The sequence below is a fragment of the Triticum urartu genome, chromosome 2A (assembly GCF_056163025.1).
Source record: "Triticum urartu cultivar PI428250 chromosome 2A, HENAU_Tu73, whole genome shotgun sequence".
Lineage (NCBI taxonomy): Eukaryota > Viridiplantae > Streptophyta > Magnoliopsida > Poales > Poaceae > Triticum > Triticum urartu.
In genome coordinates this window covers 7,809,157-7,870,104 of record NC_141874.1, presented here as the reverse complement: position 1 = coordinate 7,870,104, position 60,948 = coordinate 7,809,157, and the positions used below count along the sequence as shown (strand labels likewise).

Genomic DNA, 60,948 nt, shown 5'->3' with positions numbered 1-60,948 from the left:
GGCTGGGGGCGGGGGCGGCATCTACAAGGTCCTTTCTTTTAAAACATAAAAGGTGGGTTTTCGGGCTGGCATCCATAGAGTCTTTGCTAATCCGGCTCTCATGATTTGAAATTTGAGGACTTCAAATGCTAGAAAACATACAAATTATGTACTCCTTCCGTCTCAAAATAAGTGTAGCAGATTTAATACAAAGTTGACTGTCAACTTTGTACTAAACCTGCTACACTTATTTTGGGGCAGGTAGTACTAAAAAACCATGCACTCATGCATGGATAAAAACTTTGCAGTGACAGACCACCAAGATAAAAATACATTTTATATACTACTAGCTCTAGCTCTGAAAAATTAAAATTCAAGGACCTAGATACCAGAAAGCATACAAATGATCTGCTGAAAAGACCATGCAGTCATGCAGGAATTATAACTGAGGAGAGTCAGGTCTGGGATGATAGAGTGACATAGATATAAGATAAAATGATAAAATGTTTGACATGATTATTCACAAAAGATGTTCGATAGAAACTGTACACATATCTCTTACATATAAATCAGTATAGAAGCATGTAAGTGAAACAACACAAACGTTACAGGTTCCTCTGGAAGGCAATGAGCAACATTACTTGAGGAATATAATTGTGTTCCAGTACAAGTAGTGGTGATCAAGGTTGTCAGAATCGCGATTTTAAATCAGGTCGGAGCTCCGATGGTAAGATCGCAAATCGTAGAATCTTCACTATCAGGATCGTAGAAACGTAGATTCTATGAACTAAAATCGTAGAATCATAGGGGTTAGTTTGGATCGTAAAGTCGTAGAATCGTATAACAGAATCGCGATTCTGACAACCTTGGTGGTGATGATGTACAAGTGAGATGTCAATAATCACAGGCTTATTGGGATAATTATGCGTGCAACACAGTTGTGCCAGACAGGAATGCGACTGTGGACAGAACCGACCTGCGGCATCTAGATACGAACCTCTGGAACATGCAACATCTTCTGTTGCATTCCGTAACTGATCCATTTACTAATAAAATTCTTGTGCAAGTCAAGTAGCCAGAGCTTCTTCAGGGAGTGAAGGGCTTCGATGCCTCGAGGGACCATATCCATCTTTGGTAGCGACGTAATGTACAAACTTTCAATGCCTGGAAGAGCGCCATCAATGATGCTCAGCCCCTTGACATCTGGCATGTGCTTCAAGACAAGGGTCTTCAAGTTGGGAAAATCATCTTCTGAAATAACCATAGTATTTGCAGTATGCATGTTGCTAAGTTCTAGATATGCGAGGTTAAGCAGGCTTGGTGCGAGCATCTTCAGTGGATTTTCCCCAAGGTCGCACCAGCTTAGAGCTAGATACTTGAGGCGTGTACCAAGGTGGAGAAATATCGGGCAATTTAGTGTCCCCTTGGCCAATTGCCCTCTGATAATTAACCTGTGTAGATCTGCAGATCTTGGCTTGAGATCCTCGAAGCAAAGTGCCTCATTCTCATCCCTTGCAGAAAGAATCAATCTGGAAAGAAGTGGCATATCTGACAGGGTAGCAAACAGATTTGCACAGTCAGCGGCTCTGATGTTTTCAATCGACACGCTTCTTAGTTGCATCAGTTTCTTCAGCTGCTCGGCCAAGCCATTGCTTGACTTCACGGTCTCGAGGGTTTGAAGTTCATCCAAATTCGACAGCTTTTCAGGTGTTGGCACTCCGATAAAGTACGGGAACTCTGTCTGCATCTCCTCATCACTTCTATCAGCTAAAAGGTGACACAACTTCTTCAGCTTGACAACTCGTGGTAGCTTCTCTATTTTTGTTTGCTTGATGTCTAGAGTGTAGAGATTAGACAGATTCTGAATAGAATCGGGGAGTGATTTGACCTTAGTGCGTCGTAAGCCAAAGTACCGTAGATTGAACAAATGCCCTATCAATGTTGGCACTTCACTGACTTCAGAGTCTTGAAGCTCGAGAACAGCAAGGTAGCTGGATCTAGACAAAATCGAAGATAACAAGCCAGGAGAGGATGAAATTCCTCCAATTGACACTACAGTTCGAAGATGCGGAAGTTCAATCTCCAGTACACTGTCGTCTTTCCATTCACATAATGACAGGTGACGAACATCCTTATCCACCTCCATCAATGTGCCATACTCATTTGCTGAAGCGAATCTCTCTACTTCAGCAACTGAAATAGCCAGCTCACGCACAATAGCATGCATCTTACAGGTCTTGACCCTGCCAAGTTCATCATTCTCCACAACTTCAAGCATATTGCGGTGGATCAATTCCATGAGATTTCCCTCAGCTATCATCTCTGGTGTGTGATTTTTTCTACTCACCACAAGGCCTTCCGAAACCCACAGCCACACAAGGCCGTCACGGGACATGGGATAGTCTTCAGGGAACAGACTGCAGTACATGAAGCAGCATCTGAGGTCTTCTGAAAGGTCATAGAAGCTCAAATTTAAAATTGCTCGGACATGATCATTGTTTGACAACACTCTTCCAATCTGATTGTACGTTTGATTCCAAAAGTCTAGTTGTAGCTTGGAAGACAACATGCTGGCAATGGTGACAATTGCTAGTGGCAGGCCATGACACATGCCAACTATATAAGTAGCAATTGTCTCAAGCTCGTTGGGGCACATGTTGCCCTTCGTTTGGTAAAAAGCCCTTCTGCAGAAAAGGTCAAATGCATCAGGGTGACTCAGTGGCTGGAGCTCAAGGTGTTTGGCAGGAGAAGAAATCCCTGCGACATGGTCCTTTCGTGTCGTAATGATGATGCGACTTCCTTGGAAATCCTGGAGAGCATCATGTATTTGGAAGTATACATCTTGGAACCAGACATCATCTAGCACAATCAAATATTTTCTGTTTTGCAGTCTCTGCTTTATTTCGTTTTTCAAGTCATGCACGTCCATTTTTTCAATACCTACTGGCAGTGGTTGTTCGATGTATCCAATCTTCGATATTAGCGTCCTCAACAGAGCATCAACAGTGTAAATTTGTGACACAACAATCCATGCATGTGCATGGAAGTTGATCTTTTCACGTTCATAAACATTTGAAACAAGGGTAGATTTTCCCAGCCCACCCATGCCCGACACTGTTATCACAGTGGTTTCCTGCTCTTCGGAGTACAACAATCCGGTCAGGAATATCATGTTGTCTGCAATTCCTACTAGATCTTCATATTTGACAACTTCAAGGCAGTTGTATTGGAACCACTGTCTTTCCATCTCAATAAGTGGGTCAGCGACAAGCTGGGAGGGTTGCAGCCATCGTCCCTTCATCTCTATAACTAGCAGAATCTCCCTCTCTACCTTAGCTACATCATCCACAATTTCACTGAAAACTTTGACATAATGTGTTCTTTTGGTGAAGAATTTCTCCAGGGGTCCTTCTTCCTGATATTGAAGAATATGGTATGAGTATTTATCCACCGTATCTTCAACATGGTAGGCGACACTTCGGACCTCCCCAATCCAACTCTTGACAACTTCGTCCATGAGGGACACCATGCCTATTTGCCTTATAACATTGGATAGCATTTTCAGTATCTTCTTTATTTCTTCGAATTTTACCGGCAGTTCCTTCAGATTAGTAACGTTATAAGAAAGTTTAGATATGATAGCCTTGGCGGTTTCATATCCCAAACCGGAATCAATCTTCATCACAACAAGGAATAAAGCCGCGGGCACATGTTCTGCACAATAAAGACAAGGATCATATTACATCATGTAGAACAAATTTCATCTCAGTTTAGCTTAGGGCAGTCACATATGAAGATTATTCTCCCATATACCATTTAGTACTTTTCACTAATCCTTTTGTTCAAAAATGTAAAATGTATTTCGAAGACAAGCCTTGACCAACAATTACTTTGTTGGCCCACATCCCCTTGTACGTCGCTCGTAGATGAGTTCTTTCCGTCAACAGCACGCTTGTAGTCGTCAAACCATCCGAGTTACTATTATCGTGGGATGTATGCTGATAACACACACACGCACAAGTACTTGCTTAGAAAAGCAAGCTCCTTGATCAACGCCCACAAGCGCCACAAGCGCACGTACAGAACTACCAGCAGCAAGCTAGCTTTTTTTTTGGCAAAGGATGGATTTTTTTGACTCGAATGAAGCATCAATGGAATACACATAAAATGAATACACATACAGCCTCTGCATAGTTAGGATGCATACAGCCAACACCAACACTCACACACACTAAAAACCCCAACCGACAAGCTAGCTTTGTCTTGCGATTGCTATTCCGCGAGATCGCACATATCGCGAACTAGTATGCACACAGAGACACGTGATTGATCGCCACGGGAGAGTCGCTTCCGTTGTTTCGTTTGTTTCTTTGTACTATTTTGATCTGGTAACACAATTACAGGGTTACATGACTACTTGTATTAGCTAAACTAGTCGATACGTTAACCTACCCGATGATTGCTACTAGTCCGTGCCAGACAGGGACTCGACTGCATCATGCTTAAACCCAACAATCACCTCTCCCTAAACACGATGTCCTCACTGCACAACTTGAACGGCGATCCTTCTTCGCATGTTCATGAACTTTTGTCTGTAAACTGGTCATTGGTGCAAACGTAGTCAACTTCAATGTTGCTTTATTTCGTGAACTCCCTTAAATAGTGATACCTCGGTCGGCGTGCTTATATCTACCATGACACTGGATTCTTTGAGAGATTTTAGACTTGTTGTTAACGTTAAGCACCACTTGTTTCGGTTCCTTACCTGTGAGGTCACCGAGTTACTTTTCTAGGCACATGCCTTGACACACCGCGGTTGCGGCTGAAATATACTCTGCTTCATGGGAGGATAATGTGACCATTTTTTATTATTGTGATAGCCAACTCACTATGCTTCTCCCGATGAATATGGCATGGCGCCCGAGGTACTTTTACAGTCGTCAATATCTCCTACTATGTCGCAATCACTATAGCCGAGTAGTCCACCATCTCCTTCTTCTGTCTCCCATAGACACAAGCAAAATTTGTTGTCCCTTTGACATATCTGAGTATATTCTTCACAGCCATCCAATGTTCCATAGTGGGTGTTTCCATGAAGCGACTCAGAATCCCAACCGAATAGGCCAAGTCTGGTCTTATGTTCAAGGGACACCTCAAACTTTTGACCACACTTCTATACTATGTTGTCAACCATGGGTGCTTTGCTCTTCTTACTCAATTCAAGACGAGGGTGTACTGGAACATCAATTGGATTGCAATCTTTCATCCCAAAGTTCCTTTCTTTAGGCTGGCATGGATCATCGCTCGAAGCTCCCTCGATGCCGACGACAGACACTCATGTTTGTCTCCTCTCTTTTACACGTGACCACGTTGATAGGTCTCCCGTTCGCTGGTAGGGGCAGAGTGGGAGGGCACCAGGCCTTCTCTAGCGATAGTTCGATGTGGGACTTGGAGGCATGGTCTGGTGGTTTCTTCAAGGAGATGCAATTTTTTCTGTTGTTGTTTAGCAACCAAAAGTCTAAACTAATGGAAAGGTCTAAGAAATCTACATAGACACTTCAACACCCCCTCTCATGTGTGATGTTGAAAGACAACACGTGAATAGACTCATAGGTATGGCTCAATAGGCCTATACATGGACAAAGAGGGGGCAATAACAATATTTGGATAAACTATGAAAGTCAGGATTTCAACTCGGGACCTTAGGCCCTAATACCATCTTAAGCTTCATGCACTAGCCAATGCAACTAAAAGCCTGAGCTGATGGAAAATGCTAGGCAATCCACATATATGCTTCAACCCTTAGGTCTAGTCGTGGTGTGGAAACTCTTATGCTTTTTCTCGATGGCATGCAACCGACTTACAACGATTTACTCCTGGTGCTTTGTTGGCCTTGTTGGTCGTGTATTGTCTTCTTTTTTCATCATCTTGTAGGAACATATCCTTGATACCTTGTATCGTTCAGTTGTGCAGCTTTATCTAAAAACAAGGCAAAAGCCTAGTTCATGGAGTTCTTGGAGTAGACTTGTATGGCTCAAGACCGAGGTAGCAGGCATGTGCGGCACCAGTAGGGCATGATATTAGGCTAATTTCATCACTACACGTCTCCCCTAGCTGCATCACGACTATCTCCTACACCCTCATGTATTGATGTGTATCAGCTTCTCTTGAGTACTTAGATATATCAATCGTGTAGAACTTGTTTAGGTAGGGCTGACCATGAGGTTCGACTTAGAGCATCCCTAGCCCTTCTCCCAAAACCTAATCACTCACCCCCCCCCCCCCCCCCCCCCGCGCCACCCACACACACACAAACAAACTTTAACTCCTCAAATTTGAGGAATTTAAAACTAGGTGCACCTAGCCCACTCCTAAAACGAGCTAGACCCTACGTCTCTCCACCTTCTTCCTTACAAGGCATGGTCTTTAGTTTATGTGGCTAACCATGACATATGGATAGTATATGATGTCCAGGAGATAGCTAGGCCTATGGGCAGATGATCGACAAACTTAGTTTGACAAAGGCTCAGTGGGAGCTACACACACATGCGAGGGAGTCAAGAAAGTTTGTGAAATCCGTCCTCCATGGGCCATGGATTGGGCACTTATTCTTATAAATGAGTGCTTCTCCTATTCGTTCTGATGGTGTATGAGGATATCCTTGTATTTGTTCTCTGTCTGAAATGGTGTGATTCATGATGCGATGAATCGTCAGAATTCAGCTATGGTGGCTGACAACCAAGTGTCTCTGCTTCTTTGTACGTGTTTGACTTGCTACTCTATGTGCAATGTTACTCAACCCATGGCCGAGGATAACGGGAAGGAAGGTAGAAGTGGAGGGGACCATGTGGAAAACGAGAAATCAAAGAAGATTCTCCTAGTAACATCGCAACATCTCACCGAAATATCACCGGAATCTCGCTAGAGGTCAGTGGGGGTGCATAGGTGTTGATCATGGCGGAGGATGATGGGGAGGAGCGTGGCGATGGAATTGGCGGTGGAGAGAGAGAAAGAGTCATGAGAGGAGAGATAATTTGAGGAGATTGCAACTTTTATGCTCAAATTTAGGGAAGGGCTAGTGGGTTTAAGGGTCAAATCCTTACATTTTTAAGTAATTAAGCTTTTGGGGGGAAGGGCTAGCTGGGTTAATTCCCCAAATAAGTGATGGTGACACTGATGACTTTCAACAAAAATAGGATTGTACCAAGGGTCAACTTTGAGCTCTTATCATTTTACTTTGGTGGTGGAGGGAATCACATGGGATATAGTGATATACAAGGTGATATCTTAGTGTATATATGTTCTTTGCGAATCAAGTGGTGCTAGTTGACGATAGTCGAACAAGGGTAAATAGAAAGTAGAGTTGTGGAGAAAAACTTTCGAATCGAAATTTTTTAGGCTTATTAGAACTCAAACTGAGTGTCATCAGTTTCATTACTACTAGGAACAGTGGAGATTAGCCTTGATGGGCAGGTGATATCTCAGAAGGACACATTTCAATATTTGGGTCAATGTTGAAGAAGGATGGCAATATCTATGAAGATGCGAGCCACCTAACACTAGTAGAAAAAGGGTCTTTTGTGAAGCACAATAGTGCCGGTTTGAATTTCAGCCGGCACTAATGTGTAGACTAGTGCCGGTTCGTGGCGGCGATCAATAGCACCGGTTCGTGGAGAACCTTTAGTACCGGTTCGTGCGACGAATCGGCACTAAAGAGGATGTGTCAGACCGCGGTCAGGCTATGGCCCCACCATCACCATTTAGTGCCGGTTCGTACCACGAACCGGTACTAATGAGGTTATGGCAGGCTGTTTTTAGTCCCACCTCGCTCCCCTAACAAGCCTTTTACCACCTTAAATATGTTATTTCTCAAACTATCATAAGCACTTGGTCTTCATTGAACTCTATGTGTAGAATTTGTGGCCTCAATATGAGTCTTCATCGGTTTAAAAATTGTTGATGACTCATATTGACAATTCAGATTGTACACACAAAGATCATTGATGATCAAAGTATTTTTTTGATGTCATAAGATCATATTGACAATTTATACTGTAGAGAAATATAAGATCATGATCTAAATGCTCTTATATTTTTTGCGTTTAGTATGCACCATTCAAAGCGACGCCATCAACTTTCAACCATTTCTGCCTTCATTTGCTATTTTTCATGCATTCAATGATTTGTTTTGAGAACTAAATGACCTGGAAATTGAAAAGCACTACAAATGAACTCTGAAAAAGTTGAAACTTGGCATGGTATCATCATTTCACCCACATAGATTGTTCAAAAAAGTGGAGAGGGTTACGGCAAAAACTGGATGCACTTCGTTCACAAACTGGACAATCTCTTTTGAAGTATTCAGGTTTCTGACGAAATTAAACTCATCCGTTACAAAGGCATTTTTTCAACTTATTACAACTCCAGACTTTTTGTGCATTCAGTATGCACCATTCAAAGCGACGCCATCAACTTTCAACCATTTCTGCCTTCATTTGCCATAACTGTTTTAAGCGCACCACCTTTAGTACCGGTTGGTGGCTCCAACCGGTACTAAAGGGTGACCAGTACTACAGTTGCTTAGGAAGCTGTTTTTTAGTCCCACCTCGCCAAGAGAGAGGGACTAGGAGCGGTTTATAAGCTCTGAGTGCAGAGACGATGAAGAAGAGGCTCAATGCTCATGTTGCTTAGCTTCAAGCCTTCAGGAATATGGTAGATCCGGCCGGGCACTCACCACCGGTGCCACGGGCCGCCGGCAGAGCCCCAACGCCAGATCCGGCCGGATCCAGCAAGAGAGCAGCCGCCCCTGCTGCCACCACCAACCAGTGCCACCTCCACCCCCCGCGCCGCCGTCGAGTCAAATTGCCGTGCCGCTACCACACCGACAACCAGCGCCACCACCAGAAGCTGCCCCCACCGCGAAGACCAGCCGGAGCACCACCAGCCCAAGCCAGCCGCCGCCTCCGAGGGCAGCCATGCGCCACCCGAGACGCAGGCGCCCAGATCTGGCCGCCGCAGATCGAGGGCCGCAGGCACCACGGGCACGCCCGTGCGCAGCCATCCCCGTGATTCGCAGGGGCCATAACGGCCATGGGCCATGCACAGGGGCCCGCCGTCGCCGCCCGAGACCACGCCATCACGCCCCGCCGCCAGCGCACCGCCACCTGCCGTGGAGACCGCCCGCGACGAGCCCACCAGCAGAGGGGAGAGAGGGTCCCGCCGCCGACCAGGCTTTGACCGGCGGCGCACCCCAGCGGCGGCGAGGAGGAGGGGCGCGGGGCCGGCGGCGCTAGGGTTTCCCCCCTCGGTCGCCGCGGGAGCGACGCGAGAGGGGCGAAGCGGGCCGCTAGAGTATTTGGACCGTGATAAACAAAGTCCTACCTTTTCTTTTCTCCTCTCTCTCTCCTCTTTCTTCTCTCCTCCTTGCCCAAGCTCCAGCACCTCCACCACTCACCTACGGCCACCTCCACCACGCGAGCCGCGCCCAGGAGCAAGGGCCACCGCGAGCCGCTCCCAGGAGCAAGCCACGAGCACCGGGAGCCGTGCCTAGGAGCAAGGAGAGGGCCGCCGCGCGCCATGGCCAGGGCTCTGGCCGACGCGCCCAGGAGCAAGGAGAGGGCCGCCGCGCGCCATGGCCAGGGTTCAGGCCGACGCGCCCAGGAGCACGCGCTACCGCGAGTTGAGCGCCATGGCCAGGGGCTCGGGCTCGGGCCGCCGCGCCCAGGAAAAGGGAGGAGAGAGAGAGGCCGCTCGGCTGGGACTTCACGGCGGCGGCGCAGCTTGCTGGCAGGAGGAGGCAGCGGCTGAAGGGAGCTCTGCGCCCGTCAGTGCCGTCCAAGTCGAGCTTGAGCATGGGAGGGGCAGCTCCTCTCGAGCTTGAGCACGGGAGGGACCCGATTGCTTTAAGTCTGCAGGGACCTAATTGCTTTTTTCAAATTCTACAAGGACCCGATTGCTTTATTATTATTTTTATTTAATTATGACAAAGAGACACTAACATGTGGGCCAGTTAACAGTCAAACAAATGGCCAGACAATCAGTTTTCTTACATGCGGGCCCTAGCTGTAATAATCACGATCAACAGTAAAGCACTGAACGATTAGAGTTTTTTGAAACAGCTGACCTCTAACTTGGTAGTTATCAGAGAGAAAAAAAATTCGGTAGTTTTTTGAAACCCTAACCTGTAAAGTAGTAGTTCTCAAAAAAAAAAACCCTGTAAAATAGTAGTACTTTTATGCTATTTACTCCATGACCCACATCCATCGTGACCTTTCTGTCTGTCGTTCTCACCTGGAAATTCTCAAGTTCCACCTTGCTCGTTCTTCCCCAGCTATTCCTGCTACCATATACGCCGTCCCACCTTGATGATCAGTGCCACCAGGAGCAGACAGCAGAAGCGACAGCAGCAGCAACGACAGCAAACAAGTAGCAATGCCTGTTATTCTTCCTCGAAACTGACTGGTCTTACCAGCAGTCTGCAATTGGAAATTAACACTGGCTCGCTATCCCAGTATGCTGACATACTCCATCTATAAGGGCACTTCCCAGCCTACTACGAAGCCCATTTCTATTGTATTGCACAGATTCCGTATCAGCACTTTAAAAGGCTATCTATGAGAAAATGAAGGGAGCACCAAACGAATGGATACATGCTGCAAAGTGAGCATGTAGGTGGTCCCGTGGACGACTCGCTGGGTCACCTCGCTATGGCTTCGTTTTCACTTGTTTCGGGCTTTGTCGGACTAACTCATGTAGAGATTTTTCATGGTTCTTACTGAAACGAAACTAGCTTCAAAAAAAGATATTATTAACCTTAAGATTTTGAATAAACATTTCAAGGAAATGTTCACCGTAGTGGCTCTAGTCACTGCATCGAGTCATGATGCCTTTAGTATTTTCATATAGATAATGAAAGAAGTACATAGGTCAAGCATGTGCTTGTTGAAAACAATTTTCAGCATAACGCCCACTACCACCCCGCCAAGTGATGGCACACAAATTTGATCCACTAGAAAAATGACATCAAAAGTTTCACTAAAATATATCGAAACATGATCTAGTTTTGAAGGTTTCGTCACAAGAAATACAATGTTGAAGGCGGTTGCCTGGTCCAAAAGTTATTGCATTTTGTATTTTCTTTTTAGCTCGATTGTCGGGTAAGTAAACTACAAGTCGGACTTGTTGTGTAGGGTGAAGGGGTACCATTAATTACTGAGCATAAACAGATAGTATTTTAGTTGGTGCGTGCAAATATTGTTGGCAGACATCTCATAAATTTTTCAACTGAAGTACAAAAAATGTGTGCACCTTTCGTACTTCAAGTATTAATGTATTGATTCAAAAGATGCGTCATTGCAGCAAGGTGTGCATAGCTGTGCTTGAGCACTCCAGGGTCCAGGCTCAGTGGAATATCTTTTTTTTTTTTGCGAGGAGGCTCAGTGGAATATCGAGGATGGATCTAGAATGACCTATGGAGATCTCTAATGGCCCTACAACTATGACCATTGTGGTTTCATGAAGTGGCTCAAGGAGACATCTGTAATGCCTCTTTTGTTGTAAATATGATTTTAATTACATGTGGGATTCAAAATACGGCAGTATTCAAACTAGGGGGGGGGGGGGGGGGGGGGAGGGGGGGGGGGGGAAGTAGTACAAGAATCCAAACATGCAGAGATTAATCTCTTGATATAATCCAAAAGACAGAAGTTATGCATTGTGAGATAAAGCGCACTTACATTGTTATTATCAGGGACGTCCTTACATCCTGTTACCAGTTCGACTATTATAGCACCCAGACTATACATGTCTGACTTGACGGACATGGTACCACGACCAAACAGGTTTTCAGGAGCGCTATATCCTCTGCATGAATTATGATACTTTCAAACATTACAACATAAACAGTACTAAACAGTACATGAGAGGGTACATACAGACGTGTTGCACTGATTTGAAGCTTACGGTGATGAAAAATGGTTTGTCGTCATTGTTTCTGAGTTTTCCAAGGGTCTTGATAGACCAAAGTCTGTGATCTTTGGCACCATCCGATTATCTAGTAGTATATTGGCAGGCTTGAGATCCATATGAAGAATATGTTTTTCCATGTGCAAATAATGCAAACCTGTGCATATTCCTTTTATAATCTGATAACGCGTATTCCATTCAAGTCCTCTTAATTCATCTGCGGCACAAAAAAGGATGGATGCATGAAATCAGCTATATGTATTAATTTAGTTTGTGGCCCATGAAGTAGAAGCACGGCAAAAATCCAGATATGACAAAGTAAAGGGAAGAGATGCATCGATCACAATGGATTGTACCGGTAATATATTTATCAAGGCTTCCATTACTGACATATTCAAAACAGAGCAACCTTTCTCTTATCTCGACATAAATATATCCGTGGGATTCTGGGTTTTTCATTGGTGTCTCCACTGTGTGAGAACATAAGCCAAGAAACCGCACTACATTTTCATGGTTAACGTCCATCTGGTTGTCAACCTCACGACGAAAAAGCTTCTGATTAACCGTCATGCTGCTCCTGATCTTCTTCACAGCAACAATCCCGTTCGCAATGACACCCTGTTTCATATTGTCATGAGCATTTAATTACATCAAGTTTAGCAGTGTACTACATCGTTTGATATATAAAAGACATTAGAAGGAAACTGGGTACACGTCACACATCAACCAAATACTCAGCTTTGGTCCTCAGGCTTACATTTTAATTGTTGGGAATAAATGATTTTTGTAATAGAAATAAACTTAATTACCTTATAGACAGTTCCAAAGCCACCTTCACTGATTATCCTATCTTCTGAAAAATCATCCGTGATTTTCCGTAAAGTTTCCAATGGCAGATTCGTTGGCTTCATGCTCCCCTCAAGTATTCGCTCCAGGATATTTTCTTCCATTCTTCTATTTGTGCAAAATAGATGTAGAATGGAAATTAATTGGAAAGAGGAATTTTAATCAATAACAACTAGCCAGACCGTCAACTAAGGAATCAAAGAGGTGAATACCTACTTGAGAGTTAGCCCTGTACGCCGGTGTTCTGCAGATCAGGCACAAATAGGAAATTGCTGAGCAGATCTGAGGTCCAGTGATGCAATCAAATCCTGCATCAAGCAACACAGATGCAAAATGAGTTCTAAGATCGATCTAGTTGATCAAAGTTGGATCTGAACATAGTACGCGCATGGTTGAAGTCAATGCGAAGAAGATTCAAGACTAAATATGCGTTGAGGATGAAATCAAAGAGATTAAGTTCACAAGCACAATATATCTTTGAACATCCATAAAAGGAGCAGAGAACAGAGCAAAACGACTTCAGTTGTAATTATGGATCATCAACACTGTAGCTTCGACGTACCTGTTGGCAGCAATGAGTTGAGCAGCTCCGGTCAGGGAAGACGTGATTGGAAGTAGATATGCAATGAAGTCTTGCTTCTTTCCGTGTGTATGATTGTTAGGTAAGTAAGACTAGACAAAGTCTACACCTACCGTACCGAGATTCCATTGATGAGCTGGACTCCACCAACTAACAGCTACGGATTGGTTTTACAATGTTAGCGACCTAATCCCCGATTATATATGCATGATAGCTTGCTTAAGAGACCTTCCTGCTTATGATGTAGTATATGTTATACGTTGGCAGCGAGATGTGCCATTATTGCTGTATATTCAGTAACCATCCTGCAAATGGCACTAGAGTTAATCCCATGTGATGCGATGCGATGCCGACGGCCAGGACTTTTTTTTTTTGGAACGACAAAAACTTTTAGAATCTTCCCACCTGCTCTCTCCGCCTTGGAATCGAAATGCTATTGAAAGTTTGCTTCCCATGTGAAAAGGTTCTGACAGAAAAAAAACATGCTGATGCAAATCCAACCTAGTTGCTGGCTGCAAGTGAAAATACAACCTTTCATCTGATATAAAACCTAAATATCTCAACCATTGACTGTGTCTGTTTGCATGCGATGCATTTTTTCCAATAATATGCAAAGAGATGAAAGACCATACCTTAATGTTAGAGCATCTCCAGCCGTTGCCCCCCCCCCCCCCCCCCCCCAGGACGCACAAAAATCGCCCCCTGGGGCGAGCCGGCGCTAGATCCGCGCTGGGGGCGGTTTTGCGCCCAGCCGTCGCCCCCAGGCGCCAAAATTGGCCCACATTTCGGCCCACTTTTGGCGAATAAAGGGCCCATATGGGCAAGAATAGGTCCATATTCGGCGTGGTTCGCCGTGGCTTGGCTTTGAATTATGAACATTTAAATATTTTTTATCACATATTTCATCACAGAAAAATCAAATACTTCAACAAAATACAAAATAGTACAACAACAAATAGTTCAATACAAATTATATAGTTCAACAAATAAAAATTCATATTTCATCACACGTCGCGCCGGGCATCACCCTTGAGCCTCCATAGATGCTCCACCAGATCATGCTGCAGCTGATGATGCACCTGTGGGTCTCGGATCTCCTGACGCATACTGAGGTAGGCAGTCCAGGTTGCCGGTAGCTGGTGATCAACTTCGGCTAGAGGGCCTTGCCTGCAGTATGGTTCAGTGTCAAACACGGGGTCTTCTTGCTCGCTTTCGATGATCATGTTGTGTAAGATGACACAGCAAGTCATGATCTCCCATATTTGATCTTTTGACCAGGTCTGAGCGGGGTACCGGACAACAGCAAATCGAGATTGGAGCACACCAAATGCCCACTCGACATCCTTCCTGCAAGCCTCCTGAATCTTCGCAAACCAGGCTTTCTTGCCTCCTGCCACAGGGTTTGAGATGGTCTTCACAAATGTCGACCATCTCGAATAGATGCCATCAGCTAGATAGTACCCCTTGTTGTAATGCCGCCCATTGATCTCGAAGTTCACCGGAGGAGAATGACCTTCAACAAGCTTGGCAAAGACAGGAGAGCACTGCAGCACGTTGATGTCACTGTGTGTTCCTGGTATACCAAAGGAGTGCCAAATCCAAAGGTCCTGTGTGGTCACCGCCTCATGTACCACACTGCAACCCCCTTTGGCGCCTTTGTACATCCCCTGCCAAGAAAATGGGCAATTCTTCCATTTTCAATGTATACAGTCGATGCTTCCAAGCATCCTAGGAAATCCTCTTGCTGCATTCTGTGCTAGGATCCGAGCAGTGTCTTCCGCATTGGGTGTTCTCAAGTATTACGGTCCAAACACTGCCACCACTGCCCGACAGAACTTGTAGAAACACTCTATGCTGGTGGACTCGGCCATGCGCCCATAGTTGTCGAGTTAATCACCGGGAGCTCCGTATGCAAGCATCCTCATCGCTGTCGTGCACTTCTGGATCGAGGTGAATCCAAGTTTGCCGGTGCAATCCATCTTGCAGTTGAAGTAGTTGTCGAACTCCCGGATGGAATTCACAATCCGGAGGCAGAGCTTTCGGCTCATCCGATAACGGCACCAAAATGTTTTCTCGCCATGAAGTGGAGCATCGGCGAAGTAGTCGGAGTAGAGCATGCAGTAGCCTTCGAGACGATGCCGGTTCTTTGCTTTCACCAGACCTGCCCCGGCACCTCGCCACCTCGCCACGGCTTTTCATTCCTCGCCAGCAGCTGGGCGAGGGCGGCGAGCACCATGAGATGTTCTTCTTCCTGGACGTCGGCCTCGGCTTCCTCCTGCAGCAGCGCGGCGAGCGCTTCCTCGTCATCCGAGTCCATCGCCGAGGCAGGCAAATCGCCGAACACCTTGCGCCTGGTGGGCGTGTACCCGCCGCTAAACTGCCCCTCCGCGGCCGGAAACGGCGGCCGGAAACACGCAGCTGCTGTTGGAGGGACTGCCGCGGTGAACCTCTGCTATTTTTTCGACGGGGAATGGTTATCTAGCGGTGAAGGGCGGCGAGCGGCACCGGGATATAGCTAGTGGCGGCCGAGGGCGCGGGAGGCGGGAGGCGAGTCGGAGAAGAAAATCTTGACTTTTCACCTGACAGTGTGGGCCAGCCGCGCTTTTCCCTTGCGCCGGAGCCCCCAATGGCCCCCAGTGCGCCGGGTTCGGCCTGTGACCGCCGGGCGAAAAAAAGCCGAACCGGCGCTTTTCGGCATCCTGGGGGCGTGAATGGGGCATTTTTTGGCGCCGGTGCCGAAAAAGTGGCCTGAGAGCCCTGTTGGGGACGCGGCTCGAGATGCTCTTAGACCGCAGACAAATTGTTCTAGACACACCCGCAACAAGATGAAATCTGCTGCGAGTGTCTGTGTCGAGATTGCTTCGCTTTTGCTTGGGAACAAGGCAACTGCTTGGGTTGATCAGATCCTGACCTCTGCGACCAGAGGTTTGTTTTGAAGTCTGAACTGTCCCTGAACGAAAGGCACACATTGTTGGATAATCCAAACAATTAAACGTGCGTGAGCTTTACTAGTTGAGGGGGTGTTTGGTTCAGAAGTCTTAGGACTTTTTCTAATCCCAGGGACTAATAAAAAAGACTCTCTAGTAGAGTTTTTTTCTAGTCCCTGTAAAAAAAGCCCCTCCCATTTGGTTCCTAGAGACTTTTTCTAATCTCTGAGACTAAAAAATCCCTGAACCGAACACCCCGTGAGTTTTGAAAGAATTAGTATAAGCGTAATCAGGCTTGCCGGTGATTAGTTAGGAAAGTGTACGATGTCTTTGTGCTAGTAGTCTTCGTGTGCTAGTAGATTAGGAGATTTGAGACCGATTGGAATTGGAGTTAGCTTGGTGGTGTCCTAGTATGGTAGTAGTACTAGTCCGTATTGTTGGAAGGGAGAGGGGGATTTGGTGGAACAGTTTGATGTATTGCTTGAGCCTTGTGGGTATATATATAGGAGTACATGATCTACTTGGAGTACAAGGCAAGCTAGAATATTTCCTAGTCTAACCTATGTTTTCTAATATAATCATGTTACTCAACACCCCCCCGCAGTCACAACGGTAGCGACGCAGACGGTGAGACTGGAGAAGAATCCGAAGGTAAGCTGACGGACACCCCCCACAGTCGTAACGGTCGACGCATTGCGGAGTCGTGGCTGGAGTGGAAACCAACGAGGTTGCTCAAGCAGGCGATAGCCCTTTGTGCCGTTTGCCGATGTAGTCGAGAGCGTATGGTGGTGGAGCCGTGGTCGAGGTAGACGTGCGAAAAATGTCGTGGTCGATATCGAGTCGGGGTAGCCGGTGTCGATGAAGTCGCCGTGGAGCCGCGGGCGCAAGGAGACGCCGAGTTAGCATGGGCGCAGTGGTGTCGAAGTAGTGGTGCGCCGGGAAGAAGATGTTGTTGACGACGCGTCGCGGCGGGGTTGCCAAACCCGGGGACACATCGTAGACGAAGGCACGCGTCGGTGTTGCCAGCACCGGGCATGCGTAGACGGACGAAGACGAAGTTGACGAAGCGCCGCACCAGGCTTGCCAGGCCCGGGGACACGTCGTGGACGAAGGCACGCGGCGGTGTTGCCAGTATCGGGCATGTGTGGACTGGGACCTGCACGAGCTGTACGCCATGTCGAAGAAGTCGGAGAGGCCAGCAGAGAAGGACTCGATGACGGTTGCGGCGCCAATCGGCGCGGGGCCGGTGTCGCCCGCGGTTGTCGGAGTAGACGAAGTGGTCGTGGTAGATGACGGCGACGCTGGCGACGGGCTGATGCTGGACGAAGACGAAGAAGGTGGACGGGCGGCGGCGGCGGCTACGTGGGTAGCGGCGGCGGCGACCAAAGAAGAGCAGCGGCCTGACGGCGGCGGCGGCGGCTAGGTTAGAAACGCGGCGGCGATGCTCGAAGTAGGCGAAGAACCCTGACAGCGTGACGAAGACCGGCGTGGACAGTGGCGTTCCCGCGCCAAGGGAGACGGTGCGGCGCATACCACGGGAAGTCAACGCGCGTGGACGACGAAGTGGACCGTGGGCCGCCACGCTACGGACCGAAGGGGCGACGCAGCGGCAGCAGGTGGGTCGGGGCGACGGCGGGAAGACCTCGGGGCGACGGCGGGGACCGCGGGCCGCGCTGCTGCGGCCCGAAGGGGCGACGCAGCGGCGGTTCGCGAGTCGGTGCAACCGCGGGGACGGCCTCGAGACGGCGGCGTGAACCGCGTGCCACGCTCACTATGGCCCGACGGGGCAACGAAGCGGCGGCGCGAGGGTCGATGCAGCCACGGGACGGCCTACAGCGGACGCCCTCGGGGCGGCGGGGGACCGCGGGCCGCGGCACTACGGCCCGAAGGGGCGACGCAGCGGTGACGCGGGTCGGTGCAGCCGGGAGAAGAACCACGGGGCGGCGGCGCTATGGCCTGACGGGGCAATGCAGCGGCAGCCCGATGCTCGATCGGTGGAGAGGCGCGCTGAACTCGTGGACGATCTTCACGGGACCTGCGGAGGCACGCGTAACCGATGGGCCAGGTCGGTCGCACGGCGTAGATGAGTCGGATCGCGGCGGGAGCGGGTGATCAAGCCGATCGTGCGCGAGGTCGGGGACGCCGCTCGGTGGAGGCGTGGTGGCGACGGAGTCCGAGATGAAGCCGGCGGCGGCGGCCAGCAGGGCGGCTATGATTGGCCACTGCATGACGTGAGGCCGCCAGGTCGGGGTGATGCAGGAGTCCCGGTCGGAGCAGGGCGGTGACGGCCGGAGTAGATCGATGGGCGGGCCGGCGCGCGAACGGCGGCGGCGAAGGGCCACCGCATGACGTGAGGCCGCCGGGTCGGGGCGACCGGCGGGCCAACGCGCGGACGACGCGCGAGGCCGCCGGGTCGGGGCGACCGGCGGGCAGACGCGCGAACGACACGCGAGGGCGCCGGGTCGGTGAAGAAGTCGGCCGATCGCGCCGGTGTTGGAGTAGAGGCGCACGAGGTCGACAGCGGCGGTGGGCGACGCAAACCGGATCACATAGACCGGAAAACCAAAAAGTAGACGCCGATCAAAGCGACCGGCAAGAGAGAGAAAATCCGGATCAAAGGATCGGGAAAAAGACTCTCTAGGGCAGCCAATCAACATGACCGACGGACGAACCCTAGGTACGGGCGGCGCAGCCCCCGGCGGCGGTCATGGAGGCCGACCACCCCGGGGGCGGCGCGCGGGTGCGGAAGCGGCGGCTGCTAGGGTTTAGGATCGACTTGTGATAGATACCATGTTAGAAAGGAGAGAGGAATTTGGTGGAATAGTTTGATGTATTGCTTGAGTCTTGTGAGCATATATATAAGAGTATATGATCTATTTGAAATATAAGGCAAACCAGAATATTTCTTAGTTTAACCTATGTTTTCTAATATAATCATGTTACTCAACACGTATAGGTTAGGGAAAAGGAGTCTGCGTCGGTGGCCTGAGCTAGGTCCTGCACCTATATATACATGGGTGTGTGCGTGAGATTTGTAACACCAGAGAAATAGAAAAAGAAATAAAGAGAAAAGAGGGAAGACAAGTGCCCTTGGCTATCAGTTTTGTGTGTGCGTGTGTTCGTGCAATTTGATGTGATCGATCCTGTGGGAGAATTTCCAATACACATGTAGTAAGAACTTTCAGAATCAGACCACACGAGTTTACTCAAGAAGGGGAGTTAGAAGGGCGCACCTTGTAGTGCTCGCCGGCCATACATACAGCCGGCGTAGGCGACCGGTGCTGGCGCGAGCAAATGCGCTCCTCGCCGGACGCGCCGGAAAATTCCCACGCGACTTGATTTGGAGTTCTGGCCGGCGGGCGGAGAGGCCGGAGAAGCGCGTGGACGCATGGTCTTGGCGCCAAGAAATATGGAACCTCACCTGCGTTTTGGATTTCGGTTTTTTATTTTTCTCGGCACTGAACGAGACCGCCGAAATTCGGCCATTTCAAAAATCTCGGAAACCAAATTTTGATGAAAATTTAAATGAATTTGACCAAAAGTTTGAAATCAAGCAGAACTAGTCCAACATAGTTCTCAGGAATATAAAACATAGTGTTTGGCACCGGGATTAAAACTCAGCATAAAAAGAATAGCAATCCAACATAACAGTCGCAGATTAGTTGAAAACCTGACATTCCACACAAACATGCATCTTTCAGAAAAAAAGACATGCAGATTGCCGTGGAGTACCATGCCGCAGTCTTCAAGAACCAAAGGGAAAGGAAAAAGTTTGTTAATTGCATCGACCATGGAACGAATCTGAGAGGCTGCATGCCATACAGTTGGGGAGGAGTTGTCGACAGCTTTAGCAGCACTGGCAGAGGTCAACGGCAGGATGGCGGAGGCGCGGACGATGCAGGAGCCTCCGACGGCGACAGGTGGGGGACGCGCGTCTGCTGCTGTGCCCTGTGGGCAGCGGCGCCGCCGCACAGCACAGGAGGAGCAAATAAGATGGGTTAGGGTTTGGGCGTTCGTTTCGTTCGTTTTGGCTGAGGCAGAGCGTAATGGATAGCGTCCAGTTGGGCCAAAAGTATCCAAACTGGGCCAAAAAATTCGGCCGGGAGAGACTTTTACCAGGCCCAAGCGAGATGGCCGAGTTTCGGCCGAAAATTGATTTTCTCGGCCTCACCTGTCCCACGTAATTGTAATCGTCATGCCAAGATCTCTCCGCCGCCGTCGAGCTCGTTTCACAGGTCAGTCGGGAGAGGGGGCGCGTCAGGGAAGGGAAGGGGTTTGCCGCCACCGCAACGGCTCGATAAACCGGCGACGGGCGCCGCTGCCGCCGGGAAGGAAGGAGAGACCAGGCCGAATATAGACTACGGCCTGGCTTGCTGAAATTGGCCACATTCTCCTTTCAAACAACAATATAACGAAGTAAATGGCCCAAACATTTTCTCGCTGCGCGGCATAATAATGCCGCGAAAACGCTGGCCAGACGCGGCCCATTAGCTCTCGGCCGCTCACCAGTAAGTCGAAAAACCCCCAGCAGATTCTGTATCGGTTTACTGCTTAAATTTGAGACAATTCATGAACTCGAAATTGTTCATGGTTTCCTAAAAAAAATATTCAAGGATTTGAGAAAATGTGTATAATATTTTACAAAACAATATATATTTTTAAAGTGTTCACAAATTTAAAAGGTTTTCATGAATTTGGTAATATATTCATACTTTAAAAAACACATGGATCTTAAAAAAATGTTCATGAATTTTAAAAGAAATCACAAATTTTAAAAACGCTCATTTAAGAAGTTTTTCATGAATTTTGTTACAACGGAGTTAGGTCTATATGATGCAGCTAGGTGAGCCAAGTGAACATGGGTAGTAAATAATTGAAGATTTTTTTTCTTGGTTGCGGAAGAGACGGAGGGATGTGTCGACTCCTTTTTATGTCTACTCTACATACACACACAAACACGTGAGTTTTGCAGTATGTACTCCCTTCGTTTCTTTTTAGTTTGTATATAAAATTTGATCAAAGTCAATCTTTGTAAAATTTGACTAATGTTATTTAAAAAAATATGAACATTCACAAAATGAAATCAATATTATCAGATGCACCATGAAATATATTTTTGTACTATATAGTTTTAGTATTGTAGATGTACATATTTTTTAATATAAATTTGATCAACCGTTGTGTTTTTTAACTTCAAAAATAATTTATACGCAGAGTAAAAAGAAACGGAGGGAGTACTATGGTTGTCTTTGCACATTCTATATCACATCAGCCAGCTAACGTTCGCTGGGGGCATGGCAAATGCAAAAGTTTCTTATGGCAAATTCTAGCAAAAATGAATAATTTGCTGTGAAAATTGCCGTGTCCACTTAACAAACCAACCTGTGTATACAATGGCATCAGCTGGCACGAAAAATCGGGACCTGATGGCACCCGATGGCACCCGATGAAACCCAATGTCTAGCCCTGCATGGAACTGGAAGTACATCCACTCTACAGAAGTGCTATTTTTTACATCTTGTGTTGTCGAGCATCCGTATGTAGCTTTTGGTATCTTTTTTTTTTTGCGGGTCAAAGCTTTTGGTATGTTTGACTGCTTGGAAGTTGTTTAGAACAAGACGAGCCTGGGCTTTGAATTAATCAATTCATTAACCGTCCGGGATAGAAGAACCAACGACTTACAAAGAAAACCAGCACAGTACTGCTGGGAATATCAGCTTACAATGATAGCTCATAAACAAAAGGGAGAAAAAACAACAACAACCCCCAAACACTAGGACTGTTTGAAAGCATACATTTTGTTTAAGCCACGTCGACAAAGTAGCGAAACCAGGATACAAATTGGACACGCGCGCAAAGCATAGGATACAAACCGATCACACATGAACGAACGAACGAACAACGAAACCGGCAGTCGACGACGTCCAGTGTGCATGCACCTGCCATTGGGGAACCGATGAGCTAGAGCTGATAAGGTTCATGGGGGAACCGAGGAATCGTCGTGTGGCCCATCCGTGGTGTGGCAGGGTGAGAGCAGCAACACCAGTCTGGACCTGATTACACCCCCAGATTCCGAACACAATACCGATATCATCGGGGGCTCAGCCACCGAGACAACATCATTGGCCCATCTAATAATGGCAGTAATTGCCCCATGGACCAAACCCTTCTTGGCCTACCTTAATAGGCGAGAGCTCCCTGAGGACCAGAATGAGGCTTGCTGCATTGTTCGGCGCCGCTAGGAGAGGCATCTTTCTTGAATTCGAACCCGCCGCTCCAAAGTGGTACGCACTGCCCGCCGCCGCTAGCAGAGGCATCTTTCTTGAATTCGAACCCGCCGCTGCAAAGTGGTACGCACTGCCCGCCGCCGCTAGCAGAGGCGTCTTTCTTGAATTCGAACCCACCGCTGCAAAGTGGTACGCACTGCCCGCCGCCGCTAGCAGAGGCGTCTTTCTTGAATTCGAACCCGCCGCTGCAAAGTGGTACGCACTGCCCCCCGCCGCTAGCAGAGGCGTCTTTCTTGAATTCGAACCCGCCGCTGCAAAGTGGTACGCACTGCCCGCCGCCGCTAGCAGAGGGATCTTCCTTGAATTCGAACCCGCCGCTGCAAAGTGCTACGCACTGCCCGCCGCCGCTAGCAGAGGCTTCTTCCTTGAATTCGAACCCGCCGCTGCAAAGTGCTACGCACTGCCCGCCACCGCTAGCAGAGGCATCTTTCTTGAATTCGAACCCGCCGCTGCAAAGTGGTACGCACTGCCCGCCGCCGCTAGCAGAGGCGTCTTTCTTGAATTCAAACCCGCCGCTGCAAAGTGGTACGCACTGCCCGCCGCCGCTAGCAGAGGCGTCTTTCTTGAATTCGAACCCGCCGCTGCAAAGTGGTATGCACTGCCCGCCGCCGCTAGCAGAGGCATCTTCCTTGAATTCGAACCCGCCGCTGCAAAGTGCTACGCACTGCCCACCGCCGCTATCAAAGGCGTCTTTCTTGAATTCGAACCCACCGCTGCAAAGTGGTATCACTGCCCGCTGCCGCTAAGGGAGTCATCTTTGTTGAATTTGAACCCACTACTGCACTGGGGTACGTCGCCGGTAGCAAGCATCCTGCCGGCCGCCACGGCGGGCACCACGGACAGTTGCAGGATGACGCCGACCAGCAGCATGAGTAGCAGCACGGTGTTCCGGGCCACGTAAGCCATCGATCGATCACAGCTAGCTACTGAAACGTGGAGCTTTGCTTTGGTTCTAGGCAGGTAGCACTGCTGCATACTTGTTGGTTTGATGATTCTGTTTGTGCCGTGGACAATCGTTTATATAGGGAAGGGATGCAGGGGAGAGGGCCGGTGTGATCTGCGTGGATGTTTTTGTTTCATTAGCGTTTAATGAATTTCCCATCAATTAATGCAAGCTTGAATAGATAGATACTCCCTCCAATTAGTGCATATCTCAAAATTTTAGTTTTTTTTATTTTATAAAGCTCAATTTGGTTGTTCCCCATCACATGTTCAGATTCCAATGTGCATTAAATCATTGCATGCAAGTATTAAGAGAAAATTGACCAATGCATGTACTTTATGCATGCATGCATTGCAATTAATGCATTGATAAACATAATTTTTGAGTAAAACAAGAACATTAATTAGGTGCTTTTGCAAACTACAAAAAATATTCCGCCACTCATCATCTACCTTGGTTGGTGAGATTTTTGAATTGAGCCCTATAAACCGGAAAGGAGGGAGTAGACACATATAGTTCGAAATTAATGGTCTTGCAGTTGCACACACGTCCTACCAAGCTGTGCGCCACGTCTAATGTTTTCTTGTTATTATTCTAATGGATTTTGATCGGTCGGGCATTGTTATTACGCTATGATTACTCGTTTCAGTGCAGTTTACAGTTAAATTATATATAAACAATATAGGTTTGCTAAGCTAAACACTCTGGCACGCACCACGAGTCCAGCTATCTGGGCAACGTGCTCAATAGTTAAGCGATTTGCTTAGTTAGTTTTCACAAAAAAATGATTTGCTTACTTAGTGCTAACCATGGACTCTTGCTTAGCTAGTGCTGTGCTGTGCTGGATCACGAATGTCGCCACGTGTGATTGCAAAGCTTACTTCGGTAAGAATGATGAAACACCCACGACTCTACCCGGGAGAGGATTTTGGGCACCCAAGTGCGGGCACACGAACATTGTGGACCGTTGATCTGCGTCAAGATTCGATCATATGTTTGTGTATATGGTCTTTTTGTGTTGTCTATGACTTCGGCTATGTCCATAATGTTATGTATATCTAATCATATATCTATTTTCTCATGGGGCCAAATAATTGTTCATGTGGGGTATGTACGGTAAGTGAATCTGCACATATAGAAGTCCGAAGAAAAATGATTTATTCACAGCATAGATAGATAGCTCTTCTTCCCCTGGTCTTCTTCGTTGATATCTCTCTCTCTTTCTAGTTCGCTCTCATCTTACAAGAAATAGAATCCTGAAGTAAAATTAGTTATTATTTAAATCTTTTGAAATAGATAATGTTTATTAGTAATACAAGTGGAGTTCTAGCGGAAGGTTGATCAAAAAGGTTAGTTATATTTACATATTTCTTCTTCATTACTTTTTTTTGTACCACAGTTGAAGTCTATAATATTTTATCGAATCTCCTCGTTGATATTGTATTTTGCACATTGTGATTCAATTCATTTGTTTTGTTTATTCAATCGACATATTAGATATATTAACCGTGTTTTTCCGTGATACTATGAATTTCAAACTTCTATCTACGATGCAATGTATATATGGATATTTTTTGTTTAGTTACCGAGGATGAAATAGCCAGTCACGCACAATAGCATGTATCTTACAGGTTTTGACCCTGCAAAGCTCATCATTCTCTTCACAACTTGAAGCATATTGCGGCGGACTAATTCCATGATATTTTCCTCAGCTACCATCTCTGTTGCGTCCATGCGTCTACTCACCACAAGGCCTTCTCAAACCCACAGCCGCACAAGGCTATCACATGACATGGGATGGTCTTCAGGGAACAGACTGCTGTACAAAAAACAGTCTGTGATGTCGCCTGAAAGGTCATGGTAGCTCAGATTTAAAATTGCTCGGATATGATCATTATCAGACAACTCCCCTCGAAGATGATTGTATCTATGCTCGAATCCAAATGTCAAATTGTGGTCTTGAAGACAACATGCTGCCAGTGGTATAACAAGTGCTAGCGGCAGGCCATGACACAGGCCAACTACACAAGTAGCAACTTCCTCAAGCTCCTTGGGGCACATGTGGCCCTACTTTCTGTAAAAAGCCCTTCTGCAGAAAAGGTCAAATGCATAAGGCTGACTCAACAGCTCGAGGCGAAGGTGATGGGATGGAGAAGAAATCATTGCAACATGTTGGTTCCGTGTTGTGATGACGATGCGGCTTCCTTGGAAATTCTGGAGAGCATCATGTATATGGAAGTATACCTCTTGCTCCCTGACATCATCCAGTACAATAAAACATTTTTTATTTTCAAGTCTTTGGTGTATTTCCTTCTTCAATCCATACATGTCCGTTTTGTCAGTGCCTCCTGTCAATGGTAGGGCGGTCTATCTAAGCATCAATAGTAGCTTCCTCAAGAGGGCATCAACACTTCAACAGTATAAGTTTGTGACACAGTGATCCATGCATGTGCATCAAAATTGTTTTTTTTCATGTCTATAAACATTTTAAACCAGGGTAGATTTTCCCAACTCACCCATGCCCGATAGTGTTATCACAGTGCTCTCGTGCTCTTTGGAGTAAAACCATTCGGTCAGCAATATCATGTTGTCTTCAATTCCTACTAGATCTTCATCTTTGACAAATTCTGAGACGTTGAGGCATCTTAGTAAGTTGGTTACGGACAAGCAGGGAGGGTTGCAACCATATATCTTTCTTGTTCATAACCAACAGAATCTCCTTCTCTACCTCAACTACATCATCCAAAATTTCACTGAAAAGTTTGACATAGTCTGTTCCTTTGAGGAAAACCTTTTTCAGGAATCCTTCTTCCTGATGTTGAAGAATATGGTATGATAATTTGTCAATTACATCTTCGACGTGATAGGCCAGTTTGCGGGCCTGTCCAATACAACTCTTGGCAACTTCATGCGTGCCGTACACCGTGCCTATCTTCCCTATAACACTTCCTGACATTAACAGTGGCTCACTTATTTGCTCGACCTTCACCGGCAATTCCTTCCTATTAGTAACTTCATCAGACAGTTTATATATGCTAGCCCCAGCAGCTTCAACCTTTAAAATTGAACCAATCTTCATCACATCACGGACTACAACCGTGGGCACATCTGCTGCACAACAAAGGCAAGGATCATATTACATGGTGGAATAAGAAATTTCATTCAAATTGAGCTCTGGTAGTCATATATGAAGAGGAATATTCTCACATAGCCCATAGTACTTCACAGTTCCCGGTACCCCTTTTGTTCCAAAATGTAAGATGCATTTTGTAGACAAGGCTTTGACCAACAAGTAACATATATGTGAAACAAAAATCGCAATCGTAAGTCCTCGAGAAGGACGATATATAAGTTTCCTCGTGTCTTTCCCATAGAGATATGTCCTCGAGGAGAACATATACAAGTTTCATCCACTTGTCTCTCCACTCAATTTAGCGTGTAAGCCGAGAGCCGAACTCTCGGCAAAATGTGGAGCATGGTAAAGACTGGCCATTGCCAAGAGACAAGTAAAAGGAACTCGACAAACGAAAGAAACTCGGCAACGATGTCATATGACGAGACCCAAACAGTAAGCTCACAGCAATGAGGTGCCACGTGGCATGTCCGTCAGTGGTTGACAACTTTGTGATGGTGGGTAAACTTTGCGAGACGACATACTTTGGTACTCGGCAAAGCGTCGTTTCATTGCCTAATTCAAGCATTACCTAGATCTCAGAAACCAAGACGATACCATATGAATAGTACGCTAAAGCAGTATATCTTATATTACTATTCGCATCCATTTAGTTCCTTCAAGTATATCTCACATTACTATTCACATCCATTTAGTTCCTTCAATTGATTCTTGTTGATGAAGATGCATGGCTTATTCGCAACTCGTGTTGGATGGAGCGCAATGACCAGCGCATCAAAAGGTTGACGAGCCCGCTACAAGAGATGAACGCGTAAGTCCTAACTTGTGCGCTGCCGCTTCTGATTGTTTTGTCGCGGTGGCTCATGAGCAATATCGCACTATCCGGCTTTCGCATGGGCTAGCATGAAACAGATGATATTGGGCCTTTGCATGCTCATCATTGGCTGGATTGCCATGAGGGTGATCTACGCGGTGCTACATCACTTTTGCAAGGTGTTCGGGGTGCAACTGCACGCTACTTAGACGAAACAATGGCATAGCTAAATAAATGACGGAAGTGGGGCGCCCCAGCCTTGGATAAAATAGTCACTGTTATCCTTGCATATAATCATTATTGTAAGACCATTTATTTTCACAACAAAATAGTAAAAACAATTCTCTTTCGCAGAAAAAAATAGTTGTTTTTATTTTGCAGGAAGCTAGATTAATGTCAATGAGAAAAATAAAATAAAAGCACTGGTGTTTATTTAAGCCACATCAACACAGCACATGGAAACAAACCAGGATACAAATTGGACTGATCGGCCAATAGCAAAGCTCGACTGCTTCTGCGCGCTTAAGGAAGCTAGCTCCGTTCAAAACATATGACAAACCATACACAGAGGAATGAAGGAACAAAGGAAAAGGGCAATCGATGATGACGAGGACAGACGCATGCACCATTGATGGGAACCTGCAGAAAAGAACGTAGATGAGGCGCCATTCCATTTGTGAGCTAGCTTAGGTCCTGACAGTGGTGCCGACCGCTACGCACTTGCCGCCGCCGGTAGGGGGGTTATCTTTCTTGAATTCAAACCCGGCATCGCACTTGACTACGTTGGTGACAACGCACTCGCCGCTGCCGCGAATGGTGGGGTCTTCCTTGAATTCGAACCCAGCACCACACTTAAGTAAGGCGGCTACGACGCATCCGCCACCGCCGCTCATGGATGGATCTTTCTTGAATTTGAACCCGGCGCCGCACTGGGCTATGGCGACTACGACGCACCCGCCACCGCCGCTAATGGATGGATCTTCCTTGAATTCGAACCCGGCGCCACACTTCAGTACCTCAGCTACGACGCACTCGCCGCCGCCGCTAACGGAGGGATCTTCCTTGAATACCAACCCACCGCCGCACTTGAGTATGTCGGCTATGACGCACACGCCGCCGCCGCTAATGGAGGGGTCTCTCTTGAATACCAACCCGCCTTCGCACTTCAGTACGTCCTCTGCAAGCATCCTGCCAGCCGCCGCGGCCGGTATGACGGAGCTCAGTTGCAGAACGACGCCGACCAATACAAGGAGCAGCATCGTGTTTCGGGCCAGGGAAGCCATCAATACCGAAACGTGGCAATGTAATGGGGACTCGGAGGTTAACGTGTGTGCTGCGTAATGCGTACATGGTGTTGGTTTGATGATTCTGTTTGTGCCGTGGACAATCGTTTATATAGGGAAGGGATGCAGGGGAGAAGGCCGGTGTGATCTGCGTGGATGTTTTTGTTTCATTAGCGTTTAACCAATTCCCCATCAATTAATGCAAGCTTGAATAGATAGCTAGATAGACATATATAGTTGCAAAGTAATGGTCTTGCACTTGCACGCACGTCCTACCAAGCTGTGCGCCACATCTAATATTTTCTTGTTATTATTCTAGTGGATTTTGATCGATCGGGCGTTGTTAAATTACGCAATGATTAATCGTTTCAATGCAGTTTATAGTTAACTTATATATGAACAATATAGGTTTGCTAAGCTTAACACTCTGGCACACACCACGAGTCCAGCTATCTGGGCAACGTGCTTAAGAGTTAAGCGATTTGCTTAGTTAGTTCTCTAAAAATATATGATTTGCTTACTTAGTGCTAACCATGGACTCTTGCTTAGCTAGTGTTGCTGTGCTGGATCACGAATGCCGCCATGTGTGGTTGCGTACCTTACTTCGGTAAGAATGATGAGACACTCACGACTCTAGCCGGGAGAGGATTTCGGGCACGCGCATTGTGGACCGTTGATTTGCGCCAAGATTCACTGATATGTTTGTGTATATGGTATTTTTGTGTTGTATATGACTTGAATTTCTATATTGATTTTGTTTGCTATGACATGCTACGATTCCGAATCATAATAGGGCATATTATGGTTACACATGTTGTGATGTATATAGTGTATGTAAGAAAACATAGCATTAAGTTACAAGAAATAGAACGTAACTGATTCGAGTTTTAGTTAGTTAACTTTTTGATTTCATGACTTGTAACATCCCAAAATTCTAAACTATGGAATGTTACTTAACTAAAAAATAATGACTGCTTTGTTTCATATTATTTGAATTTTCGTTGCATCTAAACTTTCTGATATTTGATTTGAATATATAATAGAGACCGAATACAGTGACTTTCCCAAAATTTCTATTTCAAATTTTGTTGCATTTGGAATTTCAAATATTCAAACAATTTCCAATTCAAAAGAAAACAGAGGAGAGAAGATAATATGACTTCTTCAATAATAAATATTTGGAAAATATTTTGAATATTTATTTGGCATTTGACGAAAAGTAATAAATCTTTTGGGCACTTTATAAACCCTAAAAATAATTTTGGGAATATTATTTTTATTTTCCAAATTGGTTTTGTAATAAAAAAAAGTGTGTTACAATTTGAGCTGGAATAAATGTTCCTTAAGATATATATGAGTATAAATATTGTCATGGATTTTCTAGAGTTTTATAAGTTGTCTTGGTATTGTTTTGAGCCTAGATAAATTTCTTGTAATTAACAAAAATAAAATGTATTTTTTATGTGAACATGGGCCCAAACTGTGCTAGGCCCAACAACAGACCGACCAGCTTGCCCCCATCTGTTGGCCCACGGCCTGTTAGAGGCCGAATGGGTACGGGCGAACGTGGGCCGTCTATTTCATGATCGATCAGCGGCAGCCAGCGTGCCCCTCTTTCTATCTCGTTTTCTCTCTCTGATGGTTGGGGCCTCCCAGTCAGCCCCTTCCTCCCGGGTTGGATAAGGATGCCAGCAACTTCATCATGGAGTGTAAGCAGATGGAGTTGGGTTTTTGATGACTTGTAGATTTTTGCAATAATTATGTGAGTTCTTTATGACTAATGTTGAGTCCATGGATTATACGCACTCTCAACCTTCCATCATTGCTAGCCTCTTCGGTGCCGTGCATTGCCCTTTCTCACCTTGAGAGTTGGCGCAAACTTCGCCGATGCATCCAAACCCCGTGATACGATACGCTCTATCACACATAAACCTCCTTACATCTTCCTCAAAACAGCCACCATACCTACCTATTATGGCATTTCCATAGCCATTCCGAGATATATTGCCATGCAACTTTCCACCGCTCCGTTTATTATGACACGCTTCATCATTGTCATATTGCCTTGCATGATCATGTAGTTGACATCGTATTTGTGGCAAAGCCACCATGCATATTATTTCATACATGTCACTCTTGATTCATTTCTCATCCCGGTACACCGCCGGAGGCATTTATATATAGTCATATTTTGTTCTAGTATCGAGTTGTAATCATTGAGTTGTAAATAAATAGAAGTGTGATGATCATTATTAATAGAGCATTGTCCCAAATAAAAAAAAGAGAAAGGCCAAATAAAAAAAAGGAGAAGGCCCAAAAAAAAGAGGGACAATGCTACTATCCTTTTTCCACACTTGTGCTTCAAAGTAGCACCATGATCTTTATGATAGAGAGTCTCTTGTTTTTGTCACTTTCATATACTAGTGGGAATTTTTCATTATAGAACTTGGCTTGTATATTCCAACAATGGGCTTCCTCAAATGCCCTAAGTCTTAGTGAGCAAGCAAGTTGGATGCACACCCACTTAGTTTCTTTTGTTGAGCTTTCATACATTTTTAGCTCTAGTGCATCCGTTGCATGGCAATCCCTATTCCTTGCATTGACATCAATTGATGGGCATCTCCCTAACTCGTTGATTAGCCGCGTCAATGTGAGACTTTCTCTTTTTTGTCTTCTCCACACAACCCCCATCATCATATTCTATTCCACCCATAGTGCTATATCCATGGCCCACGCACATGTATTGCGTGAAAGTTGAAAAAAGTTTGAGATTACTAAAGTATGAAACAATTGCTTGGCTTGTCATCGGGGTTGTGCAAGATGAGAGCATTCTTGTGTGACGAAAATGAAGCATGGCCAAACTATATGATTTTGTAGGGATGAGCTTTCTTTGGCTATGTTATTTTGAGAAGACATAATTGCTTGGTTAGTATGTTTGAAGTATTATTATTTTTATGTCAATATTAAACTTTTATCTTGAATCTTTCGGATGTGAATATTCATGCCACAATAAAGAAAACTACATTGAAGAATATGCTAGGTAGCATTCCACATCAAAAATTCTGTTTTTATCATTTACCTACTCGAGGACGAGCAGGAATTAAGCTTGGGGATTCTTGATACGTCTCCAACGTATCTATAATTTTTGATTGCTCCATGCTATTATATATTCTGTTTTGGATGTTTAATGGGCTTTATTATACACTTTTATATTATTTTTGGGACTAACCTATTAACCGGAGGCCCAGCCCAAATTGCTATTTTTTTTGCATATTTCAGTGTTTCGAAGGAAAGGAATATCAAACGGAGTCCAAACGGAATGAAACCTTCAGGAGCGTAATTTTTGGAACAAACGTGATCCAGACGACTTGGAGTGGACGTCAAGCAACCAATGAGGAGGCCACGAGGCAGGGGGCGCGCCTACCCCCCTTGGCGCGCCTCCACCCTCGTGGGCCCCTCGTAGCTCTCCTAACCGACCTCTTTCGCCTATATACACTCATATATCCTGGAAACATCGGATACGAAGCCAAAACCCTATTTCCACCGCCGCAACTCTCTGTACCCGTGAGATCCCATCTTGGGGCCTTTTTCGGCTTTTACATCAACACCATAGCCTCTCCGATGATGTGTGAGTAGTTTACCTCAGACCTTTGGGTCCATAGTTATTAGCTAGGTGGCTTCTTCTCTCTCTTTGGATCTCAATACAAAGTTCTCCTCGATCTTCTTGGAGTTCTTTTCGATGTAATCTTCTTTTGCGGTGTGTTTGTCGAGATCCGATGAATTGTGGGTTTATGATCAAGTTTATCTTTGAACAATATTTGAATCTCCTCTGAATTCTTTTATGTATGATTGGTTATCTTTGCAAGTCTCTTCGAATTATCAGTTTAGTTTGGCCTACTAGATTGATCTTTCTTGCAATGGGAGAAGTGCTTAGCTTTGGGTTCAATCTTGCGGTGCTCGATCCCAATGACAGTAGGGGAAACGACACATATTGTATTGTTGCCGTCGAGGATAAAAAGATGGGGTTTATATCATATTTCTTGAGTTTATCCCTCTACATCATGTCATCTTGCTTAAAACATTACTCTGTTCTTATGAACTTAATACTCTAGATGTATGCTGGATAACGGTTGATGTGTGGAGTAATAGTAGTAGATGCAGGCAGGAGTCGGTCTACTTGTCACGGACGTGATGCCTATATACATGATCATACCTAGATATTCTCGTAACTATGCTCAATTCTATCAATTGCTCGACAGTCATTCGTTCACCCACCGTAATAGTTATGCTCTTGAGAGAAGCCACTAGTGAAACCTATGGCCCCCGGGTCTATTATCCATCATATTAATCTCCCGTTATTTCTATTGCCGTTTATTTCGCTTTCTTTACTTTTACTTTTGATCATAAAAACATCAAAAATATTATCTTATCATCTCTATCAGATCTCACTTTTGGAAGTGGGCGTGAAGGGATTGACAACCCCTTTATCGCGTTGGTTGCAAGGTTCTTATTTGTTTGTGTAGGTGCGTGGGACTTGAGCATGGTCTCCTATTGGATTGATACCTTGGTTCTCAAACTGAGGGAAATACTTACACTACTTTACTGCATCGCCCTTTCCTCTTCAAGGGAAAACCAACACAGTGCTCAAGAGGTAGCAGTAGCCGCGGTGATCGGGTGGGAACCCGAGGAAGATGCAGGCGACCGCGCGCCAATCGAGCTTGTGGCGTGAGGTGGAGGTCGTGTTGGGGTAGCACAAACAGCCGAACACCCGCAAATTGGAGTAGTCTGGTGGCGTGCCGAGGAGGAGTTCATGCGGCGTGCGCGGTGAGCTGGCGGCGCAGGGTTCGTAGTTGAGGAGAAGCGTCGCAGTGGCGAGAGCTTCAGCCCAGAAGCGCGGCGGGAGGGAGGCATGGAAATGGAGGATGCGAACGCTCTCGTTCAGAGTGCGGATAACGCGCTCTGCCTTACCATTTTGTGGACTGGTGTAAGGGCAGGTGAGGCGTAGGACGGTGTCGTCCTTGGAGAGGAGCGAGCGGACCGCGAGGTTGTCAAACTCGCGCCCATTGTCTGTCTGGAAAGCGAGGATGGGGCGCTCGAATTGGGTTTGGATATAAGCATAAAATGCAGAGAGCACGCAAATAACTTCAGATTTGTGGCGGAGAGGGAACGTCCAAACGTAATGAGTTCAACTATCAATTACAACCAGATAGTACTCAAAGCCTGAAATGCTAACAATGGGAGAGGTCCAAACATCTAGATGAAGTAACTGAAAGGGAAAATAGCTAGGCGTTGTGCTGGTGGAGAACGGCAGGCGCGTATGTTTGCCGAGCCGGCAAGCGGTGTAGGAGTGTGGAGTAGACGGCGCGCAACTGAACAGGAGGTAATGCAGGGCACGACGAAGCGCCTCCTCGCCGGTGTGCCCGAGCCGGTTGTGCCACAACTCCGTGGACGCTGCGCCGGCGAAGTAATTAGCACGGGGAACGGCGGGGTTGGGGCACACCGGGTACAGATCGCCCGTCGAGTCACACCGAAGGATCACTAGGCGGTGCGGATATCCTTGAGAGAAAACCAAAAAGCGTCAAATTCAACAGAGACAGGGTTGTCGCGAGTAAGGCGATGAGCGGAGAGGAGATTAGTGATGATGGAGGGGGAAAGAAGGACATGGTGTAGTTCGAGAGAGGAGTTGCTGGCAATGAGCGAGCCGGGCCCAGTGTGTGTGATGGGCATCGGCCTCCGTTGCCGATGATAATGTCATGGGGAGGGAAGGAAGGACAGAGGGAATGGAGAGTACCAGGGTTTGATGTCATGTGCGAGGATGCCGCGGAGTTCATGTACCAATCCGAGGTGCTCGAGGGCGGCGGTGGCGACGTGTGCGCGGCCTGAAGCGTCGTCTGCAGTCCACCCATGTCCCACGGCTGGGGCGGCTGGGGCGCTGCTACCTCTTGAGCTTGCGTTGGATTTCCCCGAAGAGGAAAGGATGATGCAGCAGAGTAGCGTAAGTATTTCCATCAGTTTTTGAGAACCAAGGTATCAATCCAGTAGGAGGCCATGCGCAAGTCCCTCGTACCTACACAAAAGCAATAGCTCCTCGCAACCAACGCGATTAGGGGTTGTCAATCCCTTCATGGTCACTTACGAGAGTGAGATCTGATAGAGATGATAGATAATATTTTTGGTATTTTTGATATAGAGATGCAAAGTGAAAAGTAAAAGGCAAAGTAAAAAGCAAAGCAAGATTAAAGTGATGGAGATTGATATGATGAGAATAGACCCGGGGGCCATAGGTTTCACTAGTGGCTTCTCTCAAGAGCATAAGTATTCTACGGTGGGTGAACAAATTACTGTTGAGCAATTGACAGAATTGAGCATAGTTATGAGAATCTAGGTATGATCATGTATATAGGCATCACGTCCGAGACAAGTAGACCGACTCCTGCCTGCATCTACTACTATTACTCCACTCATCGACCGCTATCCAGCATGCATCTAGAGTATTAAGTTAAAAACAGAGTAACGACTTAAGCAAGATGACATGATGTAGAGAGATAAATTCATGCAATATGAAATAAACCCCATCTTGTTATCCTCGATGGCAACGATACAATGCGTGCCTTGCTGCCCCTTCTGTCACTGGGAAAGGACACCGCAAGATCGAACCCAAAGCTAAGCACTTCTCCCATGGCAAGAACTACCAATCTAGTTGGCCAAACAAATGGATAACTCGAAGAGACTTGCAAAGATAACCAATCATACATAAAAGATTTCAGAGAAGATTCAAATATTATTCATAGATAGACTTGATCATAAACCCACAATTCATCGGTCTCAACAAACACACCACAAAAAGAAGATTACATCAAATAGATCTCCACAAGAGAGGGGGAGAACATTGTATTGAGATCCAAAAAGAGAGAAAAAGCCATCTAGCTAATAACTATGGACCCGAAGGTCTGAGGTATACTACTCACACTTCATCGGAGAGGCTATGATGATGTAGAAGCCCTCCGTGATGACGGTCCTCTCCGGCGGAGCTCCGGAACAGGCCATGAGATGGGATCTTGTGGATACAGAAAGTTGCGGTGGTGGAATTAGGTTTTTGGCTCCGTATCTGATCGTTTGGGGGTACGTAGGTATATATAGGAGGAAGAAGTACGTCGGTGGAGCTCCGTGGGCCCCACGAGGGTGGGGGGCGCGCCTGGGGGTGTAGGGTGCGCCCCCTACCTCGTGCCCACCTCGAAGCTTCCTTGGCGTAGGGTCCAAGTCTCCTGGGTCATATTCGGTGAGAAAATCACATTCCCGAAGGTTTCATTCCGTTTGGACTCCGTTTGATATTCCGTTTCTTCGAAACACTGAAATAGGCAAAAAACAACAATTCTGGGCTAGGCCTCTGGTTAATAGGTTAGTCCCAAAAATAATATAAAAGTGGAAAAGAAAGCCCAATATAGTCCAAAATAGTAGGTAATATAGCATGGAGCAATCAAAAATTATGGATACGTTGGAGACGTATCAGGCATCCCCAAGCTTAATTCCTGCTCGTCCTCGAGTAGGTAAATGATAAAATGAGAATTTTTTATGCGGAGTGCTACTTGGCATAATTTCAATGCAAATCTTCTTAATTGTGGTATGAATATTCAGATTCGAAAGATTCAACACAAAAGTTCATATTGACATAAAAAATAATAATACTTCAAGCATACTAACAAAGCAATTATGTCTTCTCAAAATAACATGGCCAAAGAAAGTTATCCCTACAAAATCATATAGTCTGGCTATGCTCTATCTTCACCACACAAAGTATTTAAATCATGCACAACCCCGATGACAAGCCAAGCAATTGTTTCATACTTTAACATTTTCAAAACTTTTTCGATCTTCACGCAATACATGAGCGTGAGCCATGGATATAGCACTAGTATGTGGAATAGAATGGTGGTTGTGGAGAAGACAAAAGGAAGGGAAGATAGTCTCACCTCAACTAGGCTTATCAACGGGCTATGGAGATGCCCATCAATAGATATCAATGTGAGTGAGTAGGGATTGCCATGCAACGGATGCACTAGAGCTATAAGTATATGAAAGCTCATCAAAAGAAACTAAGTGGGTGTGCATCCAACTCGCTTGCTCACGAAGACCTAGGGCAATTTTGAGGAAGCCCATCATTGGAATATACAAGCCAAGTTCTATAATGAAAAATTCCCACTAGTATATGAAAGTGACAAAATGAGAGACTCTCTATCACGAAGATCATGGTGCTACTTTGAAGCACAAGTGTGGTAAAAGGATAGTAACATTGTCCCTTCTCTCTTTTTCTCTCATTTTTTTTATTTGGGCCTTTTCTTCTTTTTTTATGGCCTCTTTTTTTCCCATCCGAAGTCTCATCCCGACTTATGGGGGAATCATAGTCTCCATCATTCTTTCCTCACTTGGGACAATGCTCTAAAAATTGATGATCATCACACTTTTATTTTTCTTACAACTCAACAATTACAACTCGATACTTAGAACAAATATGACTCTATATGAATGCCTCCGGCGGTGTACCGGGATATGCAATGAATCAAGAGTGACATGTATGAAAGAATTATGAACGGTGGCTTTGCCGCAAATACGATGTCAACTACATGATCATGCTAGCAATATGACAATGATGGAGCGTGTCATAATAAACGGAACAGTGGAAAGTTGCATGGCAATATATCTCGGAATGGCTATGGAAATGCCATGATAGGTAGGTATGGTGGCTGTTTTGAGGAAGGTATATGGTGGGTGTATGATACCGGCGAAAAGTGCGTGGTATTAGAGAGGCTAGCAATGGTGGAAGGTTGGTAAAAAGTGCATATAATCCATGGACTCAACATTAGTCATAAAGAACTCATATACTTACTGAAAAATCTAGAAGTTAGAAGTTATCAAAGCAAAGTATTACTCGCATGCTCCTAGGGGGATAGATTGGTAGGAAAAGACCATCGCTCGTCCCCGACCGCCACTCATAAGGAAGACAATCAATAAATAAATTATGCTCCGACTTCATCACATAACGGTTCACCATACGTGCATGCTACGGGAATCACAAACTTTAACACAAGAATTTTTCAAATTCACAACTACTCAACTAGCATGACTCTAATATCACCATCCTTATATCTCAAAACCATTATCAAGCCTCAATCTTTTCTTAGTATTCAACGCACTCAAAAGAAAGTTTCACAAATCTTGAACACCAAGCATATTATTATTAAGCAAATTACCATGCTATTAAGACTCTCAAAATAATCTAAGTGAAGCATGAGAGATCAATAGTTTCTTTAAAACAAATCCACCACCGTGCTCTAAAAGATCTAAGTGAAGCACGTAGAGCAAAATTATAACGCTCAAAAGATATAAGTGAAGCACATAGAGCAAAACTACATAGCTCAAAAGATATAAGTGAAGCACATAATGTATTCTATCAAATTCCAATTCATGTATGGCTCTCTCAAAAGGTGTGTACAGAAAGGATGATTGTGGCACACTAACAAACAAAGACACAAATAATACAAGACGCTCCAAGCAAAACACTGTCATGTTGGTGAATAAAAATATAGCTCCAAGTAAATTACCGATGGAAGTAGACGAAAGAGGGGATGCCTTCCGGGGCATCCCCAAGCTTTGACTTTTTGGTGTCCTTAGATTATCTTGGGGGTGACATGGGCATACCCAAGCTTAGGCTCTTGCCACTCCTTGTTCCATAATCCATCAAAAGAATTCACCCAAAACTTGAAAACTTCACAACACAAAACTCAATAGAAATCTCGTGAGCTCCGTTAGAGAAAGAAAACAAAAGACCACTTCAAGGTATTGTAATGAACTCATTCTTTATTTATATTTGTGTTAAACCTACTGTATTCCAACTTCTCTATGGATTATAAACTATTTTACTAGCCATAGATTCATCAAAATAAGCAAACAACACACGCAAAACAGAATCTGTCAAAAACAGAACAGTCTGTAGTAATATGTAACTAACGCAAACTTCTGGAACCCAATAAAATTATACCAAACTTAGACAACCTAGACAATTTTTTTATTGATCAGCAGCAATTGGAATCAGTATTTTATCACGTTCTAATGATTTTTAATAATTCGGGCACTGAACACAAAGTTTCTGGAAATTACAGCAAGATCAAATAACTATCATCCAAGAATATCCAATAGGTCTAACTTGGCACAAACACTAACTAAAACACAAAACCACATCCAAATAGAAGGTAGATGGGTTATTTATTCCTAAACAGAAGAAAAACACAAAAAACTAAAAATAAAATTGGGTTGCCTCCCAACAAGTGCTATCGTTTAACGCCCCCAGCTAGGCATAAAAGCAAGGATAGATCTAGGTATTGCCATCTTTGGTAGTAGGAAAGAAAAGAGAAAATTTCCTTTCTATGGCATTTATTCTCCTATTTTGGGAAAGCACATTGCCATTAATGGATGAAGTAAGATTAAGCACGTTACGGAAATTTGCATCTAGACTAGATTTCATCTCTTTGATAATTTCGTTTTGATAGAAGCATAAGAGGGTGGTAGATTCAACCTTATCATTCATGGGGTGCCCAAATATAGTTTTCATCCTTTCATTGGTATCTGTAGCATCACCTTCAAGAAAACCCTCTTCAAAAATAGAATCTAACACTTGTTTGAAAGAGGCAGGTAATCCAACATAGAAACCTTTTAAGTAAACCTCAATTTGATATTGTGGTATGTAGCTAGCCCTAATCCTCAATAACCTATCCCAAGCATCTTTTAAAGACTCATCAATTAAATAGAGAAAAATTCCAAAGTCATCTTCATCAAGATTATTTAAACTCTCATTGGTAACCCCGGTGGGTCTTTCAATAGCATCATTATTTTTGAGCTTAGAGAGGATAGAGGGGTCATCCAAGGTACTAAGACCCTGGAAAGGACCCTTTATTCTTTTTGATTCGGCCATGGCAACGGGAAGGCAAACGGAAAAGAGAAGGAGAAGGAGATTGGGAGAGAGGGGGCGGATAAAACGGCAAGGGTGAAGTGGGGGAGAGGAAAACGAGAGGCAAATGGAAACTAATGTAATGAGGGAGATAGGGATTGTGATGGGTACTTAGTATGTTGACTTTTTGCATAGACTCCCCGGCAACGGCGCCAGAAATTCTTCTTGCTACCTCTTGAGCTTGCGTTGGATTTCCCCGAAGAGGAAAGGATGATGCAGCAGAGTAGCGTAAGTATTTCCCTCAGTTTTTGAGAACCAAGGTATCAATCCAGTAGGAGGCCACGCGCAAGTCCCTCGTACCTACACAAAAGCAATAGCTCCTCGCAACCAACGCGATTAGGGGTTGTCAATCCCTTCACGGTCACTTACGAGAGTGAGATCTGATAGAGATGATAGATAATATTTTTGGTATTTTTGATATAAATATGCAAAGTGAAAAGTAAAAGGCAAAGTAAAAAAGCAAAGCAAGATTAAAGTGATGGAGATTGATATGATAAGAATAGACCCGGGGGCCATAGGTTTCACTAGTGGCTTCTCTCAAGAGCATAAGTATTCTACGGTGGGTGAACAAATTACTGTTGAGCAATTGACAGAATTGAGCATAGTTATGAGAATATCTAGGTATGATCATGTATATAGGCATCACGTCCGAGACAAGTAGACCGACTCCTGCCTGCATCTACTACTATTACTCCACTCATCGACCGCTATCCAGCATGCATCTAGAGTATTGTGTTAAAAACAGAGTAACGCCTTAAGCAAGATGACATGATGTAGGGAGATAAATGCATGCAGTATGAAATAAACCCCATCTTGTTATCCTCGATGGCAACGATACAATACTTGCCTTGGTGCCCCTTCTGTCACTGGGAAAGGACACCGCAAGATCGAACCCAAAGCTAAGCACTTCTCCCATGGCAAGAACTACCAATCTAGTTGGCCAAACAAATGGATAACTCGAAGAGACTTGCAAAGATAACCAATCATACATAAAAGAATTTAGAGAAGATCCAAATATTATTCATAGATAGACTTGATCATAAACCCACAATTCATCGGTCTCAACAAACACACCGCAAAAAGAAGATTACATCGAATAGATCTCCACAAGAGAGGGGGAGAACATTATATTGAGATCCAAAAAGAGAGAAGAAGTCATCTAGCTAATAACTATGGACCCGAAGGTCTGAGGTAAACTACTCACACTTCATCGGAGAGGCTATGATGATGTAGAAGCCCTCCGTGATGACGGTCCTCTCCGGCGGAGCTCCGGAACAGGCCCCAAGATGGGATCTCGTGGATACAGAAAGTTGCGGCGGTGGAATTAGGTTTTTGGCTCCGTATCTGATCGTTTGGGGGTACGTAGGTATATATAGGAGGAAGAAGTATGTCGGTGGAGCTTCGTAGGCCCCACGAGGGTGGGGGCGCGCCTGGGGGTGTAGGGCGCGCCCCCCTACCTCGTGCCCACCTCGAAGCTTCCTTGGCGTAGGGTCCAAGTCTCCTGGGTCATATTCGGTGAGAAAATCACGTTCCCGAAGGTTTCATTCCGTTTGATATTCCGTTTCTTCGAAACACTGAAATAGGCAAAAAAACAACAATTCTGGGCTGGGCCTCCGGTTAATAGGTTAGTCCCAAAAATAATATAAAAGTGGAAAATAAAGCCCAATATAGTCCAAAATAGTAGATAATATAGCATGGAGCAATCAAAAATTATAGATATGTTGGAGACGTATCAGGCGCCGTGCTGGAGCTGGCGCCAGGCGAGCCGTAGGTGAAGCCGGGAAGGATCGAGGGGTAGGAACCGTACCCGTAGGGCGACGGCGGCAGCGGTGGCGCCGCGCTGGAGCTGGCACCCGGGGCCCCGTAGGTGAAGAACGCCTGCTGCTGCGGAACGCCAGGTCGAGGGCCGAGAACACTGGCACCAGGCGCACGCCATAGCATGGGCCAGGCCTGCACCATGCCAGTCCAAGAGTTGGCGCCGGGGGCCTAACCTGGCAGGGCAGCCGGACGGGGCGTGGGTGGTGCTGGCGACGAGGAAGACGGCGCCCCCCGTCGCCGCGGCCGCGGTGACGGTTGCGTCCGCGCCCACGCCCCGCGGTACCATCAGCAGGAGCGGGCGGAGCGACAGGGAGGGCCTGGGGTAGAGCCGCGACGAGCGCGTGCACGGACTGAAGACGAGCAGACTGTTCCGCACGGTGTTCCTCCAGAAGGAGAAAAGATCGCTCCTGGAGAAGGGTAGGCAGCGGATTGCGCGTGGTGAGGTGCGGGATCGCACCGTGGTACTGACGGCCGAGGCCGCGCAACATGTGGAAGAGCTGCTGCGTGTCGCCGACCGGTTGTCCGAGGTCGCGAAGCTGGCCGGTGAAGGTCTTCAGGCGAGCGAAGTACTGCATCACCGTCAGGTTGCCTTGGACCACGGCATGGTATTCCGCGTCGATGTACACGGCGCGGGAGAGTTGGTTGGCGTGGAAGATCTCCTCGATGGCGCCCCTCGGCGGTGTCGTCGGGCTGCATGACGGCATTGAGCAGCTCCGGCGAGATCATGGTGTAGAGCCAGTGCACGATGCAGTGGTCAACCATAACCCACTCGGGATCACGGCGACGCGGAGCAGCGTGGTCGACGAGGTGGTCGCGGACGCCAAATATGCCCATGATGGTGAAGAAGAACTGACGCCATTGTGCGTAGTTGCCGGTGTGCAGATCCAGGGTGATGGGGACGTGGTGACGGATGTCCATCGTCTGGAGCACGGAGAAGGGAAACGCGCCGGGGGCCAGCACGGGTGCGTAGCGGTGCCTCTCTCTCGGAGCATCAACTGTGATTGTTCTTACTTCCATGATGATTATATTCACGATCACAGGTTCATGCTTACCTCTCTCAAATCTGATTGCCGCTGCAGAGGTATGACCCCCGGTGCGGTATGCCCAGAGAGGAGTTCGAATGGCCATGGGCCCATTCCGTCAGTGGTTGACAACTATGTGATGGCGGATAAACTTTGCCAAAGGCCGTACTTTGGTACTCGGCAAAGCGTCATTTCATTGGCTAATTCAATCATTACCTAGATCTCTGACACCAAGAAGATACCAGATGAACATTACGCTAATGTAGTATATCTCATATTCCTATTCGCATCCATTTAGTTCCTTCAAGTATATCTCACATTACTATTCACATCCATTTAGTTCCTTCAATTGATTCTTGTTGATGAAGATGCATGGCTTATTCGCAACTCGTGTTGGATGGAGCGCAATGACCAGCGCATCAAAAGGTTGACGAGCCCGCTACAAGAGACGAACGCGTAAGTCCTAACTTGTGCGCTGCCGCTTCTGATTGTTTTGTCGCGGTGGCTCATGAGCAATATCGCACTATCCGGCTTTCGCATGGGCTAGCATGAAACAGATGATATTGGGCCTTTGCATGCTCATCATTGGCTGGATTGCCATGAGGGTGATCTACGCGGTGCTACATCACTTTTGCAAAGTGTTCGGGGTGCAACTGCACGCTACTTAGACGAAACAATGGCATAGCTAAATAAATGACGGAAGTGGGGCGCCCCAGCCTTGGATAAAATAGTCACTGTTATCCTTGCATATAATCATTATTGTAAGACCATTTATTTTCTCAACAAAATAGTAAAAAAAAATTCTCTTTCACAGAAAAAAATAGTTGTTTTTTATTTTGCAGGAAGCTAGATTAATGTCAATGAGAAAAATAAAATAAAAGCACTGGTGTTTATTTAAGCCACATCAACACAGCACATGGAAACAAACCAGGATACAAATTGGACTGATCAACCAATAGCAAAGCTCGACTGCTTCTGCGCGCTTAAGGAAGCTAGCTCCGTTCAAAACATACGACAAACCATACACAGAGGAATGAAGGAACAAAGGAAAAGGGCAATAGATGATGATAAGGACAGACGCATGCACCATTGATGGGAACCCGCAGAAAAGAACGTAGATGAGGCGCCATTCCATTCCATTGTGAGCTAGCTTAGGTCCTGACAGTGGTGCCGACCGCTAGACACTTGCCGCCGCCGGTAGGGGGGTTGTCTTTCTTGAATTCAAACCCGGCGTCGCACTTGACTACGTTGGTGACAACGCACTCGCCGCCGCCGCAAATGAAGGGATCTTCCTTGAATTCGAACCCAGCACCGCACTTGAGTAAGGCGGCTACGACGCATCCGCCGCCAACGCTCATGGAGGGATCTTTCTTGAATTCGAACCCGGCGCCGCACTGGACTACGACGGTTACGACGCACCCGCCACCGCCGCTAATGGATGGATCTTCCTTTAATTCGAACCCGGTGCCGCACTTGAATACGTCAGCTACGACGCACTCGCCGCCGCCGCTAACGGAGGGATCTTCCTTGAATACCAACCCGCCGCCGCACTTGAGTATGTCGGCTATGACGCACACGCCGCCACCGCTAATGGATGGATCTCTCTTGAATACCAACCCGCCTTCGCACTTCAGTACATCCTCTGCAAGCATCCTGCCAGCCGCCGCGGCCGGCATGACGGAGCTCAGTTGCAGAACGACGCCGACCAAGACAAGGAGCAGCATCGTGTTTCGGGCCAGGGAAGCCATCAATACCGAAACGTGGCAATGTAATGGGGACTCGGAGGTTAACGTGTGTGCTGCGTAATGTGTACCTGGTGTTGGTTTGATGATTCTGTTTGTGCCGTGGACAATCGTTTATATAGGGAAGGGATGCAGGGGAGATGGCCGGTGTGATCTGCGTGGATGCTTTGGTTTCATTAGCGTTTAACCAACTAGATGTTTCCCCGCACGTTGTTGCGGGAACTCTTAGTCCTATGCACATGACAATACATAAATCAAATAACATTGTTTGCGGAGGAGATATATGATCTTAAGATAATTTATTTTACAATGGACACAATACTTGGAAGTACAATTAGAAAGATAACAAAATGTGAAATTTACGATCTGAGATTCTGAAATGGAAACACTATAAAAGGTTATGTACCAATTGCCATTTTGAGATATTTACCGTCTATTATGTGCAACTCTAGTTGTAAATCAATCGTCATACCTACAGTGTTAAGATATTTGAACAAATACTGATAACTAAATACAAATGACCACTGTAATAGCTTGCTTTACATGACAGTGAGTAATGGAGCTCCAATATGAGGATTATCAATTCTTTTTTTTGCCGAAGAGAGTACCAATTCCTTTTCACTCAAAGCACTGGGCAAGAAATAGCATGAGAACTTATATGGATAAGAACCCAGATCCAAATTATCCACATAGTTAGAAGGGATAGTCAGATGCAAGCAATAAATTAATAGTGATAGATGGTATTCCTTTTAATATACTTTCGGTTTCAGTAACCATCAATGAGATAAGAACACATTGCTATTATGCAAACTGATCTTCAACTAAAGAAGTGTTGGGGCCTACACTATGTTAAGTATTAGTAGTATCTAGATTTTTGCCACTTCCTGTGTGTGGCTTTGCGGAATGGTGACGCCATTAGCGCCTCACTTTGTTCATTTTCTTTTCTTTTCAAATTTTTAGGCTCATGAAAGGACCAAATTGCGCAGTGGTTATCTGGTTGTATCTGAATGTATCAAGGCGCTCACCGCGCCAACCTAGTAGCCGTCCGGGATGCTCCACCTCCCTCTCGCCACTCGCTTTGCGCCTTGTCCGGGAAGCAGGTGACATGGACGTTGCCAGTCTCCTGAGGCGCCATTGCGAATATTATCGGCTGGTGCCGGACTGCTATCCTGTCTCCATCACACTGTCCCGCTCTCTGCACACTACAAATAGGAAGAAATTGTCAGAGAGATTGCTAATGCTCCTATTACCAAAGATGTGGCGTACTTGTTTTTGTTCTGGAGAGCAGAGTGCCGGCTTTGCACTTACGCATGTGAAGGGCCAGGAGACATCTGCAGATGTGCTCAAGAATTTCGCACATGGTGCAAGCATAAAAGGTCAAAGTTAGTGTTAAACTACGTGAAACGGATGCCTATGCAAGTGAAAATAGTTGCAATATACAACATTTTTCTACAATTAATTGAGCAAGGTTAGTCATGATTCATGAAAGCTAGAATATTTTTTACTGTACTGATTGGCTAGGCACTACTAGAAAAAGGACTAAAGATGAAATTGACACTAATGGCGCACCAGAGAAGTGCTGCGCCACTACTATATACTAATGGCGCACCAGGTGGAGATACGCCATTAGTGTGGAAGACACTAATGGCGCACCAAGCAAAAGGTGCGCCACTAGTAATTTTTTTTTCATTTTTTCAAACATACTAATGGCGCATCTAGGCAAAGTAGAACTACTAATGGCGCACCGGCGACAAAGTGCGCCAGTATTTTTGTTTTTTACTTTTTTGCAAAACTATTAATGACACACCGTTGTACAGTGCGCCATTACTAGTTTAAACTAGTAGGCGCACTATGCCACGGTGCGCCATTAGTATAAAAAATATTATTTTTTTATTTTTTTGCAAAACTACTAATGGCGCATGTCTCTGTGGTGCGTCATTAGTATGTTGGGTTACTAATGGCGCATGGCTTAGTGGTGCGCCAATAGTAACCTGGGACCAGCTAGATATTTTTGGACAGCCACACCTACACACTCACTTTCCCCACTTCATTCCCCCCACCTCCTTCTCTAAGCTTGTCGGCTGCCTCCTCCTCACCTCATTTGCACCATAGATTCATCAAAATTAAGTGGTGAAATTACCTTTTTTTGATAGGTAAGTAAGGGGAAAGCTATCTTCATATTGTAGATCTATTTTTTTTCTCCCTAGCTCGCTCCAACAACGTGCACATGCACTTTTTGTGGCCTAGCTAGATCTATGTATGTTTGTGGTCTTGCATATGTTTGTGGTGTTGCATATATGTTTGTGTTTGCAGGTACCGGTATTTGAAATGCGATAGTTGCCAATATTTTGCCGGAATGTTGATTCATTTCCGTTTCGGCGAAAATTTTGGCACTATGCATTCTTTTTGGTCCTATTTTTAGGGAAAGTCATGCCAAATTTTTTCTTGGTTCTAAAATATCGTTTTGCTCTACCCCGCAGGCGACCATGGTCCGCACGATGACCGAAGGCATCGTGAATAGGTTTTTGAGCTCCGCGAAGGCCGAGATGCTTCAAAAGAACGAGACGGAGATAAGATGTCTGTGTCGAAGATGCAAGCTGAAGAGCCTTATTGCGGACCCGGATTCCGGGCAAGTGCGGGATCACCTGCTCTTGCGTGGTTTCATGGATGGCTATCGGTGGCAAGGTGATGAAGATGACTATGAAGTCGTCCATGGGGGCCGGGCAAGAAATGAGGAAGGGCAGCAAGACAACCACCGCGGCTCGGGCGGGCGAGAAGACGAAGAATCTCCAGGACATGATCACAACAGTGATGCTGTACACAGTCATCATGTAGAAGATGCCGGACATGATGATTAGGAAGATGCCGGAGCAGACGAAGGGCATGATCATGAAGATCAAGATGCCGGAGGAGCAGACAACGATGGACCATCGATGGGCTGGGTGCAGGACCCTCATATTCAAGAGCTGCTTCTCAAGAAGACGGATAACGCAAGAGCTGCCGCCCGAGAGAAAGCCAAGCTGGATCAACTGGAGATAGACGCGGTTACTCCATTGTATGAAGGATGCACACCCGAGGATACCCGCCTGAAAGTAACGCTCATGGCTTTGGAGATGAAGGTAAAACACAAAATGACCGACGCATGCTTCGACGAGAACATGTCATTCTGGCACGAACGTCTTCCCAAGGGGAACAAGTGCCCGACCAGTTTCGAGGAGGCGAAGAAAGTCGCGTGTCCTCTGGATTTACCACACGTGAAATACCATGTGCGCATGAACAATTGCATCATTTATCGGGGCGAGCACGCGGAGTCTACCATATGTCCGGTGTGCGGCGTCACTCGATACAAGAAGAGGAAGAAAGCTCCTCGAAAAGTGGTGTGGTACTTTCCGATCACTCCTCGTCTGCAGCGGTATTTCGCGGACCCTAAGGTAGCAAAGCTCCTGCGTTGGCACGCGGATAGGGAGGAGAAGAAGTGAGAAGATGACGCAAATGATCCGGAGATAAATAAAAAAGACAAGATGCTGAGTCACCCTAAGGATGGGAGCCAGTGGCAAGCGTTGAACTTCGAACACCCAGAATTTGGGAAGGATCCAAGGAACATCGTGCTGGGCGCGAGCACCGATGGAGTCAATCCGTTTGGCAGCCAGAGAAGCACACATAGCACCTGGCCTGTGTTTGTGTGGATGTACAACCTTCCCCCCTGGTTGTGCATGAAGAGGAAGTACATTCACATAAGTATGCTAATTGAAGGGCCAAAACAACCAGGAAACGACATCAATCTGTATCTGGGGCTGCTGAAAGAGGAGCTAGACACGCTGTGGAAAACGCCAGCCAATACGTGGGACGCCGCAGAGAAAGAATATTTCCCTATGAGAGCCGCACTGCTCACGACGGTGCACGACTATCTCGGTTACGGATATCTCGCGGGGCAGGTGGTCCACGGATTTTCTGGATGCGTCAGGTGCATGGATGACACAACGTATCGCCAGCTAGATAGAGATCCCGGGTCTTCAAAAAACGTGTTCATGGGACATCGAAGGTGGCTTCGCGACGATGACCCGTGGAGGAAACGCAAGGATCTGTTCGATGGTGAAACCGAACTCCGAAGACGCCCGCGTACGAGGAGCGGCGAGGAAATAGACGGGCTGTTGGAAAATTGGAAAGATTGCCCACTGCCGGGAAAGAAGAAAAAGGCTCCAGAGCCGGAAAAGAAGCGAAAGGCGCCAGAGCCGCTGCTGAAGGTATGGAAAACGAGGTCTGTTTTCTGGGACTTGCCGTACTGGAAGATCCACCGTGTGCCTCACAGCCTTGATGCCATGCATATCACGAAGAACGTGTGCGGGAGTCTGCTTGGTACCCTGCTCAACATGCCAGAGAGGACCAAAGATGGGCCGAAAGCAAGGGCAGACTTGAAATCAATGGGCATCAGGCAGGAGTTTCACGCTAATGATGATGATGATGATGAGGTGAAGCAGGACACCGAGAGTCGTCGCAAAGGCAAAAAGGCCAAGGAGACCGGAAATGACTACCCTCCCACGTGCTTCACTCTAAGTCAGGAGGAGATCGAACAGTTTTTCACCTGCCTTGTAGGAGTAAGACTTCCTTACGGTTACGCGGGGAAGATAAGCAGATACCTAGACCCAGCAAAGCAAAAGTTCAGCGGGATGAAGTCTCACGACTGTCACGTGCTGATGACGCAGATACTTCCAGTTGCAATCCGTGGGATCATGGACGCGCACGTCTGTGAAACGCTATTTGGCCTATGCAACTTTTTCGACGTCATCTCTCGGAAGTCGGTTGGCGTGAGGCAACTCAGAAGGCTACAAGAAGAGATCGTGGTGATACTATGCGAGCTTGAGATGTACTTCCCGCCCGCATTCTTCGACGTTATGGTGCATCCGCTAGTCCATATCGTGGAGGATATCATCCAACTCGGGCCGACGTTCCTGCACAGCATGATGCCGTTCGAAAGGATGAATGGTGTCATCAAAGGATACGTTCGCAACATGTCATGTCCAGAGGGAAGTATAGCCAGGGGCTTTCTGACCGAAGAGTGCATCTCCTACTGCACGAATTATCTAGGCATCGAGAACCCCGTTGGTCTGCTCATCAACAGGCACCTCGGCAGGCTCGCTGGATGGGGTCACCGTGAGGGTCGCCGCGAAATGCATGTCGACTTCGAGGGTCGACTCGCCGACTTTGAAAGAGCAAACCTAGTCGCGCTACACCACATAGACGTGATCGATCCTTGGGTGGTAGAGCACAAAACTTTTATTGAGAAGACGTACAATGACTGAGGCCAACAGAGGACGGACGGAAATATAATCAAAGAGCACAACTCATGTTTCACGCGTTGGTTCAAGCAGAAGCTTCTGTCGTATCCTTTACATGAGGATTCTTCCGCGGAAGAACAACTCATATTCGCCTTGTCACAGGGCGCCGAGCACAACCTGATGACCTATGAGGCGTACGATATCAATAGCTACACATTATACACCGAGGACAAGGACATGAAGAGCGATGGTTATCAGAACTCCGGGGTAACGATGGAATCCTACACCGGTAACGACATGGACAGATACTACGGAAGGATCGAGGAGATCTGGGAGCTGAGCTACGCTGGAGAGAAGGTCCCGATGTTCCGTGTCAGATGGGCCAAGAGCATCCTAAAAGAAGACCGGTATTTCACCACCATGGTTATACCCGAAGCCAAATCCAAGACCGCGGGCGCAAACGTCACCGCGAAAAATGAGCCATGGGTACTGGCTTCCCAAGTGGACCAATACTTCTTCATTACCGACCCGTCAAAGCCCAGTCGTGTTGTCGTGAGGAGAGGCAAAAGGAAGATCATCGGAATGGATGGAGTAGCCAATGAGTAAGACTTCGACAAGTACGGCGACCCGAAGATCGAACATGACGACGACGATGAAGTAGCAGCATACACCACAAGAAGAAGCAGGACCACCCTACCTAAAGGACGTCTGTTCCACAGAAGAACTCCATTTGCCAAAAAGAAGGGCAAGAAGATTATGAACAGATAGCTAGCTAAGATCGACTGTATTTAAATGTAGTCTTCATTTCTCGGTTGTATTTCATGGGCACTTTTTGATATCATGAATATTTTTAAATTTCATGGGCACTTTTTGAATTCATGAATATTTTTTCAAATTTGATGATATTTTTTCATATTCAATATGATAAAATATTGAATATTCATGAAGACACTCGATCTCGATTCCCCTCCATCTCGATCTCGATTCCACCTCCATCTCGATCTCAATGCCGCTTTATCTCGATCGCTATCCCCCTCCATCTCGACTCGATCCCACCCGCACCCTCCCCCGCTAGCTCCACCGCCACCGATAACCCACCGCACCCTCCCCCACTCCACCACCGCCGACGAGCACCCCCCGCACCCTCCCCCGCTCCACCACCGCCGACGAGTACCCCCCGCACCCTCCCCCGCTCCACCGCCGCCGACGAGCACCCCGGCCCGTTTCATATTCATATTCATTTTTAAAAAAATAATAATAAAAAAGTGTAGATACAATTGTTGTTAAACAACAATTATTACTGTTTTTATAATAAAAATATTACTGTTTCATATTCATATTCATTTTCTAAAAAATTATTACATGCAACAAAAAATAAAAATAAATTACTTATGGCGCACCTCTGGCTGGTGCGCCATTGCTATATATAAAAAAAGAGTACTAATGGCGCACCTCTGCCTGGTGCGCCATTGCTATGTAAAAAAAAGATTACTAATGGCGCACCGACCGCGGGTGCGCCATTAGTAAGATTCCCCCTAGCTAATTCCTCCCTCTCCCTCTCGCCAGATCCCCTTCATCCCTCTCCCTCGCCAGATCCACTTCCCCCCGCTGCCCCGACCCATGCCGCCCTGACCCTCGCCGGACTCCACCCCCGCCGCCCCCGTGCCCCCCACCACCGCAGCTACCCCGCGCCCCCGCGCCCCCCACCACTGCAGCTCCCCCGCGCCCCCGCGCCCCCACCACTGCAGCTCCCCCGCGCTGCCGCCCCCGCGCGCCCGCGCCCCGAGCTGGAGGAGGAGGACCAGGAGGAGGAGACGACGACCGCCTCTACCTCAGCTCAGCCAGGCCACGCGACGCCGAGCCAAGCGCCGCCTCCATCGCCGTCCCCCCTCCGCCCGCGCCCGCGCACTCGACGTCCTCCCGCCCAAGCCCCTCCGCCCGCGCCCGCACCCCTGACGTCTTCCTCCATTCCTCCATCCCCTCCCCCAGGTGATTCCTCCCTTCTCCTCCACCCCCTCCCCTACAAACCCTAGGGCCATATAGTTTCAAAAATTCAGTCACTGTTTTGGAACAGTAGCACTGTTAGGCTCACTTTTAGGAGAGATTTGACCATAGGATGATGGATATATGGTATCAAGTTTAGCAAATTGTCTCCTCTTTGCTGTTGACTGAAGAAAAGGACAGTATGGTGTGGAAACTTGATGGATCTGGCATTTATACAACTCAATCTTTATAGTTTCAAAAATTCAGTCACTGTATGCAATAATTTACAAGGAGCAAGTGATGTAGAGCAAAAATTCAGCAAATGATGTGTAGTTTCAAATTCATGTTACTGAATTTTTCTCAACATGTTAAAATTGTCATGCTACTGAATGTTATAGAAATGCCAGGGAACACAGAAATACTAGGGCACACAACATTTAGAGTACTCTGAAATTCAGTTCTGAAAAATACTGAGCTAGGTACAGAAGTATAGGTACAGAAGTCTAGTAACATTAGAACCGAACTGATTGATCTATACATGTGTAGGGGGAGCTATATCCTTTTCTACATGGGGAATGGGGGGAAGATCTTCATGACTTTTGTGTTTCTACTTACTGGATGATAAGATGCAAAGCTTGTAATGGCTATGTTTTGTTTATGATCATTGTGCTGATCATAAGACCGGTAAATTTGTGAACCTAGTATGTTCAGAACTTATGCTCTTGTACTACATGTTCACTTCATATATGTGTTGTCAGTGTCAAAAATCATTACTGTATATGTTCATGCATAGTGCATGAGGCCAAACTGTACTCATCTATTAAGTGGAGTGCAGGTAGTGTTTTAGCCAAACCTCCCCCCTCTGAACTCATCTATTAATTTAGTCATATATATGAAGAACCAAATCTCTTTGGATGTGTGTGTGTGTGTGTTTGCTGGCTTGCCTTTTTTTGCTTAGTTAATGTGTCTTTCAGTACATTTGGAGTATGGTTCTGGCTCACACTGTATTCGTAATTCTACTATAAATTTGTACTATAAATCTATTGAAATTATACTGTTAATACACTGCAATTGCATGTCTACTGTATTTACCTCCTCTTCTATACCTTGTACTAGAAGTCAGCAAAAGAATATCAGTTCTACTTTACCCCCTAGTAGATCTGGTAGAGTAAGAAACCCCCCTTATAATGATGCTTTTCTCTAGAAAAATTGATCCTGGATTTTTTTATGGTATTCTTTGTGGTATTAAGATGGAAACCTGGGATACTATTTGTTGGGGAACGTAGTAATTTCAAAAAATTTCCTACGCACACACAAGATCATGGTGATGCATAGCAACGAGAGGGGAGAGTGTTGTCTACGTACCCTCGTAGACCAAAGCGGAAGCGTTGACGCAACGTAGAGGAAGTAGTCGTACGTCTTCCCGATCCGACCGATCCAAGCACCGTCACTCCGGCACCTCCGAGTTCTTAGCACACGTACAGCTCGATGACGCTCCCCGGGCTCCGATCCAGCAAAGCCTCGGGGATGAGTTCCGTCAGCACAACGGCGTGATGACGATGATGATGTTCTATCGACGCAGGGCTTCGCCTAAGCACTGCAACGATATGACCGAGGTGGAATATGGTGGAAGGGGGCACCGCACACGGCTAAGGAACGATCACAAAGATCAACTTGTGTGTCCTAGGGTGCCCCCTTGCCTCCGTATATAAAGGATCCAAGGGGGGGGGTGCGTCCGGCCCTATGGAGGCACGCAGGATGAGTCCTACTCCTACCGGGAGTAGGACTCCCCCCCTTTCCTTGTCCAAGTAGGAGAGGTGGAAGGAGAGGAGGAAAGGGGGGGCGCCGCCCCTCCCTCCTTGTCCAATTCGGACTAGGGGGAGAGGGGGCGCGCGGCCTGCCCTGGCAGCCCCTTCCTCTTCTCCACTTTAGGCCCATGAGGCCCATTAACCCCCCGGGGGGTTCCGGTAACCCCCCGGTGCTCCGGTTTTATCCGAAACTTCTCCGGAACACTTCCGGTGTCCGAATATAGTCGTCCAATATATCAATCTTTATGTCTCGACTATTTCGAGACTCCTCGTCATGTCCGTGATCACATCCGGGACTCCGAACTAACTTTGGTACATCAAAATGCATAAACTCATAATAACTATCATCGTAACGTTAAGCGTGCGGACCCTACGGTTCGAGAACAATGTAGACATGACTGAGACAAATCTCCGGTCAATAACCAACAGCGGGACCTGGATGCCCATATTGGCTCCTACATATTCTACGAAGATCTTTATCGGTCAGACCGCATAACAACATACGTTGTTCCCTTTGTCATCGGTATGTTACTTGCCCGAGATTCAATCGTCGGTATCCAATACCTAGTTCAATCTCGTTACCGGCAAGTCTCTTTACTCGTTCTGTAATGCATCATCTCGCAACTAACTCATTAGTTGCAATGCTTGCAAGGCTTATGTGATGTGCATTACCGAGAGGGCCCAGAGATACCTCTCCGACAATCGGAGTGATAAATCCTAATCTCGAAATATGCCAACCCAACATGTACCTTTGGAGACACCTGTAGAGCACCTTTATAATCACCCAGTTACGTTGTGACGTTTGGTAGCACACAAAGTGTTCCTCCGGCACACGGGAGTTACATAATCTCATAGTCATAGGAACATGTATAGGTCATGAAGAAAGCAATAGCAACATACTAAATGATCGGGTGCTAAGCTAATGGAATGGGTCATGTCAATCAGATCATTCAACTAATGATGTGATCCCATTAATCAAATGACAACTCTTTGTCCAAGGTTAGGAAACATAACCATCTTTGATTAACGAGCTAGTCAAGTAGAGGCATACTAGTGACACTCTGTTTGTCTATGTATTCACACATGTATTATGTTTCCGGTTAATACAATTCTAGCATGAATAATAACCATTTATCATGATATAAGGAAATAAATAATAACTTTATTATTGCCTCTAGGGCATATTTCCTTCAGTCTCCCACTTGCACTAGAGTCAATAATCTAGTTCACATCGCCATGTGATTTAACGGCAATAGTTCACATCATCATGTGATTAACACCCATAGTTCACATCATCATGTGACCAACACTCAAAGGGTTTACTAGAGTCAGTAATCTAGTTCACATCTCTATGTGATTAACACCCAAAGAGTACTAAGGTGTGATCATGTTTTGTTTGTGAGATAATTTTAGTCAACGGGTCTGTCATATTCAGATCTGTAAGTATTTTGCAAATATCTATGTCAACAATGCTCTGCACGGAGCTACTCTAGCTAATTGCTCCCACTTTCAATATGTATCTAGATCGAGACTTAGAGTCATCTAGATTAGTGTCAAAACTTGCATCGACGTAACCCTTTACGACGAACCTTTTTGTCACCTCAATAATCGAGAAACATATCCTTATTCCACTAAGGATTATTTTGACCAATGTCCAGTGATCTACTCCTAGATCACTATTGTACTCCCTTGCCAAAATCAGTGTAGGGTATACAATAGATCTGGTACATAGCATGGCATACTTTATAGAACCAATGGCTGATGCATAGGGAATGACTTTCATTCTCTTTCTATCTTCTGCCTGGTCGGGCTTTGAGTCTTACTCAATTTCACACCTTGTAACACAGGCAAGAACTCTTTCTTTGACTGTTCCATTTTGAACTACTTCAAAATCTTGTCAAGGTATGTACTCATTGAAAAACTTATCAAGCGTCTTGATCTATCTCTATAGATCTTGATATTCAATATGTAAGCAGCTTTACCAAGGTCTTTCTTTGAAAAACTCCTTTCAAATACTCCTTTATGCTTTGCAGAATAATCCTACATTATTTCCGATCAACAATATGTCATACACATATACTTATCAGAAATGCTGTAGTGCTCCCACTCACTTTCTTGTAAATACAGGCTTCACCACAAGTCTGTATAAAACTATATGCTTTGATCATCTTATCAAAGCGTATATTCCAACTCCGAGATGCTTGCACCAGTCCATAAATGGATTGCTGGAGCTTGCATATTTTGTTAGCACCTTTAGGATTGACAAAACCATCTTGTTGCATCACATACAACTCTTCTTTAATAAATCCATTAAGGAATGCAGTTTTGTTTATCCATTTGCCAGATTTCATAAAATGCGGCAATTGCTAACATGATTCAGACAGACTTAAGCATAGATACGAGTGAGAAACTCTCATCGTAGTCAACACCTTGAACTTGTCGAAAACCTTTTGCGACAATTCTAGCTTTGTAGATAGTAACGCTACTATCAGCGTCCATCTTCCTCTTGAAGATCCATTTAATCTCAATGGCTCGCCGATCATTGGGCAAGTCAATCAAAGTCCATACTTTGTTCTCATACATGGATCTCATCTCAGATTTCATGGCCTCAAGCCATTTTGCGGAATCTGGGCTCACCATCGCTTCTTCATAGTTCATAGGTTCATCATGATCTAGTAGCATGACTTCCAGAACAGGATTGCCGTACCACTCTGGTGCGGATCTCACTCTGGTTGATCTACGAGGTTCAGTAGTATCTTGTTCTGAAGTTTCATGATCATTATCATTAGCTTCCTCACTTATTGGTGTAGGTGTCACAGAAACAGGTTTCTGTGATGTATTACTCTTCAACAAGGGAGCAGGTACAGTTACCTCGTCAGGTTCTACTTTCCTCCCACTCACTTCTTTCGAGAGAAACTCCTTCTCTAGAAAGTATCCATTCTCAGCAACGAATGTCTTGCCTTCGGATTTGTGATAGAAGGTGTACCCAACAGTCTCCTTTGGGTATCCTATGAAGACATATTTCTCCGATTTGGGTTTGAGCTTATCAGGATGAAACTTTTTCATATAAGCATCACAACCCCAAACTTTAAGAAACGACAACTTTGGTTTCTTGCCAAACCACAGTTCAGATTGTGTCGTCTCAACGGACTTAGATGGTGCCCCTTTTTAACGTGAATGTAGTTGTCTCTAATGCATGATCCCAAAACGATATTGGTAAATCGGTAAGAAACATCATAGATTGTACTATATCCAATAAAGTACGGTTATGATGTTCGGACACACCATTATGCTGTGGTGTTCCAGGTGGCGTGAGTTGCGAAACTATTCCGCATTGTTTCAAATGTAGACCAAACTCGTAACTCAAATATTTGTCTCCGCGATCAGATCATAGAAACCTTATTTTCTTGTCACGATGATTTTCCACTTCACTCAGAAATTCTTTGAACTTTTCAAATGTTTCAGACTTATGTTTCATCAAGTAGATATACCCATATTTGCTCAAATCATCTGTGAAGGTCAGAAAATAACGATACCCGCCGCAAGCCTTAACACTCATCGGATCGCATACATCAGTATGTATTATTTCCAATAAGTCAGTTGCTCGTTCCACTGTTCCGGAGAACGGAGTCTTAGTCATCTTGCCCATGAGGCATGGTTCGCAAGCACCAAGTGATTCATAATCAAGTGATTCCAAAAGCCCATCAGCATGGAGTTTCTTCATGTGCTTTACACCAATATGACCTAAACAGCAGTGCCACAAATAAGTTACACTATCATTATTAACTTTGCATCTTTTGGTTTCAATATTATGAACATGTGTATCACTATGATCGAGATCCAACGAACCATTTTCATTGGGTGTGTAACCATATAAGGTTTTATTCATGTAAACAGAACAACAATTGTTCTCTAACTTAAATGAATAACCGTATTGCAATAAACATGATCAAATCATATTCATGCTCAATGCAAACACCAAATAACACTTATTTAGGTTTAACACTAATCCCGAAAGTATAGGGAGTGTGCGATGATGATCATATCAATCTTGGAACCACTTCCAACACACATCGTCACTTCACCCTTAACTAGTCTCTGTTTATTCTGCAACACTCGTTTCGAGCTACTAATCTTAGAAACTGAACCAGTATCAAAAAAATACTGAGGGGTTGCTATAAACACTAGTAAAGTACACATCAATAACATGTATATCAAATATACCTTTGTTCACTTTGCCATCCTTCTTATCCGCCAAACATTTGGGGTAGTTCTGCTTCCAGTGACCTGTCCCTTTGCAGTAGAAGCACTTAGTCTCAGGCTTAGGACCAGCCTTGGGCTTCTTCACTTGAGCAGCAACTTGCTTGTTGTTCTTCTTGAAGTTCCCCTTCTTCCCTTTGGCCTTTTCTTGAAACTAGTGGTCTTGTTAACCATCAACACTTGATGTTTTCTTGATTTCTACCTTCGTTGATTTCGGCATCACGAAGAGCTTGGGAATTGTTTCCATTATCCCTTGCATATTATAGTTCATCACGAAGTTCTACTAACTTGGTGATGGTGACTAGAGAATTCTGTCAATCACTATTTTATCTGGAATATTAACTCCCACTTGATTCAAGTGATTGTAGTACCCAGACAATCTGAGCACATGCTCACTAGTTGAGCGATTCTCCTCCATCTTTTAGCTATAGAACTTGTTGGAGACTTCATATCTCTCAACTTGGGTATTTGCTTGAAATATTAACTTCAACTCCTGGATCATCTCATATGCTCCATGACGTTCAAAACATCTTTGAAATCCCGATTCTAAGCCATTAAGCATGGTGCACTAAACTATCAAGTAGTCATCATATTGAGCTAGCCAAACGTTCATAATGTCTGCATCTGCTCCTGCAATAGGTCTGTCACCTAGCGGTGCATCAAGGACATAATTCTTCTGTGCAGCAATGAGGATAAACCTCAGATCACGGATCCAATCCGCATCATTGCTACTAACATCTTTCAACACAATTTTCTCTAGGAACATATCAAAATAAACACAGGGAAGCAACAACGCGAGCTATTGATCTACAACAAGATTTGCAAAATACTACCAGGACTAAGTTCATGATAATTTTAAGTTCAATTAATCATATTACTTAAGAACTCCCACTTAGATAGACATCCCTCTAATCCTCTAAGTGATCACGTGATCCAAATCAACTAAACCATAACCGATCATCACGTGAAATGGAGTAGTTTTCAATGGTGAACATCGCTATGTTGATCATATCTACTATATGATTCACGCTTCGATCTCAGTGTTCCGAGGCCATATCTGCATATGCTAGGCTCGTCAAGTTTAACCTGAGTATTCTGCGTGTAGATGGACGTAGAGCTTATCACACCCGATCACCACGTGGTGTCTTGTCACGACGAACTTTGGCAATGGTGCATACTCAGGGAGAACACTTTTATCTTGATAATTTAGTGAGAGATCATCTTATAATGCTACCATCAATCAAAGCCAGATAAGATGCATAAAAGATAAACATCACATGCAATCAATATAAGTGATATGATATGGCCATCATCATCTTGTGCCTGTGATCTCCATCTCCGAGGCACCGTCATGATCACCATCGTCACCGGCGCGACACCATGATCTCCATCGTAGCATCGTTGTCGTCTCGCCAATCTTATGCTTCCACGACTATCGCTACTGCTTAGTGATAAAGTAAAGCATTACAGCGCGATTGCATTGCATACAATAAAGCGACAACCATATGGCTCCTGCCAGTTGCTGATAACTTGGTTACAAAACATGATCATCTCATACAATAAAATTTAGCATCATGTCTTGACCATATCACATCACAACATGCCCTGCAAAAACAAGTTATACGTCCTCTACTTTGTTTGTTGCAAGTTTTACGTGGCTGCTACGGGCTTAAGCAAGAACGAATCTTACCTACGCATCAAAACCACAACGATAATTTGTCAAGTTGATGCCGTTTTAACCTTCGCAAGGACCGGGCGTAGCCACACTCGGTTCAACTAAAGTTGGAAAAACAGTCACCCGCAAGCCACCTTTGTGCAAAGCACGTCGGGAGAACCGGTCTCACGTAAGCGTACGCGTAATGTCGGTCCGGGCCGCTTCATCCAACAATACCGCCGAACCAAAGTATGACATGCTGGTAGGCAATATGACTTATATCGCCCACAACTCACTTGTGTTCTACTCGTGCATATAACATCAAACCATAAAACCTGGCTCTGATACCACTGTTGGGGAACATAGTAATTTCAAAAAAGTTCCTACGCACACACAAGATCATGGTGATGCATAGCAACGAGAGGGGAGAGTGTTGTCTACATACCCTCGTAGACCGAAGCGGAAGCGTTGACACAACGTAGAGGAAGTAGTCGTACGTCTTCCCGATCCGACCGATCCAAGCACCGTTACTCCGGCACCTCCGAGTTCTTAGCACACGTACAACTCGATGACGCTCCCCGGGCTCCGATCCAGCAAAGCATTGGGGATGAGTTCCGTCAGCACAACGGCGTGGTGACGATGATGATGTTCTACCGACGCAGGGCTTCGCCTAAGCACTGCAACGATATGACCGAGGTGGAATATGGTGGAAGGGGGCACCGCACACGGCTAAGGAAAGATCACAAAGATCAACTTGTGTGTCCTAGGGTGCCCCCTTGCCTCCGTATATAAAGGATCCAAGGGGGGGTGCGGCCGGCCCTACCGGGAGTAGGACTCCCCCCCTTTCCTTGTCCAAGTAGGAGAGGTGGAAGGAGAGGAGGAAAGGGGGGGCGCCGCCCCTCCCTCCTTGTCCAATTCGGACTAGGGGGAGAGGGGGCGCGCGGCCTGCCCTGGCAGCCCCTTCCTCTTCTCCACTTTAGGCCCATGAGGCCCATTAACCCCCCCGGGGGGTTCCGGTAACCCCCCGGTGCTCCGGTTTTATCCGAAACTTCTCCGGAACACTTCCGGTGTCCGAATATAGTCGTCCAATATATCTATCTTTATGTATCGACTCTTTCGAGACTCCTCGTCATGTCCGTGATCACATCCGGGACTCCAAACTAACTTCGGTACATCAAAATGCATAAACTCATAATAACTGTCATTGTAACGTTAAGCGTGCGGACCCTACGGTTCGAGAACAATGTAGACATGACTGAGACAAATCTCCGGTCAATAACCAACAGCGGGACCTAGATGCCCATATTGGCTCCTACATATTCTACGAAGATCTTTATCGGTTAGACCGCATAACAACATACGTTGTTCCCTTTGTCATCGGTATGTTACTTGCCCGAGATTCAATCGTCGGTATCCAATACCTAGTTCAATCTCGTTACCGGCAAGTCTCTTTACTCGTTCTGTAATGCATCATCTCGCAACTAACTCATTAGTTGCAATGCTTGCAAGGCTTATGTGATGTGCATTACCGAGAGGGCCCAGAGATACCTCTCCGACAATCGGAGTGACAAATCCTAATCTCAAAATACGCCAACCCAACATGTACCTTTGAAGACTCCTGTAGAGC

At 45.9% G+C, this 60,948-nt stretch overlaps 1 protein-coding gene and 2 pseudogenes across 10 annotated transcripts; 1 reads left to right on the top strand and 2 right to left on the bottom strand.

Moving 5' to 3' along the window:
* Nucleotides 1-461: 461 nt before the first annotated feature.
* Nucleotides 462-13,569, bottom strand: LOC125534973 (cysteine-rich receptor-like protein kinase 44). 10 transcript variants are annotated; one of them, XM_048698036.2, is made up of 8 exons: nucleotides 13,352-13,566; nucleotides 13,006-13,097; nucleotides 12,753-12,897; nucleotides 12,300-12,561; nucleotides 12,101-12,160; nucleotides 11,941-12,031; nucleotides 11,715-11,841; nucleotides 3,528-3,693 (listed from the first exon to the last, which is right to left on the bottom strand). In XM_048698036.2, the coding sequence occupies exons 3-8, from the start codon at nucleotides 12,891-12,893 to the stop codon at nucleotides 3,661-3,663; spliced, it is 714 nt and encodes a 237-aa protein (XP_048553993.2). In that variant the 5' UTR covers nucleotides 12,894-12,897; nucleotides 13,006-13,097; nucleotides 13,352-13,566; the 3' UTR covers nucleotides 3,528-3,660. The 10 variants fall into 10 exon arrangements, with proteins under 10 accessions (XP_048553994.2, XP_087398819.1, XP_048553989.2 ...); XM_087542694.1 differs by having other exon boundaries at nucleotides 11,941-12,160; nucleotides 12,753-12,894; nucleotides 13,002-13,097; nucleotides 13,352-13,562; XM_048698034.2 differs by having other exon boundaries at nucleotides 11,941-12,160; nucleotides 13,002-13,097; nucleotides 13,352-13,561.
* Nucleotides 13,570-14,382: 813 nt separating this feature from the next.
* On the top strand, nucleotides 14,383-16,305 carry LOC147982785 (uncharacterized; annotated as a pseudogene).
* A 9,288-nt stretch (nucleotides 16,306-25,593) lies between these two features.
* LOC125534684 (disease resistance protein RPM1-like) lies at nucleotides 25,594-28,732 on the bottom strand (annotated as a pseudogene).
* Between the last annotated feature and the right edge of the window lie 32,216 nt (nucleotides 28,733-60,948).

Bases quoted from the DNA above. Each gene is read 5' to 3' on its own strand.
- LOC125534973 (XM_048698037.2), bottom strand. From the start codon at position 3,661: ATGAAGATTGATTCCGGTTTGGGATATGAAACCGCCAAGGCTATCATA.